Source organism: Pongo abelii, chromosome X (genome assembly GCF_028885655.2).
Source record: "Pongo abelii isolate AG06213 chromosome X, NHGRI_mPonAbe1-v2.0_pri, whole genome shotgun sequence".
Lineage (NCBI taxonomy): Eukaryota > Metazoa > Chordata > Mammalia > Primates > Hominidae > Pongo > Pongo abelii.
The window spans coordinates 99,316,563-99,388,651 of NC_072008.2; the positions used below are offsets into that span (position 1 = coordinate 99,316,563).

At 35.9% G+C, this 72,089-nt stretch overlaps 2 protein-coding genes across 10 annotated transcripts; one reads left to right on the top strand and one right to left on the bottom strand.

Moving 5' to 3' along the window:
- Positions 1–12,976: 12,976 nt before the first annotated feature.
- On the bottom strand, positions 12,977–15,704 carry NAP1L3 (nucleosome assembly protein 1 like 3). Its single transcript, NM_001133127.1, is given in 1 exon segment — positions 12,977–15,704. A coding segment is annotated over 1 exon segment (1,533 nt). The 5' UTR covers positions 15,364–15,704; the 3' UTR covers positions 12,977–13,830.
- FAM133A (family with sequence similarity 133 member A) lies at positions 15,263–54,250 on the top strand. 9 transcript variants are annotated; one of them, XM_063721200.1, is made up of 4 exons: positions 15,263–15,855; positions 16,763–16,835; positions 40,405–40,447; positions 51,299–54,250. In XM_063721200.1, exon 4 carries the CDS (start codon positions 51,402–51,404, stop codon positions 52,146–52,148), a length of 747 nt encoding a protein of 248 aa, XP_063577270.1. In that variant the 5' UTR covers positions 15,263–15,855; positions 16,763–16,835; positions 40,405–40,447; positions 51,299–51,401; the 3' UTR covers positions 52,149–54,250. The 9 variants fall into 9 exon arrangements, with proteins under 9 accessions (XP_063577270.1, XP_063577272.1, XP_002831914.1 ...); XM_002831868.2 differs by lacking the exon at positions 15,263–15,855 and adding an exon at positions 16,199–16,356 and having other exon boundaries at positions 40,405–40,493; XM_054544825.1 differs by lacking the exon at positions 15,263–15,855 and adding an exon at positions 16,199–16,356.
- The last annotated feature ends 17,839 nt before the right edge of the window (positions 54,251–72,089 follow it).

Genomic DNA, 72,089 nt, shown 5'->3' on the forward strand with positions numbered 1-72,089 from the left:
GGACAATTTCAAAAGGTTACTTATTGTATAATTCCATTTATATAACCATCTATATTATTTTATCATTTAAATAATGAGAACAAATCAGTGGTAGCCAGGAATTAGAGAAAGAAAGTATGGGGTTAGTATAAGGGCATATCTTTGTGGTAATGAAAAAGTTCTGAACGTTGGTTGTAGTGGTAGTTACACAAATCCATATATCTGATAAAATTGCTTAGAAATACACTCACACACACACGCACACACGAGTGCATGTAAAATCTAGTGCAATCTGAATAAGGTCTGTAGATTGTACCAGTGTTAAAATATTTCCTGGTTTGGGTATTGCACTACAGTTGTGTAAAATGTTACTATTAGGGGCAGCTGGGTGAAGGGTACACAGGACCATTCTGTTCTATATTTGCAACTGTTTATAAGTATTTAATTGTCTCCAAATAAAAAGTTAAGAAAAACTAGTGATTAAGAATGCTTCTACTTGTGGGTAGACCTGGGCTAATTTACCTATTTGGCCAAAGTCAATATTCACCAAGCTAGTATTTCTGGAACAATATTTAGTTAGGAGAGTGGTTGATAGTTGTGCTGCAGAGAAAGTTTTCTGAGATCAATACAATTAGAGGATACTACATACTTCCAACTTGAGATTCCCCTCAATGTTGCTCTATGATTGTTGATCTTGGCTGTGCATCAGAGTCATCTGAATAAAAAATAAAAGAATAAAGGATCTTCAATGAATCAAAGAAATAGCCACAACCCTACACTACACATTGAAAATAATATCTTCCCATTAGAGTGAAATTTGGACCAAAGCAATGCAGGAATCTGAGTTAATGTCTGCTTCCATAAATTTCGGGCAGGATGTAGATTCTCTTAAGTGTTCAAGCCCTGATGATTTGATTCGGGGCTGTGTCACACAGTGAAAACAACAGGAATGACCCCTTAGGAAAACAGTACTATGACACAGAAGGGGAGCTAGAGGAAAGGGGAAATTATACCGAAATATCATCTTCATTTTCTGAGATCCTCCAGAGGAAATAGGCAACACACAGTTACACAGATGTTGGCCAGTGAGTCAAAAACAAATTAACTAAACAAGATCACATTGAACACCTCTAACTCAAGGCATTTCACTGAGTCACGCTGACCTGAAGCTCATTCCACAGATTGCAATGAGCTGTGGAATGAGCTTCCTCTCCTAAATTAAGAGGAAAAATAACCTCAGCGGAAGTCGTGACAATTTAGAGTGAGACGATAGTGAAACAAACCTGAATTAAAGCTTCTGAGATGCCCAAGTTCATTTCCTCCCACCTCTTCACATATTGCACTTCAGCAAACAGTTACTTCCATTTAAAGCTGAAAAAAAGGACACAATGCCTAATCATAGACGATTTAAAAGTAGCCAGCAAAACAGCATAGACTAAAGACAATCAAGTGGCGGAAAAAGTAAAAACAAGTTTTTGAAAATGATTCAGATGTTATTTAACAAATAAACTTCAAAATTCTATTGAATGATATAAAAAAGACAATTAAATGGAAAAGCACACCTTGACCTTGGATAAAAAGACTGAATAATATGAAGTTCCTGATTCTCTGTAAGTTGGTCTATAAATTCAAAACATGCCAATCTAAATATCAGCATGTTTTGATGGGAGAAGGAGTTGAAAAAAGTGATACTGCAAATCATGTGGGGAAAAAATAGGTGAAAATATCCAAGAAAATCTTAAAAACTAGTTTTATAAGAAATTATTCTTACTAGATATTAAAATGTATATGAACAAATTTATGTTATAAGATTAACATATATAGTATAAGATTTATACTGCCACAAGAATAACACCTCTGAATAGGAGTACAAAAATAGGCCCAAACACATACAATAATAAATTAGATAATAAAGGCAGCAATTAATTATATTGGATATTCAATATTTAATAAATGATGTTGAAAAAACTGGTTAGTTGTGTTGAGAGAAAAAAAAAGTGGTGTAGCTATCTTGATCTTTACGTCAAAATTATTCCAAAAAGTTTAAGGCTTTAAATAGAACTATAAGAGTATTAGAAGAAACATAAGTAATTTTAAACAATGATCTTGGTGCAGAAAGATTTTTCTAACCAAAATACCCCAATTCCATAATGGGAAAAAAGATAAATACGACTATTAAAACTTCTGTAGGGAAAAATATAAAAACAAGTGAAAAAAGTAATGTTTGTAACACATGCAACATTTTTTCTTAATTTGGTGCTTAAAATTACTAATCACATATAAAAAGATGCCTATAGCCAAAATGACATTATAAGGAACTGATGAAATAAATTATAGGATATCCATTTGATGTACATTATATAACGTGTACGTGCTTTGAAACATCACACTGCATCCCATAAATATGTATAATTACTGCCCAGATCGAAGATGGCCGAATAGGAACAGCTCCCTTCTGCAGCTCCTAGCGAGATCAACGCAGAAGGCGGGTGATTCCTGCATTTCCAATTGAGGTACTCAGCTCATCTCATTGGGACTGGTTAGACAGTGGGTGCAGCCCACGGAGGGTGAGCAGAAGCAGGGTGAGGCATTGCCTCACCTAGAAAGCACAAGGGGTCAGGGAACTCCCTCCCCTAGACAAGGGAAGCCGTGCGGAACTGTGCCATGAGGAATGGTGCATTCCAGCCCAGACACTACGCTTTTCCCACAGTCTTCACAGTCCACAGACCAGGAGATTTCCTCCGGTGCCCATGCCACCAGGGCCCTTGGTTTCAAGCACAAAAGTAGGCGGCTGGTTGGGCAGACACCAAGCTAGCTGCAGGAGTGTTTTTTCATGCCCCACTGGTGCCTGGAATGCCAGCGAGACAGAACTGTTCACTCCCCTGGAAAGGGGCCTGAAGCCAGGGAGCCAAGTGGTCTAGCTCAGTGGATCCCACCCACATGGAGCCCAGCAAACTAAGATCCACTGGCTTGAAATTCTTGCTGCCAGCACAGCAGTCTAAAGCCTACCTGGGAAGCTCGAGCTTGGTTAAGGGAGGGGGGTCCACCATTACTAAGGCTTGAGTAGGCAGTTTTCCCCCCGCGGGGTAAACAAAGCCACTGGGAAATTCGAACTTGGTGGAACCCACCAGAGCTCAGCAAAGCCGCTGTAGCCAGACTGCCTCTTTAGATTCCTCCTCTCTGGCCAGGGCATCTCTGAAAGAAAGGCAGTAGCCCCACTCAGGGGCTTATAGATAAAATTCCCATCTCCCTGGGACAGAGCACCTGGGAGAAGGGGCGGCTGTGGGTGCAGCTTCAGCAGACTTAAACTTTCCTGCCTACCAGCTCTGAAGGCAGCAGTGGACCTCCCAGCTGAGCGATCGAGCTCTGCTAAGGGACAGACTGCCTTCTCAAGTGGGTCCTTGACCCCAGTGCTTCCTATGGGGAGACACTTCCCAGCAGGGGTCGAGAGACACCTCATACAGGAGAGCTCTGGCTGGCATCTGGCAGGTGCCCCTTTGGGACAAAGATTCCAGAGGAAGGAACAGGCAGGAATCTTTGCTGTTCTACAGCCTCTGCTGGTGATACCCAGGCAAACAGAGTCTGGAGTGGACCTCCAGCAAAATCCAGCAGACCTGCAGCAGAGGGGCCTAACTATTAGGAGGAAAACTAGCAAACAGAAAGAAACAGCATCACCATCAACAAATAGGACATTCAAACAGAAACCCCATCCAAAGGTCACCAACATCAAAGACCAAAAATAGATAAATCCACGAAGATAAAGAAAGACCAGTGCAAAAAGGCTGAAAACTCCAAAAACCAGAATCCCTCTTATCCTCCAAAGAATCACAACTCCTTGCTGGCAAGGGAACAAAACTGGGTGTAGAATGAGTATGACGAATTGACAGAAGTAGGCTTCAGAAGGTGGATAATAACAAACTCCTCCGAGCTAAAGAAGCACGTTATAACCCAATGCAAGGAAGCTAAGAACCTTGAAAAAATGTTACAGGAATTGCTAACTAGAATAGTCAGTTTAGAGAAGAATATAAATGATCTGATGGAGCTGAAAAACACAGCACGAGAACTTCGTGAAGCATACACAAGTATCAATAGCCTAATCGATCAAGCAGAAGAAAGGATATCAGAGATTGAAGATCAACTTAATGAAATAAAGCATGAAAACAAGATCAAAGAAAAAGGAATGAAAAGGAACAAACAAAGCCTCCAAGAAATATGGGACTATGTGAAAGACCAAACCTACATTTGACTGATGTACCTGAAAGTGACAGGGAGAATGGAACCAAGTTGGAAAATACTCTTCAAGATATTATCCAGCAGAACTTCCCCAACCTAGCAAGACAGGCCAACATTCAAATTCAGGAAATACAGAGAACACCACAAAGATACTCCTCGAGAAGAACAACCCCAAGACACATAATCATCAGATTCACCAAGGTTGAAATGAAGGAAAAAATATTAAGGGCAGCTGGAGAATAAGGTCTGGTTACCCACAAAGGGAAACCCATCAGACTAACAGTGGATCTCTCTGCAGAAACCCTACAAGCCAGAAGAGAATGGGGGCCGATATTCAACATTCTTAAAGAAAATAATTTTCAGCCCAGAATTTCATATCCAGCCAAAATAAGCTTCATAAGCAAGGGAGAAATAACATCCTTTACAGACAAGCAAATGCTGAGAGATTTTGTCAAATTGGATAAAGAGTCAAGACCCATCAGTGTTTTATATTCTGGAGACCCATCTCACGTGCAAAGACAAACATAGGCCAAAAATAAAGAGATGGAGGAATATTTACCAAGCAAATGAAAAGCAAAAAAAAAAAAAAAAAAAAAAAAAAAAGCAGGGATTGCAATCCTAGTCTCTGATAAGACAGCCTTTAAACCAACCAAGATCAAATAAGACAAAGTAGGGCATTACATAATGGTAAAGGGATCAATGCAACAAGAAAAGCTAACTATCCTAAAGATATATGCACCCAATACAGGAGCATCCAGATTCATAAAGCAAGTTCTTAGAGACCTACAAAGACGCTTAGACTACCACACAATAATAGTGGGAGACTTTAACAACCCACTGTCAATATTAGACAGATCAATGAGACAGAAAATTAACAAGGATATTCAGGACTTGAAATCACCTCTGGACCAAACGGACTTAATAGACATCTACAGAACTCTCCACCCCAAATCAATAGAATATACATTATTCTCAGCACCACATCACACTTATTCTAAAATTGACCACATAATTGGAAGTAAAACACTCCTCAGCAAATGCAAAAGAACGGAAATCATCCTCAGAACACAGTGCAATCAAATTAGAACTCAGGATTAAGAAACTCACTCAAAACTGCACAACTACACGGAAACTGAACAGCCTGCTCCTGAATGACTACTGGGTAAATAACAAAATTAAGGCAGAAATAAAGATGTTCTTTGAAACCAACGAGAACAAAGACACAACGTACCAGAATCTCAGGGGCACAGCTACAGCAGTGTTTAGAGGGAAATTTCTAGCACTAAATGCCCACAGGAGAAAGCAGGAAAGATCTAAAATCGACATACTAACATCACTATTAAAAGAACTAGAGAGGCAAGAGAAAACAAATTCAAAAGCTAGCAGAAGACAAGAAATAACTAAGATCAGAGCAGAACTGAAGGAGATTGAGACATGAAAAACCCTTCAAAATATCGATGAATCCAGGACCTTGTTTTTTGAAAAGATTAATAAAATAGATAGACCGCTAGCCAGACTAATAAAGAAGAAAAAAGAGAAGAATCACGTAGACGCATAAAAAATGAAAAAGGGGGCTATCACCACTGATACCGTAGAAATAGAAACTACCATCAGAGAATACTATAAACAGCTCTATGCAAACAAACTAGAAAATCTAGAAGAAATGGATAAATTCTTGCACACATACACCCTCCCAGACTAAACCAGGAAGAAGTTGAATTCCTGAATAGATCAAAAACAAGTTCTGAAATTGAGGCAGTAATTAATAGCCTACCAACCAAAAAAAGCCCAGGACCAGACAGATTCATAGTCAAATTCTGCCAGATATACAAAAAAGGAGCTGGTATCATTCCTTCTGAAACTATCCCAAACAATAGAAAAACAAGGACTCCTCCCTAACTCAATTTATGAGGCCAACATCATCCTGATACCAAAACCCGGCAGAGACACAACAAAAAAAGAAAATTTCAGGCCAATATCCCTGATGAACACCAATGCGAAAATCCTCAATAAAATACTGGCAAACCTAATCCAGCAGTACATCAAAAAGCTTATCCACCACCATCAAGTCAGCTTCGTCCCTGGGATGCAAGGCTAGTTCAACATACACAAATCAATAAACGTAATCCATCACATAAACAGAACCAATGACAAAAACCACATGATCATCTTAATAGATGCAGAAAAAGGCTTCGATAAAATTCAACACCACTTCATGCTAAAAACTCAGTAAACTAGGTATTGATGGAACGTGTCTCAAAATAATAAGAGCTATTTATGAGAAACCCACAGCCAACATCATACTGAATGGGCAAAAGCTGGAAGCATTCCCTTTGAAAACCGGCACAAGACAAGGATACCCTCTCTCACCACTCCTATTCAACATAGTATTGGAAGTTCTGGCCAGGGCAATAAGGCAAGAGAAAGAAATAAAGGTATTCAAATAGAAAGAGAGGAAGTCATGTTGTCTCTGTTTGCAGATGACATGATCATATATTTAGAAAACCACATTGTCTGAGCCTAAGTCTCCTTAAGCTGATAAGCCACTTCAGCAAAGTCTCAGGATACAAAATCAATGTGCAAACATCACAAGCATTCCCAGACACCAATAATAGACAAACAGAGGGCTAAATCATGAGTGAACTCCCATTTACAATTGCTACAAAAAGAATAAAATATCTAGGAATCCAACTTACAAGGGATGTGAAGGACCTCTTCAAGGAGAACTATAAACCACTGCTCAAGGAAATGAGAGGACACAAACAAATGGAAAAACATTAGATGCTAATGCATAGGAAGAATCAATATCATGAAAATGGCCATGCTGCCCAAACTAATTTATAGATTCAATGCTATTTCCATCAAGATACCATTGACTTTCTTCATAGAATTAGGAAAATCTACTTTAAATTTCATATGGAACCAAAAAAGAGCCTGTATAGCCAAGACAATCCTAAGCAAAAAGAACAAAGCTGGAAGCATCACGCTACCTGACTTCAAACTATTCTACAAGGCTACAGTAACCAAAAGAGCATGGTACTGGTACCTACACAGATATATAGACCAATGGAACAGAACAGAGGCTTCAAAAATAACGCCACACATCTACAACCACATGATCTTTGACAAGCTTGACAAAAAACAAGCAATGGGGAAAGGATTCCCTATTTAATAAATGGTGTTGGGAAAACTGGCCAGCCATATGCAGAAAACTGTAACTGGACCCCTTCCTTACACTTTATACAAAAATTAATTCAAAATAGATTAAAGACTTAAATGTAAGACCTAAAACCTTAAAAACCCTATAAGAACACCTAGGCAATATCATTCAGGACCTAGGCATGGACAAAGACTTTATGACTAAAACACCAAAAGCAATGGCAACAAAAGCCAAAATAGACAAACGGGATCTAATCAAGCTAAAGAGTTTCTGTATAGCAAAAGAAACTGTCATCAGCGGGAACAAGCAACCTACAGAATGGGAGAAAATTTTTGCAATCTATCCATCTGACAAAGGGCTAATAAGAATCTACAAAGAACTTAAACAAATTTACAAGAAAAAAAAAACCTTCAAAAAGTGGGCAAAGTATATGAACAGACACTTGTCAAAATAAGACATTTATGCAGCCAAAAAACATATGAAAAAAAAGGGCATCATCACTGGTCATTAGAGAAATGCAAATCAAAACCACAATGAGATACCATCTGATGCCAGTTAGAACGGTGATCATTAAAATGTCAGGAAAAAACAGATGCTGGAGAGGATGTGGAGAAATAAGAACAACTTTATGCTGTTGGTGGGAGTGTAAATTAGTTCAACCCTTGTGGAAGACAGTGTGGTGATTCCTCAAGGATCTGGAACCAGAAATACCATTTTACCCAGCAATCCCATTACTGGGTATATACCTAAAGGATTATAAATCATTCTACTATAAAGACACATGCACATGTATGTTTATTGCAGCACTGTTCACAATAGCAAAGACTTGGAACCAACCCAAATGCCCACCAATGATAGAGTGGATAAAGAAAATGTGGCACATAAACACCACTGAATACTATGCAGCCATAAAAAAGGTTGAGTTCATGTCCTTTGCAGGGACATGGATGAAGCTGGAAACCACCATTCTCAGCAAACTAACACAGGAACAGAAAACCAAACACCACATGTTCTCACTCATAAGTGGGAGTTGAACAATGAGAACACATGGACACAGGGAGGGGAACATCACATACCAGGACATGTCGAGAGGTGGGGGGCTAGGGGAGAGATAGTATTGAGAGAAATACCTAATGTAGATGATGGGTTGATGGGTGCAACAAACCACCATGGCACGTATATACCTATGTAACAAACCTGTACATTCTGCACATGTATCCCAGAACTTAAAGTATAATTAAAAAAAGAATACAAATAGAAAAAATGTACAATTATTATATGTCAGTTATAAATCCAATACAACTAAAAAGAGTGAAGATTTACATGCACTGATATAGATAGTACTTCAAAATATAATAAATGAAATATGAAAGGTATAAAATAGTAATTATCATGTTTAAAGACATATACATAGATACGTTTTCATATAAATTGTCAAATTTCAAATAAAGTTTTAAATTATTTTTTACTTTTCAATATATCTTCCAAATTTTCTATAGTGAACACATTTTATAATCAGAAGATTTAATAAAACAATATAACTTTTAGTAAAGCACAATGCAAAGAAAATATGCTTAATCATCTTCAAACTAAGGTGATTAAGCATCATAATTTAAAAATTACAAATATAATTGAAGAGTAAAAGATGAATGAGAAAACCACTTGCAAACAGTAACTTTTAATAACACTGCTATGGGAAGTAACAGCCTAATTATTATTATATTTTTCTTTATAAATTTGTGTCATGCAAAATTGAAAACTATAAATAATCTAGGAGAATTTATATTAATGGATTTCTGAAAATTCTTAGCTCTATGTTGCTTTATTCAAGAGGTAAAATTTTGGAATGTACCATTGCATAATAAATAAGTCTATTTTTACAGCAAAATAATGCAGGTATACCTGGTACAAGATGACTTAAACCCTTCCTACTTCTGAGCTGGAGGCAAACATACACTTGGATTCATTCATCAAGTGTATTTTTCCTCAAGTGAATATTAGCTTCACTGAAAATTTCTGATAATTTTTACTGTTGCTCTCTAATAGCTGTATGATAAAAATACATCATAAGAACTAAACTACATAGCAATAAATAAAGATTTTTTAGAGAATTTGTTGTGTTCTTCATCTCAAAGAAAGGTATACTTCTAAGTACTATGTCTTTTAATACTAAAACATCTCACTTTTGACATTTTGAAAATATAATCTACAAAAAACACAAAATGTAAAATTTTAAGTAGTGCTTAACTGTGTTGAAATATTATACTGTAGGTTATACACTCTGCTTCTTCAAATCATGTTGTTTTCTAGATGTTCAAAGTATTTTCCAGATATTGAAAACTCAGCTTTTCCATCTTATAAATAGTTGGGTCAAGATCTGTCAGCCTTTCAGTTTGCTGTCATCCTAGGCTCCAACAGACTCTTCTGTTTAGTGTAAATCTCATTTCTGAATTAGAAAAGCATATAACTTAAATCCAGCAATCACACAGTTATAAATGAACCTGACTGTTTTTCTTCATGGGTTCCACTTTCAAGCACTGTATTTCAAGAGGACTAAAGGAAATAAAGCACTGAAGGAAATAAATAGTCTTTGGGAACTTCTTCAGTTTGGGTTGGAGTGTCAGATTTAAAATGTGATTACCTTACTTTTAGAGGGATGATTTTTATTTTCCTCTGGTCTACGTGACATTCTTTACAGATCTTATTTTCTGAATGTTCAAAAAGGAAGGGATCAGGAAATCTCATTTTAACATCGGCTCCTATCTTCTTCAACACCTTAATTTTGAAATATTTTGTTCAAATAAAATATAAATTATAACTTCAAAAAGTCAGCACATGCTCAGTACTTTAAGGAGATTTTTCCTAAATCATTTTTCTCCTTTCCCATCTTTGCCCCTCCTTTTGTTTCCCAGCTTTACTAGTTACCTCAGAATCCAGATTCTCCTTATTCAAAACCTCATCACTTTCAGGACATTCACTTTGCAATCTGTAGGCATAATCCCACATCTTCATACATGTGCTGGTGGGCTCAAACACCTCATAAAGTGAAGATATATACCTTTTCCCAGAGCCTGCAATTCCTGATTAAAAAATCAGCTTCTATCTTATCACATCACCCTGAAGCTTTTTAAGGGCAAATGAACTGGCATTGCCAGATAGTGTGGCACCTCCAGGCTTGGAGCACTCCAGGCTGCAGAATGGGACACTTGCATCCTTTGACTGTGTTGTCACTTTCTTCGCTCAGCTCGGGTACCTTCCATTACCATTTCAGTAGTCTCTGCTGCTGCTGCTTAGAGATGTCTCTTGTTATCTGAGTCTGCAACATTAAACAAAAAAGACCTAACATTTAGAATGACTAGGTGGATGCTCAGAGCCCAACTCAGGAGGGATATGAGCTCATTAATAAGGAGGTGGTCTGGACTGCAAAGGAAGATAAAGAGGGGGTGGAGGAGCAGTCTGGAGGAGGAGGTGACCTTTTCCTTGGGCTGAGGGCAGCTGGCCTCGGCTTTGAGTCACAGCAACAAGAAACAGCAAACCATAAGGAAGGTGCAGAAGATGACCCATTGAACACTTCTCACTATCTCACCTTCCCCTTAGCTTAGTTCCCAGCGGGCTTCTCCTTCCAACATCATTCATTGTCTGAGCACGTGTGATGGGCAAACATGCAGCCCAAGACATGTGCCAGTCCAATGAGTTTTCTGGCTCTGCCCATCTTTCTTAACATGCAGAGGTGGTTGAAGCATCCACTACCGGCTGATTGCATTTCCAGTATCCCAACTTTACTGATGCATAAATCTTCGGCTCTCTGCAACCCTGCCCCATCCCTAGATCTAACTTTGAAGTTAAAAAGAACAGTAATAAAACCTTACCGAGAGATAAACTGGGAAAAAATACACCAATCCACAAAAGAGCATATCTTAGTATAGTGTGCTTCTGAGTGATTTTTATCTTCTGCATTTCTGCTTCTATTTTGCAAACATTCTATAATAACATGTATTCCTTTAATATGGAGAACACAGAAAGGGAAGGTGCTAAATACTTTTGCTAAGAGTTCTAAGATGCAAAAAGGATATTGCATCCTATGTAGAAGTTTTAAGGGCTCTGCTCTTTGTGATGTCTGGCAAGTACAGTATATATCCTATTTGGACACCTATGCATCAGGAGCCAGGTACACTATATTTGTTACATTCTTCATTTTGGTTTTGGCATATAAGTAAATCTGCCATATCCATTCTTCATGGATGCAAAAATCTCAGAAATAAAATAGGCACTGTAAAAAAAATGTTGTGGGCCGGACGCAGTGGCTCATGCCTGTAATCCCAGCACTTTGGGAGGCCGAGGTGGGTGGATCACCTGAAGTTGGGAGTTCGAGACCAGCCTGACCAATGTGGAGGAACTCTGTCTCTACTAAAAATACAAAATTAGCTGGGTATGGTGGCACATGCCTTTAATCCCAGCTGCTTGGGAGGCTGAGGCAGGAGAATCACTTGAAGCCAGGAGGCAGAGGTTGCACTCCAGCCTGGGCAATAAAAATGAAACTCTGTCTAAAAAAAAAAAACAAAACAAAAAATGCTGTGATATTGCTAAAAACAATAATTTGCTTCCTGATTTTGTGGAAAATCATAAAGCAAACCTAACTATCTGAACATATGTGGTTGGTTAAATATGACATTGGTTTTAATATTTTTACATTATAGAAATTGGGGAGCGACTATTGTTAAGCAGAATGAAAGCGAGATGCTAAACTATATATGGTAGGGTATGGAAGACTATTATAGATCATTTTAGGCCTAGAGAGTCAGAAATTCTAAAATCCTCTCTTACTTCGGCTACAGTTTCCTATGAGATTTTCAAGGAAAACATTTGTGGACTGGGAAATGGCAAATGTGAAATAAGGTACCACTTTATTATATGCTGTGCTTCTCCCTTTATGTCCAGTGCAAAGCTCCCTGGTAAACTGAGTTTAAGTGTGAGGGAAACTCCTCACACTTATCTCAAACGAAAATCTTAGGATCTCTTTGTGACCAGCTGCATGGTGAAGAGATGAGAACCTGGTGTCACTGTAAGAAAAAATGAGTCAAGATAGTGTGACCTCCTCCCAAGTCAAGGTGAAGGGTGGGTCCATAGCTTGTCTTATATATGTGGCGTTGTGAGTGAGGCACTCGTGCTCTCCCTCCCCTCTTCTCTCCAGTTCCCTTTGCCCCCCCCACATTCCTTCTGCTACCCACCTTCCTCCCTTTCCCTTTTTCACCTCTCTCTTCTTTCTTCTCCACCCCTTTTTCCCTCCTCCCTTACCCACCTTCCTCCCTTTCCCTTTTTCACCTCTCTTCTTTCTTCTCCACCCCTCCTTTTTCCCTCCTCCCTTACCCATCCCCATCCCCTTCTACCTTTCCCTTCCTTTCCCTCCATGCCCTGTTCCTTCTCCTTGTTCCACTGCTCTCCAAAATCTTGAATGAGTGTCCTCCAACAGAAAAGCTAAGATGTGGGAAATACATCAGAATGTTAATAATAGTTATCTTTTTATTAAATTGTCCTTTTCCTTGTGATCCTCTACTTTTTTCTATGATAAGTATCCCTCTTTTATAGTCAGGAGAAAAGGCTAGATTTTTATAGTATAACACACTTTAATATTTATTTATTTTAGGTTGCAATACAAGAACATGAAAAACAGTATCAAATGAAGTGATCATTTTTAGTGAAAGGGAAAGTAGAACACAATACAAAGAAAACACGGTATCTTTAGTTTACAATTACACAATATAAGATGAAGAAACTTTTTCAAAAATACTATGTTATATTAACACCTCAGTGGTAAACAATAACATCATTATGATTAAATTTATAGGCCACTATATGTCACATACACAAGGTCTCAGTTGAATCAAATGTGGTCTTTTCACATTAGATGTATGCTAATCTTTTTCAAGCAGTCAAACTTCAAAATACACTGTTTTAGTTACTATAAGTACTGGATTTCTATAGCAAACTAATGAAGGCACAGCTAGTGCAAGCAGATTTAAACCCTTAGTCTTCTGGGCTGGAAAAAAGAAAAAAATAAAACACTTGCATTGGTACTTCATGAACTTTTTTTTTCAAGCAAATATTTGTTTCAGTTAACAATTCTGACAGTTTCACAGCTACAGTCTAACAGAAACATGACCAAAGGACATCACAAAAATCAACACTGTGTAGCACCAAACTAACATGCTTTAGATAATTGACAACAGCTTACATATTTTGAAGAATATTATACTACAACAGCCTAGATAGAATAAACTGGCACTTAGACACTTTTTAGGACAATTTTTAAAATATAGACTACCAAGAAACCACAAAAACATGACTATAAGGAATAATAGTGTTCAGGTTACAGGTCAGGGTTTTACTTTTTTCAAGGCTGTATGAATCTGCTTCACTTCTTGAGATTTTAAGATTCTTGAAAAATCTTTCAGATTGACTTATTTTCTGTATTTCTTGTTTCCATAATGTTTGCCAAATTGATAGTAGGTACCATTGACTTCTCCAGTATAGTAATAGACTGATTTCAGGATGACATTATCATGTAAAATCTGCCCAATTTCAAAGTCCTCATCCAGGATAGCATCTTCTCGTGGTTCCAGCTTCCCAATCATAGGAATCTCAGGAGGACTAAAGAAGTTGAAGAATGATGCATTAGGAACCACTCTTGGCTGGATTTCAATTTCTCCAGTAGCAGTTGTGCGACTCTGGGTAGTTGTCACAGTAACATCTTTTCCTCTTCTCCAGTCTATCTTGCAGCCTTTGCAATCTTCAATTTCCCATCCCCAAGAAAAAAAGGGATCATTGTGATCTGGTTTTGACTTTATTATATATGTCTTCACCAGCACCTCATTTCTGAAGTATGGATTGGGTAGAAAATGAAATTCAAAGGTGTAACTTACAGGCTGGCCAGGTTTTGAGAACTTCAGGCTAACATCCGACAAGAACTTCAGAATGGGCTCATCATACTTCTGAATCATAGGCCCGAGCTTGTCAACATTCTTTAGAACAATCAGCCAATAGTCAGGAATGCCTTTAGGGTCTTCTCTTTTAGGCTTTCCCTTCCTAGCTCTTTTAAGATCTACACTGTCCTGAAGCCTTTCCTCAGGAACTCTTTTATGAGCCTCTCTTACCGCAGCCCTTGCCTTAGCCTCTGTTGCTTTAGGCTGTTCTTTATCATCTGCCTTTACCTGGGGCGCTTCTTTAGGATCTTCTTTTACTTCAGGGGTTGCCTCCATACAGTCTTTAGAATCTGCTTTTTCTTCAGCCTTTACCTGAGGAATTTCTTTAGGAACTTCCTTTTCTTCATCCTTCACCTCAGGAATTTCTTTAGGAACTTCCTTCTCTTCAGCTTTCACCTCTGGGTTTTCTTTAGGGTTTTCTTCTTCCTCACCCTCTAAGGGAGGCATTTCACTAGGGGTGTTATCCTGCACCTCCTCATCACTGCTGAACTCCTCATCCTCTGAATTCCATTCACATTCTTCTTCTGTAGGCTCGTATTCTGCATTGATGATTTGAAACCGCCTATCATACAGAGGCTTGTTGAGTTCAGCATATTTTCTTTCAAGATCATGAATTGCTTTTAAGAACAGGGTATCTACCTTGTCACATTCATCTTGAATGTTTCTAAGCGCTTGCACACGATTTCTAACTGCCTGAGGCAGCCTATCCACGAAATTTGTTCCCAACGGGGCCCGCCGCGCCCTTCTGGAAGGCTCAGGTACCCTCTTCTTTCTATACAAGCGGCTGCGACTGCTAGTGCTGCCGCTGCCGCTGCTGCTGCTGCTGCTGCCGCTGCCGCTGCTGCTGCTGCTGCCACTAGTGCTGCTGCTGCTGCTGCTGCCACTAGTGCTGCTGCTAGAGCTACTGCTGTCAGATTCTTCCCCAGAATCACTAGTCGAGCTAGCCATCTCCTCTTCGGCAACCCCATGGGCGACAGGTTCCGAGACCATTTTAAAATCTGCTTCTGCCATCTTGCAAGCCTACAAACTCTACCGGAGAGACCGCGCGACCAGAGATGGGCAGAAAATGACTCACGGATGCTTGAGTGGCGGCGGCGGAGGCCCGGGCTGCGGAGGTGGCAGCGGCGATGGCAGCAGCGGCGCAGAGCGGAGCTGGAGCTGGAGCTGGGGCTGGGGATGCAGAGGCCGGCGCTGAGGTGGCAGCTGCAATGGAGGCCTGGGCGACAGCGGTGGCGGCAAGGCCTCTCCCGGCTGCAGCTGCAGAGTGCCGAGATGTACCGCAGCCGAATGGCGCAGTATGAGACCCCAAGATCTCTTCTCGTTTCAGATCGCGAGCCCCCTCCCCTTGCAGTCAGACCTCCCGTTAATTTCGTTCCCAGTGTGCCTTTAGTTCGCTCCTCATTTGCTGGTCCACCTTAATTGACAAACCGTACGCCCAACGAACGGCCAAACGCCACTATTCCTGGCTCCGCCCACCTTCCCAGACGCTGCTCGCTGGCTGAGGTGCGACCCCCTGGAAGGTGTCCCCCTGCCCCCCAAAAAGTCTATATTTATGGTTTTATAATTAAAAAAGAAAAAAACGCGTAGACATGAGGTAAAAATACCAGCCATAGTTCCTAACAAGGGCAGAAGAGGCGTGTCTTCCTTCTCCCATCCGCCCACCCTGAATTCCCGTTTAGTTTGTCACGGGTCTCTTGACAAAAAGCTGTAAAAAAAAAAAAAAAAAAAAAAAAAAAAAAAAAAAAATTGAATGAAAATGGTCCAAATGGCGTCATTGGGTAGTGTGACTATGGACGATTTAAAAACAAAACGATTTCTCTAAATATTCTATGAGCATGCATTTTTACACTGGATAAAAAAGGGGAGAGTCGGTTATTGGCAGAGGAGGGAGGGACTAGACAGCAGGCGTATTGCATTCCACGAAGCTGATTTAATAAGTGCTGTCTGTGATGTTTGGCAAGCCTGGTTTATATCCATCTACAAGGTTTGCGAACCCATGTTGCCGTGAGTCAGTTACACCATTTTTATTATATTTCTCTTTTTAGGCTGGCATATTATGTACCCCAACCTTGCTGCTAACTTGCCACGTAGCCCTTCTCAATGCTTGTAACAACCTTGTAGATAAAACAAAGAGGTATTAAATGTTAGGTAGTATTGTTAAAAAGCAAATGATTTGCGTTATACTTTTGTGCAGCAGGTTTCAATTCCAAGAACAGTGGGATGGGAGGAGGAATTTGTGCTAATGAATGTGCATCTTCTGTCAGTGTATGCGATGTCATCTGCCACCAATTTCCTTCTAATGTTGTAAAATTCTAGCCATACTATAGTATGATTTACAAGTCCAGTAATATGTGAATAAACTTTTGCAAAATGAAGTTTAAAAACGGGTATTTGTTATTTTTATTTACAGGATTTTTTTTTTCTGCTACAGAACAACTCCCTTGGTACAATAAAAAAGACGAGTATTTACTTTTCATTGAAAGGTAAGGATCATATTTAGCACATTTTAAAGAATGAAAAAAATTACTCATCTCCATCTGAATAAAAGTTTACAGGATACAGTCGTTTAAAGATTTATTTTAGAGAATTATCTTGATAATTCTATGGGAACAGGAAAATCCACAGAGGTAATTTGGCATACTAATGTAGACAATTACATACTTAACCGCATTAACTATCTAAACCTGGTCATAGAATACAAGTGGTAAATTAAAATATGAAATATGATAAATTATTCATTTCAAATGAGGAAATGTATTAAAGTTAGATTAATCTTTATAGAATTTGTGCTTTGTCATGTAATCACGTTTTTTAAAAGTTAGGAAACGCTTTTCTGTTTCATAAATGCATTTACTTTTATTGTTTATCTCTAATTGTCAAAGTCTGTGAACATTGCAAAGATAAAACCTCAATATTGAAAATTCCAACAGTAGTAAAAACACACAAACTTAACCACCAAATGATAAGAATTACTAGCATTTTGATGCACTTCCTTCCAGAAATTTCCTTGTGCATATACATACCTGCCTATTTATGTATACTGCTTTATCTATGTGACACCATATTATGTTTTGTAATCTTTTCATTTAATTTATCAATTACTAGTGGCTAAATTTTCATGGCAAATGATCGACATCTTATTTTTAAATAAGTGCATATTCCATGGAAATAATTGCCTTAACTTATTTGACCAGATTCCTGTTATAGGGTGGCCATTTCTATGCCATCTCTCCCCTTAAATACATACTATTTTCCTGCTATAACAAAAGTGTCCCTGGATACCTAAAGCATATATTATGCACTTGTGAAAATTGGTCATAAGATAAATTCCTAGAAATGGATGGCTTGGGGATGATCATTTCATATTATGAAATTATTATTGTATACATGTTGCCGAACTCTCTGCAGAATGATTATCACAATTTACAGTTCCAACAGTGCATAAAGGTTCATTTTTTGGTCATCCAACTAATATATTTTTGTGCCTGTCATATGCCGGGCAAATGTGGTAGAGGATTGTAGTATAATGGTGAATGAAATTTACTAAGTGCATATCCTTTCATTGAATAATTTTAATCAAAACATATGTTACAGAAACAATGATTTACATCATTGGTGTTATACCATAAATATTTTTCTGAAACTTACTATTTTTATTTTAAATTATGGAGATTTAAAAAAATGTATGCTCTTATGTTTTAAACTTTGTAGCATCAGGAATTAGTATTTTAGAGTCAGTCATGAGTTAGGGATCCAGATTTTTAAAATATTTATTTTTATTAGCTAGCTAATTCTTCTAGTACCATTTATTTGGTAATCTTTCTATCTCCTGCTTACTTGAAATGCTATTTTGATCACATTAAATAAATTGCTTGGGTCTGTTTCTAAATTCTTTTCTGATCCATTGGTCAGACGTTTTCTGCAAACAACTAATGAGTCGGTTTTAAGATAACTTTACATTTTGTGAAAATGATATGTGTTCATTGATAAAGTCAGACAATACATTGAAATACAAAGAAGAAATTAAAAGTAACTCAAAATACCACTGAGAAGTAATCACTACTTACATTTGTAATCAACATCTCCAAATTAATTTATCAATATTATGTATTTTTATTTCTTAGATTAGTGGTAAGATTGTCTTTTCATATGTTTATGTTTTTTTGAGAATTGTCTGTTCATATTTTTTGTTTTCCACCGAATTAAGCAAGAAATTAATCAATGGTGAAATCCTAAAGGTAAAATGATTTTGGCCTTGACTTACTTAAGACAACTATGATTTCTTCAGGAAATAACGCATGATATTGGGCAAATGTGACTAAATTACTTTCAGTTACTTTCATATTAAAATTGGTTGGTTTTTTTTTTTTTGGATACTTGGGGGGGTTTTTGGATGCTTTTCAAGGATTACAGATTACTACTTAACCACTCACACTGATCCTGGAAAAGTTTGGAATGGAACATGAAGATGAAAAATAGAAAAAAGCTTATAAAAACATCATATAAAAATAATGTACTAATCAAAAATTGTTATTTTCAATTTGGAATTATTTTTTCCTAGATATAGGCAATGAAAATGGTTGAAAGTAGATGACTTTTTCTAATCACAATTCTCTACTTTAATTGTGTATACATAAGTATCTTGTAACACACTTATTTTTGTAGCCTTTTTTTTGGTCAATTAGTTTATTTAATTTTATGTAGTAGGTATCTAAAAGAAAATAAGCTTTTTCTTCATAATCAATTTAATTGATGCATTATATCCTATTTGTTCTACTGTGAAATATAAGTATTAGTTTTATCATATCATATGTTTGTTTTTCTTAATAAGGTTAGATATAAATTATTTGCATAGTGATATGTTTTTTGTTCAATTAATAGATGATTTTTTGGGGGGGCTAAATGTTCATGCTTCTACATGAGATGATACATAACACAGAATCTGATAGTATACTCAGACTGAACATAGCACATTAACATCTGTTGATACCTCCCTTAATATGAACATACACACAATCCCTTCCACCACCCACTCCTACCACACAAACACACAAAGTATATAATGACAAGTGTAGCAGCGTTATCTTTTTTTATAGGTATCTAAGAAGCAAAGCATTGCAAGTTCATTTATTTTTGAATGACTTCCTCCTGTTCTTCTTGGACAAGTTGTATCTGAATACACAAGTTAATTCTTTTTTAAAAACCATTTTATTGATGTATAATAGGCACACAATAAATGTGTGTATCTGCAAAAGTATCACCACAGACAAAATAATGAAAATTGTATCATCCCTGAAAGTTTCTTCATATGCCTTTGAATCCCTCCTCTTGTCCCTAGACAATCACTGATCTGTTTTCTGTCCCTATAGATGAATTTGCATTTTCTAAAATTTTATATAAGTGGAATAGTGTAGTACGTTCCTCTTTTTGCCTGTCTTTGCAGACTTATTTTGAAATTTACCCATGTTGTTGTGTGTATCAGGAGTTTTTTTTCCTGTTTACTGCTGAGTAATTATTCATTACTTGGCAATACTACAATTTGTTGATGGGCATTTTTGTTGTTTTGAGTTCTGGGCTACTACAAATAAGGCTGCTATGATCATTTGTATATAAGTTTTGTATGGACATATGTTTTAATTTCTTTTAGAAAAATACATAGGAGTGGAATGACTGGATCACATAGTAGGTGTATGTTTCACTTTTTAAGAAATTACCTATTTTCCAAAGTGGTTGTTTTGCATTTCCACCAACAGTGCTAACATTTGATATGGGCAGTGTTTTAAAAGTTAGCCATTCTAATAAATATTCAGTAGTATTTCATTGTGATCTTAATTTATATTTCTTTGATGACTAATGATATTGAATACCTTTTCATGTGCTGATTTGCCATCCACATATCTTTTTTGGTGAAGTGACCATTTGTATTTTGTCCATTTAAAAAATAGGATTGTTGTTTTATCATTAAGTTTTGATAGTTCTTTATATACTCTGGATGCAAGTTCTTTATCAGTTATAGCTTCTGCAAATATTTTCTCTCAGACCGCATATTTTCTTTGCATTCTCTTAAGGGTGCCTTTTACTGTTTTTAAAGAGGAAACGTTAGTAATTTTTATATTGATACATCATATATTGGGGGCACATGTGATTTTGATACATGAATACAATGTGTAGTGGTCAAATCAGGGTAATTGGGATAAGAAGTTTGCAATTTTGATGAAGTCCAGTTTATCTTGTTTTTCTTCTATGGAGCATACTTTGTGTGTCATCTCTTAGAAATCTTTGCTTAACCCAAAGTCACAATTATTTTCTTCCATTTTTTTTAAGTTTTATACTTTTAGGTTTTGCATTTAGGTCTGATACATTTTTGCAAAAAGTACAAGGTATGGATTGAAGGTTTATTTCTTTTGATATAGATATGCAGTTGTTCCAGCACTATTTGTTGAATAGACTGTCTTTTCACCACTGATTTGCCTTTGCACATTTGTCAAAAATTAGCTGTCCTTGTATGTGTGGGTCTATGTTGGACGCTCTAATCTGTTCCTTTGTGTACTGATTTTAATGACACAATCGGTAGTTATCCATTTGTTAGATGCATTTGGGAAAGAATGAGAACAAAATTGTGTGATAACAGAATTTCATTACAATGGAGACAGTCACAGGAGCTGGATCTTCATCCTTGACCTTTCACTTCTACTCCCAACTATGTGAGATAAAGGGTCAGATAACAGCAGTAAAAACCTAGAAAAGAAATAACAAAAAGAAACATAAATGTTCTTCTATTTTGTGGAGTTGCCAGTGTGTAGATGTCCATAGCCCAGCCACAAGAATGGTAGTTAGTATTATTCAGAAGCACAAATAATGCCCTTGTTTTTCTCACATCTGATAAAGAGAGACCTGCTTGCAAAAATGGAAATATTGAATAGAAAGTATCTTCAAGCTGTTAATAAATTATAGTTAAAAAAAGAATAGTAATAAAATATTGGTTGTTATGATGTTACTATTATTAATAGTAATAAATAAAACATTGGTTGTTTTATAACATTTCAAACCATAGCAGTGGTTTTCAAACAAAAATATTTCATTTCATTTTATACTTATTCCTATAATACGGATATACTCAAATTAACAGAATATGGTATGTTGTTATAGATTTTTATTTTTTAAGGAAACATTTCTGAATTGCGTTTCTAGCAATATACCCTTAACTGCATGGAGTTTAAAAGGGAAGTTTAATGCAACATAAGATAAGGAAAATTGTTTCCCAATTTGGGTATTTAACATAGTGCTATTTTTTTAAAGAAATTTTAATTGTCATGTAAAAATTACATATATTTTTGCCATATAACATGATGTTTTGGTATATGTATACATTGTTGAATGACTAAATCAAGCATTTTAACATATATATTACCTTAAATACTTATTTTTTTCTGGTAAGAACACTCAAAATCTCTCTTACCTCACTCCTGTCTAACTGAAATGTTATGTCTTTTTTTTTTTTTTGAGACGGAGTCTCACTTTGTCGCCCAGGCTGGAGTGCAGTTCGTGATCTCGGCTCACTGCAACCTCCATCTCCCAGGTTCAAGTGATTCTCCTGCCTCAGCCTCCCATGTAGCTGGGACTACAGGTGTGTACCACCACTCCCAGCAAAATATATATATATATATATATATTTTTTTTTTTTTTTTTTTTTTTTTTAGTAGAGATAGGGTTTCACCATATTAGCCAGGATGGTCTCCATCTCCTGATCTCATGATCCTCCCACCTTGGTCTCCCAAATTGCTGGGATTACAGGCATGAGCCACTGCACCAGGCCATGTTGTTTCCTTTGAACAGTATCTCCTCAAACCCCCAACTCCCAATCGTCTAGTAACCACCCATTTTACTCTTTGTTTCTATTAATGTGACATTTTTGTGCTCCACATGTAAGTGAGATCACATGGTATTTGTCTGTGCCTGGCTTATTTCACTTAGCATATTGTTCTCCAGATTTGTCTATGTTGCCACAAATGACAAGATTTCCCTTTTTAAAGTCTGATCAATACTTTACTGTGTATACATACCGTATTTTCTTTATCCATTCATCAATTGATGGGCACTTAGGTTTATTCCATATCTTGGCTATTGTACCTAATGCTGCAATGAAAATGGGAGTACAGATATCTCTTCAATGTATTGATTTCATATCCTTTGGATATATACTCAATACTGGGATTACTAGATCATATGGTAGTTCCATTCTTACGGTAGTTTTGAGGAATGTCCATACTGTTTTCCATAATGGCTATACTAATCCACATTACCAGCAACAGTTTACAAGGGTTAACTTTTCTCCACATCCTCACCAACACTTACCTTCCGTCTTTTTGATAATAGCTGTCCTAACAGGCATGAGATGATATCTCATTATGGTTTTCATTTGCATTTACCTGATGATTAGTGATGTCAAGTATTTTTTCATATACCTATTGGCCATTTGTATGCCTTTTGAAAAACATCTCTTCAGATCTTTTACTCATTTTAAAAAATTATGTTTTTTTTAATTACTGAGTTGTTTGAGTTCCTTATATATTTTGAATATTTAACTCCTTATCATATGTTTGGTTTGCAAATATATTCTGCCATTCCATATGTTGCCTCTTTACTCATTTACTTCCTTTATTGTGCAAAAACTTTTTAGTTTGATGTGATGCCTTTTGTCTATTTTTGCTTTTGTTGCTAATGCTAGTTTTGAATGTACAAACAGCATACATTTTTCAAAAATGTAAAACCACATCACGGAAGAATACTTTTACAAGGGTAATCAAGAATTTTTTGCCCGTAGTACTCATCTGAAGAATTTTCATCCTAAAATTCAAATAAAGCAAGCCTTTTTATTGCAAGTTTGAAAGTATTTTATTTAATTTTACTAAAAAGGAAGGAAAAATCCAAAGACTTTGAAAAATGAACAGTTTACAATATATATAGATAGATATATCTTATGTGCATATGATATATATGTATATATCTTATATGATATCTTAGATATATTCTATCTATCTATCTATCTATCTATATCTATCTATCTATCTATCTTTGCAGTGGCTATTTCCCCATTTTGCAATTTATTTGGACAAAGTGAAGGAAGCCCAAAGTGACATTTTCTGCTGATTTTTTTCCAGACTATCCAAATATATTTAATTAATTTCATTAGGTACCTCCTCTCAGAAAAAAAATTAGTTGTTCTCCATTCTGGCAGATGTTTCTATTAAAGTATATGTTTAGTAAGTAGTATAGACTAATGCTTCAGCAAATCTAGTATTGATACTTTCAAGGTGATGATAGCTAACACTTCACAATTCTCTAAGAAGTGAGTAAACAAACAAGATGTCAATGAACTAATTGTTGCTTTTGGTTAAAAAATCTGCTTCTCGGAGAAAGAAGAAATAGAGGCATACATTCTCTAGATTCATTACTTTGATTTAGCAACTCTCTTAAAACAGGTGTAACCAAATTTTAAAATTATAATACTGACCACTTTTGTCTGTCTTCTCTTATAACCAGCGTTTGTCTATCTAAAAGAATAAGCATTTTTTTGTTTGTTTAGAGGTAACTGGATACCTTAATTAAAACTGTTACATTATCTACATCATGGGAATGTGTTTAGCCTTCTTTGTAAGAAAGATTAAACATGACATGACAAGAGCATTACATAAATGGTTAGGCTAGCTGACCAATCTGCTTGTAGCAGCCCCCAAACTGCTCCTTAGCCTCTCAGATATGCTGTACATAGTTCTTTGAAAGGTCTTTGTGAAAACACTTATATCCTTGCTCTAATCCCAAACTTTTAGTGATACTTCACTGTCTTGAATCAAACCAGTGTATAAGTACAAGCTGTGTCCTTTACCCTCCAGTGACCTTGGGCACATTTTTTAACTCTCTATGCCTCAATTTCCTCATCTGTAGAATGGGGATAATAATAGTACCCATCTCACAGAGCAATGCTGAGCTCGAAATGACATAATACATGTAAAATTCTGATAACATAGTGCATGTCCAAACAGTTTTTACTAAACTTATCTTCTCCAGGAATAGTTACCCAGTGGAACATAGTTCTTTAACTCTTTCTTTCCTTCAGAGCTTATTTGCTTGGAGTGTATTACATTTTTGTATGCTTTATGATAAACATTATAACAGAACCACATAGGTCATTTATTGTGTGTACACACACATGTTCTTTTCTTATGTATATTTTAAATTTACCTAGTAGAGGGACCACGATATTTTCTTATTTATAATCCTCTGTCCTTGCTCAGAGTATTGCTCTGCACAAGAATACATTTAGTACTGTACTAATTAATTTCTTAAACAAATGAACTGGCTTCCTTACAGGAGTACCATTTTTTCTTTTTTTGAGACAAAGTTTGCTCTTGTTGCCCATGCTGGAGTGCAACGGTGTGATCTCGGCTCACTGCAACCTCCATCTCCCGGGTTCAAGCCGTTCTCCTGCCTCAGCCTCCCAAATAGCTGGGATTACAGGCGTTCACCACCATGCCCAGCTAATTTTTGTATTTTTGATAGAGACGGGGTTTAACCGTGTTGGTCAGTTGGTCTCGAACTCCTGACTTCAAGTGATCCACCTGCCTCGGCCTCCCAAAGTGCTGAGATTACAGGAGTGAGCCACCGCGTTCAGCCAGCAGTACCATTTTTACTTGCTGTTCAAATAAAACTCATTTTTAGCCTTTAATTGCACTCTAATTTTATTTAACAGTTGTCTCTTAATTGTGCCTGATTTACTAATGCATAATTGTCATGCAACAAATTACATTAGTTTACTAAATTTTCAGGTTTTAAAGAATTCGCTTTTTACCAACCAACTTCTAAATAGTAACACCTCACAAACTATTAATAGTTAGGAGGACACACAGAGTCTTCAGAAGAAAAATTTTGGAATCTAATGATGATCCACATTTAATATTAAATTAAAATGTCTGTTTATTTAACCCTTTTATTTCATTAGTATTTTCTTTCTAAAGGACAACATTTTAAATAATTATTGCAAAATTCCTTTACATATAATGAGCATTTAAAGGAAAATATAGATCAAATTACCAGAGCTTCTTATTTTAATAAACAGTACTCTACCTCATAAAATGGCTACCCTAATAACCCAGTTACTTTTATTCTTATCAGAATCTGTTGCTTGAATTAAGCATAATCAAACTTGCCACATTGCATTTTCCTGTCTCATAAATTACTGAAAACAACTTTCCTCCAATTTCTTTATTGTTTGAAAGATACTTTTCTTTGGAAAGTCAAATCATATTTCTATTATAATTATAAAAATTATACATGCGGGTTTTTTGAGGAACCTCCATACTGTTCTCCATAGTGGCTGTACTAGTTCACTACTTAAAGTGTATAAGAGTTCCCTTTTCTATGCATCATCATCTGCATTTGTTAATTTTTATCTTTTTTACAATAGCCATCCTAACTGGGGTGAGATGATATCTCTTTGTGGTTTTGATTTGCATATCCCTGATGATTAGTGATGTTGAACATGTTTTCATGTATTTGTTGGCCATTTGTATGTCTTCTTTTGAAATGTCTATTCAGATAATTTGCCAATTTTTGAAATGGGTTTTTTTTTTTGGCTGTTTTGAGTTCTTTGTATATTCTGGATATTAATTCCCTGTTGGATGAATACTTTGCAAATATTTTCTCCCATTCTCTAGGTAGACTTTTCACATTGTTGATTGTTTCCTTTGCTGTGCATAAGCTGTTTAGTTTGATATAGTCCCATTTGTTTATTTTTGCTTTTGTTGCCTGTGTTTTTGAGGTCTTATTCATAAACTCTTTTCCCAAACCAGTGTCCTGAAGCATTTACTCTATGTTTTCTTCTAATAGATTTATAGTCTTGTGTCTTACATGTAAGTCTGATCCATTTTGAGTTTATTGTTGTATAGGGAGAGAGGTGGGAGAGTCTAGTTTCAGTTTTCTGCCTATGGTTATCCAATTTTCCCAGCACTATTTATTGAAGAGTCTGCCCTTTCCCAATGAGTGTTCTTGGAGCCTTTGTCAAAAATCATTTGGCTGTAGATATGTGGATTAATGTTTTGATATTCTGTTCTGTTCTATTGAACTACGTGCCTCTTTTTATGCCAGAAGTCAAATTTTTTTAATACAAAAATCAGTTATTGAAACATTTAGATGGTTGGGAAAGTGCCAGAAACCAGAGCTTAAGGACATATCTGCCTTGGTAACTTAGAACAAAAGAGCTGGTTCTCAATATGTAAAAAACATGTCCATAATAAAGTTTCAAATGAAAAAAGCAAGTTGTGAGACAATATCTATTATTTGCTCCCATCTATATAAAAAGTATAGATGTATATATGTTATGTGCATGTGTGTTTGTTTTCATTTACATAGAAAAATGTCTGACGATAGATGCACCGAACCAGTGAAATTAGATTGAAGGAAAAGCTTTAACTTTGTATTTTCTATTCTGAATCACTTTTTGAATTTTTAAAACAAACATATATTATTTTTATAATTAAAAAAACAAACATTTAAGGCAATAATGAATAACATTGTTTGTTTAAATTGGGTCATTATTTGGTCAAAGTTTATATAGAAAGCTGAAATAGTGTTTCAATTACTACTTTTGCAAAGGAGGAACTATCACTTGAACAGCACTCATACAGGCTGCTCTGAGGTATTATTATCATACATGGGTGCCATGTAAATTGTACCATTTTTAAAGAGCTTATGCTTTACTCTGATTGGTATTTGAAGCTTCTATGCATCATTGTTCTTTCCAAAAAGCATGGTATTTTCTTGGGATGACTATAAAGTTGTCAGAGGAGGTACTATCCTCCTCTCCATTATGTTCACAGTCTAAGTTCTGTGAAATTACTTTTAATTGTTTCTTCTTATTTCAAAACTTCTATTCTTTTTCTTATTGACTCGTACAGCTGTTTTTAATGGAGAAAAATGACTTGCTTCTAGAGACTTTTCTCACCTGAAAAATGAAGATCGTGAGTCGGCTAACCATTCTTCTGAAAAGTTTATTTTTACTCTTGTAGGAAAAACTTGAGCCAATTTCTACAAATGTCTATCTTAATTTTATGGTATCCTTTTTTCCTGTAGTTTTGTGATGATTTGAAGAAATTTCAACCTATAAAATATTGCTCGATCATAAAATCACTAGGCAGATTGCACTTTTTCTGCAAATGATGTGTACCTAATTTAGCTGCAAATGATCTATGCATGCTTATAAGTTTATAATATGCTTACCAAGAGATTCTGTTTAATTCAGTAAGACTTATGCTTACTGGACTGAAATTTGACGTCATTGGACCAAAGTTATTATAAAATAGTAAAAAGAAAAATTAATAGGATGCAAATTTCAGAGAGATAGCCATGAAAACTGATAGAATATTCTAATAATTGTTCCCTTCTACACTGTCTTATGTTCTAACCATCATTTCACTGTTTAGACTTCTGTCATTTCCCACATGGGTTATTCACCTCACCTTCTTCATTTATCTTCCAACCTCAAGCTCTCTTGCTTCCCTTCCAGCCTACATACTCTGAAATTAACCCTTTTGCCGGGCATGCTGGCTCATGCCTGTAATCCCAGCACTTTGGGAGGCCAAGGCGGGCAGATCACTTGAGGTCAGGGGTTCAAGGCCAGCCTGGCCAACATGGTGAAACCTGGTCTCTACTGAAAATACAAAAATTAGCTGGGCGTGGTGGCAGGCACCTGTAATCCCAGTTACTCGGGAGACAGAGGCAGAGAATCACTTGAACCTGGGAGGCGGAGGCTGCAGTGAGCCTAGATGGCGCCACTGCACTCCAGCCAGGGTGACAGAGTGAGACTCCATCTCAAAAAAAAAAAAAAAAAAAAAAAAAAAAAAACCCTTTTAAAATGTAATTTTCTTTATATCATACCCTTCTCTAAAATCTGCAGTCACTTCTCATTTAAAGCCAGAATGACATAGGGATAAGAACATCAGTTTTGAAGATTTAAATTAGAGTTTAAACTTTGGCCTGACACATAGCATCTAGTAGGTAATTTTATACAACTTAGATTCCAGAGTCAAACATACCCACATTTACCACTTGCTAGCTGTGTGGCCTTGGGAATTTACTAGATTTCACAAATACAAAGTCTTCTTTTCAGTGAAATGTGGAAAATAATACATAGCTATGTCAATTAGGACTTTTTAGTTACAAGCAACAGAAATAGACTCTGGCTAACTTATGTAATATTTAATTCATTGGAAAAATATCAGGGTCTCACAGAATCAATGGGAGACTAGTGAGTCAGGTATGGAAACAGGCAGAAACTGAAGTAGCCCTGCAGACCAAGGAAACAGGGAATACAACATGGCTCCATAGCCAGAATAGTCTAATCATGATGTTGAGGCTGAGATAAACTGGAATGTCAGTCATTTTTAATTCAATTACTTGCTACTTGGCTATAATAGGAGGATGAGGCTGCTGGTCCTAGTCTCACTTGACTACTCTCAAAAGAAAACAAGAGTGCCATGAAACAGAGGAAATGGATTTCCAATATCTAATGTACAAAAGATGCCCACTAGGCATGTGACCCACCAGTCACATAATAGTGCCTAGTAAAGGGCTATTTTAACAAGTCTAGACTCATTTATCAGACATTCATGGCCATTCACTGTCTGGCCTCAGCCTACTTTTCCAAACTTAATTTTCCTCTGCATAAGCCCTGAATTTTCCTGTCTGCTTTTCTCACTCAGCCCATTCCCACTCCCTGCAATGCTTTTGACCTGTTACTTTGTAAAAAGATGTATGACTGCACATGCATGTTTAATAGCAGTGTAATTCACAATTGCAAAAATATGGAACCAACCTAAATGCCCATCAACCAATGAGTGGATAAAGAAAATGTGGTATATATACAACAGCCATAAAATGGAATAAAATGGCCTTTGCTGCAACTTGGATAGGGCTGGAGGCTATTTTTCTAAGTGAAGTAACTCAAGAATGGAAAAAGATATATCGTATGTTCTCACTTATAAGTGGGAGCTAAGTATGAAGATGCAAAGGCATAAGAATGATACAATGGACTTTGAGGACTCGGATGGAGGGGTGGGAAGAGGTGAGGGATAAACAACTACATATTGTGTACAGTGTGCACTGCTCAGGTGATTAGTGCACCAAAATCTCAGAAATCACCACTAAAGAATTTATCCATGTAACCAAAGACCACCTGTGCCCCAAAAACTATTGAAATAAAATTTAAAATGTTTTAAAAATTTAAAAAGATGTGTGATTGACACATAATGGTTATACATATTTACGGGTTACAACATAGTGGTTTTGGTACATGTATATATATTGTATAATGATCAACTAGGGCAATTGACATATGCATCATCTTAAACATCATTTCTTTGTGATGAACATTCAGTAACCTTTCTTCTAGCGATTTTGAAATATACAATGCATTGTCGATAACTCTAGTCATCTTACTATGCAATAGAACACCAGAATTTATTCTTCCTAACTGTAACTTTGTAGCAATGACCAATCTCTTCCCATCCCCCGACTAACTCACTACCTTCCTCATCCTCTGGTAACCACTAATCTACTTTCTACTTCCATAAGAACAACTTTTTAAATTCTACATATTAGGGAGACCATGTGGAATCTTTCTGTCTCTGGATTATTTCACTTAACATAATCTTCTTCAGATTCATCCATGTTGCTGCAAATGACAGGATTTCACTCTTTTTATGGCTGAATAGCATTCCATTATGCTTGTATATCACGTTTTCTTTGTCCATTCATCTGCTGATGGACATTTAGGTTGATTCTATATCGTAGCTATTATGAAAATTGCTTCAATAAACATGGGAATATAGATACATCTTTGATATACTGATTTGTCTTTTTTTTTTTTTTTTGGCAGAAGGATATATACCCAGAAGTGGGATTGCTGGATCATATGGTAGTTCAATTTTTAGTTTTTTAAGGCACCACCAACCTGTTTTTTCAAAATGACTATACTAATTTACATTCCCATCAGTAGTGTGTAAGGGTTGCCTTTTCTCCAAATCTCTCATGTTTTAATATTCAACTTATCTTTTCTAAGATTTAGCTCTCCTTTTACTGGTCTCCGAATCACTGATTTTCTGATTCCTCATTTTCTTTTAATCATGTATTGCTTGTTATTATCTTTTTTGAATGGTAGTCTTGTATATTTGTCTAACTATTTATGTGCCTTACTTTCCCCATATAGATTGTAAACCCCTTGAGAGGAGAGATCATGTATCATTTATTTATTTGTTTTCTTGATAACCCAGTGTTATGTATGAGGTAGATGTTCATTAACTTATAATAAATGTTTTTCATTTCATTTCACTTTCTCAAAATCATTTTTGCCAAATGAACTTATGATGAATGAATGCAAGAATGTGAGTCATTAATTTAAATCAATACTAATTTAATTACCTACTGTATATGTAGCACTATATTGATGGCTTTGTGGGGATAGAAAAAATAAACTTGAAAATTGCTTTAGGAGTAGTTCACAATCTAATTTAGGAGAGAAAATAATACAAGTATGAGACACGCCCAGAACAATTATATAAATAAGTAAAATAAATAATCTAAAAATTTTAAATATCAGTGCTAAGGATATAAGAAAATGTAAATGCATGACTTAACTATATATATATATGTGTGTGGTACAAGCAGATTGCTTTGTCTGGCATAAAGGGATTATGTTGGAACATATAGAGATGGTATTGGAGAATACAAGGGTTATAAATTTAGATTTAATATCATAGGAAAGAGCAATCTTTTTTTTTTTTTTTATATGAGACAAAGTCTCACTCTTGTCCCCGAGGCTGGAGTGCGATGGCACGATCTCGGCTCACTGCAACCTCCGCCTCCCAGGTTCAAGCGATTCTCCTGCCTCAGCCTCCCGAGTAGCTGGGATTACAGGCACCTGCCACCATGCCCGGCTAATTTTTGTATTTTTAGTAGAGACGAGGTTTCACCGTGTTGGCCAGTCTTGTCTCGAACTCCTGACCTCAGGTGATCCTCCCACCTCAGCCTCCCAAAGTGCTGGGATTACAGGTGTGAGCCACTGCACCTGGCCACAACAATCATTTTCTAATTAATTTTTTAAAATTTTGGTAAAAGTAATAGTTGATTAAATAAAATAAAGTCTATCTATCCAAAGGAATACTAATCTGCTATCAATAGTGATAAGTATTTATTGACTTAGAAAGATGATCATGATATAGTATTTAGTCATGCAAACAGGTTACAAAATATTATGTATATAAACTTGTTTTTTTAAATAAAGGGTATAAATAGGCATTAAAATATCTGGAAGTATAATCAACAAGGTATGTTTACATATAAGTAGTGTACTCCATGGTTATTTTTTGTTTTTCTGTATTTTTTTCAGCAGATATTTTTGGTTGAAAAAATGCATATGTAAATTTAAAGACACTACAAGTTTTCAAGGACTGTAATGATATGAAGATAGAACATGAGGTAGATTGCTTTAGCACCTATGCATAAGGATATCAAACCAGTAAGACTTAGTTGATGAGACAATGGAAAGGGCACATTTAAGAGACGCTTTGGAGAAAATCACTTTTACTAGGTTTCTAATTTAATGTGGGATTAAGATAAGGAGACTGAAGACAACACTGAAGTTGTGAGAAACATAGGAAAATATAGGTGCCACTAATAGGTGTGGGAAAATTGAGAAGGAAAGCAAGAGGTGGAGGAGTTAACTTTTGCCAGGAGTAGTGTAAGAGGTAACCAACTATATGAGATGAAAACTGGAAAAAAAAAAAGGCTTAGAAGTCAGGGCTGGAGATATAGACTTGGGTGTAAAGAGTGTTAGTATAGAAGTAGAAATTATGAAAATGGGTGCATACGGTGAGCCTATAAATGCTAAGTAAGGACTTAAGAAAATCCACTAAATTGTTTTTATTTACTATATCCCTGTGTGTTTTTTAAAAACCTTTATTGAAATATAATTACATACCATAAATTTCACTCATTATATGTGTATAATTCAATAATTTTAGTAAATTTATAGAGAGTTGTGTGACCATCACCATAATTGTTAGAATTTTCCTGTCTCCCCAGAAAGTTATCTAGGGCCTGTTAGCAGTCAATCCTTGTTTTTACATCCAGGCTTAAGCAAACACTCTTCTGTTTTCTGTCTATATAAATTTGCCTTTTCTGTACATTTTATCGAAATAGAATCATGCAGTATATTCCTCATTGTGCCTGGCTTCTTTCACTTATGTTTTTGAGATCCATCCATGTTATAGCATGGATCAATAGTTTTTATTTTTAATTGATGAATACTATTCCATTGTATGACTGTATCACATTTTATTCATCCATTTACTAGGTGGTGGATATTTGGACTGTTTCCAGTTATTTTTGTTATTGTGTGTAATGCTATTATACATGTTTACGTACATGTATTTGTGTAGACAAATGTTTTTGTTTCTCATGGATATATTTCTAGGAGTAGAATTGCTGTGTTGTATGGTATATTTGTGATTAATTTGTTAAGAAACTACCAAAATATTTTCCAAGGTGGCTGTACTATATGACATTACCACCAACAAATGCACCGTGGGCCACTTTCTGTGCATCCTCATCAACACTTGGTATAATTTGCCTTTTTTATTATGGCCATTCTAGTGTATGTGTAGTAGTTTCTTGTTGGACTTCTGATTTGCATTTCCCTAATGTATTTTCTTTGAAGAAATATTTATTCAAGTTATTTGCCAATTTTTAATTTTTTGGTCTTAAAAATTATTGACTTGTAAGAGTTTTTCAAATATTCTGGATATGATCAGATGTATGATTTGCAATATTTTCTCTTATGTTCTTTTAATGATGACTTTTGAGTCACACAAGTTGAAGTCCAATTTATAGTATTTTTCTTCTTTGAAACATGCTTTCAATATTTTACCTAAGAACTCTTTGACGAACCCCAACTCATGAAAATGTTCTCCTATATTCTCTTCTAGAATTTTATAATTTTAGCTCTTACCTTTAGATCTTACATTTAGGTCTGTGATCTATTTTGAGTTAACTTTTTATATATGGTGTGAAGTGTCTAATTTCTTTCTTTTCAAAAAAGATGGATACACAAATGTCCATTTGTTGAAAAGACTATCCTTTTCACCACTGAAATGTCTTTGTCCTTTTGTAGAAAATCAATTGACCATAAATGTATGGATTTGTTTTTAAGCTATGAATTCTGCTTCACTTATTTATATTATATGTCAACACCACATTGTCTTAACTGTGGCTTTATAGTAGGTTTTGAAATCAGAAAGTATGAGTCATCCAATTTTACTCTACTTTTTCAAGATTGTTTCAGCTATTCTGGATCCCTTGTACTCTTAAACGAATTTTCCAATCAATGTGTCAGTTTTAGGATCAACTTGTCAATTTCTGTGAAGAAGCCAGCTGGTATTTTTATAGGGGTTGGATTTAATCTATCAGTCAAACTAGGGAGAATTGCCATGTTGACAGTGTTGATCCTTCCAACCCAAGAGTATGAAATGTCTCTTCATTTAGTTAGATATTCTTTAATTTCTTTCAGTAATGTTTTGTGTTTTTCGGTGTATGCGTCCTGATAGAACCTCTGAGCTAAATGAGCTAAGGGTGGGGAGTTATGGGAGCAGCTGTAGGCCACAGTTACCTACTATTCTTATCCAAAAGTCAGAGATTTTTCAAGCATAAATGCTTCTCAGATGGAGGTATGTTTTTGGTTAATTTCCAGAGTACCAAAATGGTTGCTTTTGTTAATTTTGTCCAGGCTTATACAGGTTGAATATTCCTTATCCAAAAGACTTGGGACCAGAAATGTTTCAGATTTTTGATTTTTTGGATTTTGAAGTATTTGCATTATACTTACCGATTCTATAGCCCTAATCGAAAATTCAAAATCCAAAATGCTCCAATGAATATTTCCTGTCATGTTGCCACTCAGAACCTTTTGGGTTTTGAAGCACTTTGGATTTCTGATGTTCACATTAGGTGTACTCAACCTGTAATACTTCTGTGGGAAAGGATTTCCTGATCTTCTCATCTAGTCATAACTGGAAGTTCTGTCATCTGTGTATTTTTATGAGAATTTATGTTCCAAGCGCTTCTAGCTGCAAATGCTTAGTAACATAATATGTATTGAGATGCCAATTCAGTCAAAAAACATGTTAAACTACCACTTGTCTTATAAAGACAAAACATTTAGGTTACTGAATAGTTTCCTTTTTTTGCATTGAATAGACTATGTTTAGCATGATGATGAAACAGTTACTGAGACTGGCTATGTAATTTAAATAAACAAACAGATATATTCCAGCACTTCTTATATGCTCAATACCACAGGAAATAATGGGTGAATAAATCATCATTGCTGCCCTAAGGATCCTGTAGACTAGGCTGTAGTTATGTGCTGCCATTGAACCATTATGGCACTGTCATATTTTTAATTATGTAGTTACTTGTGATTTATTTAATATGAACATCCATAAAATCTATGAGGTTAGGAACCATGATTGTATGGTTTACTTCCATGTTGTCAGCATTTCCTAGCACAGTGTTTGGAACATAATAGACACTCCATAAATATTGTTTGAATGAATGAGTGAACAACATGTCATGGAAATATAGGGTAGAAGGAAATTATTTCCTACTAAGAGGATCAGAAAAGTCAGGGGTTAAAGGAAAGGTTTCCAGCCAAAGGAAACAATATGATTGTTTAAAGTCAAAGAGTTAGAAAAGACCCAGAAATATTTGAGTAACTGTAAGGTATTTTCTAGGGCTGTAGCATAGGAATTATAGTGATGAGTCAAAGAAGAAAAGAGAATAAGAGGAAGAAAGTTAAGGGGAGATGAGTTTGGAGAAGCAAGTGGAAGCCAGGGTCTTTCTGACAAACTAATGACATTTTAAAAAGTCAGGGTTTTATTTTAAAGTAGGCAACTAGAGTTGGCAGCATGGAAGATGGACTGCACAGAGAAAAGAATAAATAATATGTATGCAAGCTGGGCAAACCCAGTGTACAATATTTGTATAGCCATCTGTATTATGTATAGGAGCCTCCTAAAAGCTTACGAGAGAGAGAGAGAGAGAGAGAGAGAGTGTAATGTCACTGAGATATATATTCTTTAATTTTAAAATTTGCTTTGGAATTTTTGTTAAATAGAGCCACATGGTCCTCCCTTTATATCCTTGTGACAGCATGGTAATTCTTAATATTAAAATTCTAACAATATGAAATTACATCAGTATGACACATTTGCCTTTTTGAAGTGTGCCCCTATTAGTACTATATTTGATTTTCACAAAAACCCACAAGGTAGAGACAGCATTTTTCATTTTACCAATGTGAAGACTATCCTAATAAAGACTAAAAGATCAGCCTATGGTTTCATAACCAGTACAAGTTAAGATGCAACATTAGAACCCTTTTTGAAATCCAAACCCCTTCTAAAGGTAGCATTCATCCATGAATTTTAGTACTAATTTTACTGCTTTTGCTTTCTGTAACTAATGGTTCTTATAAAAGTTTTATAAGAAAGTTTTAACTTTGAAGTAACAACAAGGTTAGCATTTGCTTCTTTCAGATTGCTCTTTTGAAGTATTTCCACAGTGTAAAAGGTTGAATAAAGAATTACCTAGATAATAGATTATGAATATAATATTTGTTAAAATTAAAATGTTGATTATTATCCAGTACAATAAAGCAATTGTATTTTAGACCTTTTACAAAACCCAAGGTATATTTTTTTAAAGGGAAAGAACAAGTGAGCCCAGAGAAAAAATAACATTGGGTTGGCAGCACAGGGATCATCTTGTATGTTTAGAAGGTGAGAGTGAGATCAAGAGAAGCAGAGGTAGAAATGCAAAATGCAGATGAAAAATGTCAATATTACTGAGCATCTTTTGAGAAAGATAATATTACATGCTTGTTTATAATATTTTCATATGGAATATCTTTTGATGCAGTAAACCACTTTGAAAATATTCTCCAGTTAATATAACACAATGAAAAACTTCTGCCATGGGATTTTTATAATTAATAGACGTTATACTAAACATTCTTGAGATCTCTTTAAAAGTTGATTGCTTGTACTTTTAAAATTCGATGTATTGTGTGAAATAAATACAAAGGGGTCAGAAATTCAAGGTGAAATTAGGAAAAATTTAAATCTCCAATAAGATTAAAACACCCGCAAAATTAACCAAAGAGATGACTGGTGAGTAGACAATTCAATTTGGAAACATCCAGAGTTTTGGTTGAGTCTGAAGGAGACACAAATAGACCATGATTATAAATTGAAAAAGTAAAATCTAATCATTTAACAGGAGAATGAATTATCAGAAAGAAAACTGCTCCATTAGGGAAAATCAGAGAGCTAGTTGCAGGTTTCCAGCACTGTCTGGGAAAGAGGGTGTCCTGATTAGTAGACTGGAATATTTCAGTCCCTATCTCAATGATGGAGATGGGTAAGTACATCAAATTAAACCTTGAGGCAGTGATCATTAAAAAAATCTACTGACTCTCTTTTTAATGATTTCAGGCTCACCAAGGAAAACTCTGATTATGATTTTAATGTATGATATACATACAAAAGTATGTATATCCTTTAATAGAGACATAATATGCTGGTTATCAAACTAAACATTCCTGTGTTTATAATATTTCCCAGTATAAGCTATTGCATGGGCATTCTAATTTATACTTAAATATCTTATGACTTTAGACAGGGAGAATTAGCCTCGCTACTCCTGGTGCTACTGGGACACTGCAGAATAATAGTGTCTAATTGGAAGGAAATAAATATGGCTATATAGAAGGGCATGTTGGTGACAACATCCTTCTGTTTGCAATTGGTAAAAGAACTAGGTGATGATAGAGAATATGCATATTTTTCCTATTCTCTGTATTGTTTTTATGTGAAATTTTTCCTGTGGCAATGGTTTTCAGACTTTAGTTTCTATCATAATAACCTGAAGCCTTTTTTTTTTTTTTTTTTTTTTTTTTTTTGAGATGGAGTCTCACTCTTGTCGCCCAGGCAGGAGTTCAATGGCACAATCTCGGCTCACTGCAACCTCTGCCTCCTAGATTCAAGCGATTCTCCTGCCTCAGCTTCTCGAGTAGCTGGGATTACAGGCGCGTACCACCACGCCTGGCTAATTTTTGTAGTTTTAGTAGAGATGGGGTTTCACCACGTTGGCCAGGCTGGTCTCGAACTCCTGGCCTCAGGTGATCTACCCGCTTAGGCCTCCCAAAGTGCTGGGATTACAGGCGTGAGCCACCATGCCAGGCCCCTGAAGACATTTTTTAAATTCCTAGGTCTTATTCCTAGAGATTCTGATACACTTGGTCTGGGATGAAACACAGGAATCGGCATTTTTTTTTTTTTTTTTTTTTTGAGGCAGAGTCTCGCTCTTTCGCCCAGGCTGGAGTGCAGTGGCGCAATCTCCGCTCACTGCAAGCTCCGCCTCCCGAGTTCATGCCATTCTCCTGCCTCAGCCTCCTGAGTAGCTTGGACTACAGGCGCCTGCCACCACGCCTGGCTAATTTTTTTTTTTTTTTTTTTTGTATTTTCAGTAGAGACAGGGTTTCACCATGTTAGCCAGGATGGTCTCGATCTCCTGACCTTGTGATCCACCCGCCTCAGTCTCCCAAAGTGCTGGAATTACAGGCGTGAGCCACTGCGCCCAGCCAGGAATCTGCATTTTTAAACATCACTCTGTATAATTCTCATCCTGAGGGTTAATGAACTATAAGCAGCACTTTTATACAGATGAAAACTTTCTTAAAAGGATGGTTCACTGCTGGGCAAAATTTCATGGGTTTCTGTTAGGTTTCTGTTAACTGACTAAATTGGTAACATTCTAACCATTTCTAAGCCTGTGATTAATAAAATCCTTTGAGGGGACCCTCCCTGTTCAATAGCAGAAGCAAATAGGTAAGTGTTGATGCCAAGGAGTAGCCTGGGAGACAGAATCCCATTAAAATCGCCATCATCTTCTCATAGCCACCTAAAAACAATTTAAGTTAAAACAACGTGCCTCTTATGGAAGTGCAACTTTCCTTTCCAGTGTTCTTTCTCTCAGACCCAGATTACTGCCTCTAAAACTTCTCTGATACAAAATCTTGGAGCGTCTTCAAGAAATGAGCAATTATTTGATTGAGTATATGCAGTTAGAATAGGATTCGGGACATAGGGGGAGGGGAAACTAAGAGCTGGAAATTGCTTAAGAGTAGTATAGGCGGCCGGGCACAGTGGCTCACACCTGTAATCCCAGCAATTTGGGAGGCTGAGGCAGGGGGATCACGAGGTCAGGAGATCCAGACCATCCTGGCTAACACAGTGAAACCCCGTCTCTACTAAAAATACAAAAAATTAGCCGGGTATGGTGGCGGGCGCCTGTAGTCCCAGCTACTCGGGAGGCTGAGGCAGGAGAATGGCGTGAACCCGAGAAGCGGAGCTGGCAGTGAGCCGAGATCGCGCCACTGCACTCCAGCCTGGGCGACAGAGTGAGACTCCGTCTCAAAAAGAAAAAAAAAAAAAGTAGTATAGGCTAGGGTTACAACCAGGAAGTGTCCGAACTAGAGTTTGAATTAATCAGACTTCAAAGTCTATATACCCCTTCCCTTGATTTTTCTAATTTTAATGTGTATAAGAATCAACTGGAGACCATGTTGAAAATGTAAATTCATGACAAGTTCCCCCCAAATTATGATTTAATAGGCATTCTGCAAAATCAAAAATCTGTATTTTTAATAAATATAGGCAAGTTATATATATATCTCTCTCTCTCATAGGCAGGTTAATGTATTAAAAATAAAAATATGTTTTCAATAAAAATAAGACAGGTGGTCAGTAGGTATTATTTGAGAAAATTTTTTCAGAGCGAAGCTTCTCAAACTTTTTAATCTGAGGATTCCTTTGCACTGTTACAAGTTACCAAGAACCTTAAAAAGCATTTATTTATGTGGTAAATAATATCTGATATATAGTAGCTATTGATATTTGTGGTATTAAAAGTAAAACTGAGAAATGTTTACAATATTTAACGCGTTTGAAAATACCAAGAATAAACCCATTACCTGTTAACCAGGTAACACTTTATAAAATATAACTGTATTTTCCAAATTAAAAACATTTAGTGAAAACAGGATATACTATTGCATATTTTTTAAAATCTCCTTAATGCCTAGCTTAATAATTTTCTTATCTGTTTCTACATTCAGTCTGTTGTGATATGATATTTTAGTTGAAGTATATGAAGAAAATCAGACCTTACACAAATACATAGTTAGAAAAAGGAGAACCTTGGAGACTCCCTGAAAGGATCTTGAAGATCCCCATGGTCATGGGACCATACTTTGAGTTCCTGTTTTGTAGGAATAGCTGTTTTTACTGTCAGAGAGTTCTATATTCATCAGTTTTTGTTGGCAATCAAAGTTTAGGGACACTGAGGAACATTAAAAATGAATTTATTTCTTAGATTACTTAGGGTGGGGAAAATTATTTTATAAATATTACCCCAGTTGCTCTTTCATTAATTTGCTTTATTAGGTTTAAAGCACTATTGAAATATAAAATAGAAGTGTAGGTGATGGGGAAGAATTTTGTTTACAGAAATTGGGTTTTAGAACAATGATTAGATTGAGAGTAGAGTGGTTTCAATAGGCAGTGAGGAAGGAATACGTTAGGTAAACAATTATAGGTAGAAAAAGTGGGAGAGCAGGGAGCAATCTATAGTTATTTATAGTAGATAGTTGTTCACAATTGAATAAATAACAATAATGGTAAGAAAGTGCTAATCGTAACTTTCTAAAAAGGGTGATTAATTTGCCTGATAAAACAATATTTTCTTGTGGTCACATACCTCCCCAAATTTTCTTACATTTTTTGTTACTCTTAAGTTTTAGTTCTATAACCTAAAACTTACTGCCAAGTTAGTGCAATAACTTTGACAAACATTATCTTATTTCTCATTTATCTGTGGTAAAAGTGGAGAACCTGAAAAGGAACCTGGAAAGAAGCAGCTGGAAAAGGTGAGAGGAAAACCTAGAGTGTGTGTTATCTTGCAAGCCAATTGAGGTAAGTGTTTCAAGGAAGAGGGAGTGATCCACTCTGTCAAATTATGCTGATCCATGAGGTTAAAATGAAGAATAATCATTCATCATGAGATTTAGTGACATGGAGGTCATTCTTAACCTAGAGAGGAAAAATTCCCATGGAGTGTTTGAGGTGAAAGTTCCATTGCTATGAGTTCAAGAGAGACTGAGAGGAAAGGAGTTGTAAACTTTGTATAAGTAGCTATTTCCAGTTTTGCTAAAACAGTAAGCAGAGAAATGGAGCAATAGATTTTAGAGGAAATGAGGTTAATACAGGTGGTTTCTTTTGGTTTGTAAATGAGATAAATAATAGCATGCATATTTGCTTATTTTTTTGAGAGCTTCAGTGGTGAACTCTCAAGACATGAATGCTTTCCTTATAGAATCCATGATCTAGTGGGGGGAAATGGTATTAAACAAATGATTACACAAATAATTAGAGTATAATTACCACACCTAACTTTTTCAAGGACATCAAGAAAGGCTTCCCTATGTAAATGATACTAAGGTTGCCCTTAGGGAGGGAATAGTACTTGAAAAGGTCTTGGGCAGAGGGAATATGGCATATCAGGGATACTGAAAGAAAGAAGCTACTGAGCTTGAAGTACAGACAGAGGGTAGAATGAATTTGGCAGAAGAAAAAGAGGAAGAGTTAATCAGTGGCTAAATTATTTAGGTTGGAGTTCATAGATTTAGTTAAGGTCTTTGGTTATTATGCCATGTACCTTAGGGATTCTTGACTTCGTGTGTTTGGTGTAACAAAAGTAAACTAGCCAAAACTGAAAGGTAAAAGATGGGACAGATAGAAAGCAGAAAGGAAAGGTGAATTGCATTACCACTATTCATACTGCCACACACATGACATTAGGCCAAGTCTATCTGTAGCTTCATCATCAATTATTTTTTCTCATAAATACTAAATTTATTCAGTATTCACATCATTGAGATATTTCTGTCTAACTGATCAAATCATATAGTAAGCAGGTCCAATTTGTTTGTTAATATGATCAGTAACAACAGATTGTCATTCCCTACCTAATACCCTCCAGCGGCTTTCTTTAAATCTCTTAAAAATAATATATTTTCCAACTTTTTCTTATGAAATTTTTAAGCACTTGGAAAACCTGAAGACTAACACCTATATACCCGCAATCTAGAGTCAAGAACTTTTATTAGTTTGTTCTACTTGCTTTCTCTGTTTTGCTGCATAATTTGAAAGTAAGTTACAGACCTCATGATGCTTCATATGCACATATTGCAGCATATATTGCCTAAAAATAAGGGCATTCTCTGTAATCTCAGTATTACCATATTTAAGCTACTTGTTTTCCTATCATCTATTGCCTAATCAGTATTAGATATCTTAGATGCCTCCCCCCAGTTTTTAGCAGTTTTATTGGAGTTTTTATACCATAAGAATTATTTATTTTAGGTGTACAGTTTGATAATTTACTGCAAATTTACAAAAGTTGTACAGCCATCATCTTAATCTAATTTGAGAACATTTCGTCATTCTAGAAAGAAGCCTCTGATACATGTTTTTTTTTTAATTGAACTAGGATTAAATCAAGGTTATGTCTCTTTAAAGTTTTTTCCTAAAATAATTTTTCTTTTAGTCCATGAAATTGATTTTTAGAAGAAATCAGCTGTTTTATGGAATCTTCCACATTCTAGATTTATCTGCCTGTTTTCTCATTATGTCATTTAACTTTTTCCTCTATCCATCCCCCAACCGCCACTCCCAATATTTTCTATTAAAGTCCTGGTTAGACTCATTCTGATATATTTGGAATAAAACCCAAATTTGCTAATTATTTTCCTCCTCTAAAATGTAAGCCCCATAAAGCCTTCTCCAATACCAGTGTGTGGTTCACAGTAGGATCTCAATAAAAATTTGTTGAGTGAATGAATGAATCACTTACATTCAGGTTATATATTTTTGCCATCCAGTTTCAATCTCAGCTTAAGACATTTTTCCATTTTAAATTTTCTCCCTCTGACGATGAATACTGAGTGATCCCTCCACATGTTTTTTCAAATCATGCCAGTTATGAAAATATAGTCCTTTTTGATTCCAGTATGATAATTATAATATAAATTTGCACAGTTTTTGATGCTTCTGACCATTCCATGCTATTATTTTCAGTAGCCATCTATAATTTAGTTATGTTAACAAATATACTCTGGCCTTTGGATTTTAAGGACATGTACATATACATAGACATTTCTAATGTGAGAAAATCTAAAACTCATATAAGTGTATCCAGCTTCAATAAATAACTGTAATACTTTTGGCTGTTTCTCAGCCAGTATATTTACATCAAATTCTCTGTTCTGTTTTCAGAAATACATTAAAAAATTTATGTGGGGGTGGCAGTTTGCAGAAGGCACTGATACATGTAAAACCAAGTAATGCTATTTAAAGCCATGCACAAATAGATATGTTTTGAATTATGCTCACTGGGAAAAATAGTAAAGAACTCCCCTGGTATTTTGCGTCCTATGCTTAAGTCCTTATCTTTGATAAGTTGTTAGACGAGATGACATGTGTATATTGGCACAACTAGATGCTAGGGAAATGTTGACATATTTTAGATTGCAAATCGCTTTGTATGCACAGTGCATTGCCTCAAAGTGCATATTATGGTCCTCTACTATAAAATATATTGCTTTAGTTTAAAACTAAAATGCAGATGAAATTATAAGAAATAAATGGAAAGTCCAGTTTGATCTCAACCTGAAAGTTTGAAATATTTTTTCATTTGCATACTGGTCAAATCCAAATAAAATTGATTTTAGGTGTTCAGTGCTGAACAACACTGGCTTAATAAGATTTGTAATTTGAGGAAACTTGTCAAGGATTTCTACAAAGCTTACAAGACATTTGTTAAATAGGAACTAGGACAATGGGCAGATAACATAGGGCAAACCTTATTTGTTTGGGGTGTATTTTTATATAAGTAGTCCTATCACACAGATGGAAATAAACTAGTATTTAATTAGATTTGTTTCATGTAAGGTGACCCGTGAAATAGAGGGGCTGGAATTTTCAGGGCTCTAGGACATTTTGGTTACTTCATATGTAGTCATGTCCCACTACATCTGAACATAGGGCTCTAGAGCAAAATCTGTTGTCAAGGAAGAATCAAGAAAGTTGCTAGTGAGTATCCAAAACATATCAAATGCACTTTCAAAACAAGTACCTTCTTGGAAAATGCATATTTGAAGTTGGTATTTATGTATATAATGGTTTTCTACAGAGGATTTCCTAAAGCATTGACACTGGAACTATAGAAACTATTGTTATTTAGTTCATGGCTTCTTGGCTAGGGTAAAGTGCTAAAGGGACAAAGCTTGCGAATTTAGTTTCTCTGAGGGCCTTTATGCTTTTTATTAGACTATACTCTTAGACTTTCAAAGAATTTCAGAAGTATATGCAGGACAGATCCATTCCTACTACTTGAGAAATAAATGGACTTTGTCGATGATGACTCAGTCATATCACCTAGATGTCCATTATAGTCAACACAGTATTCTATATATCATCTTTAAATAATTCCTGTCTCGTGCAAAGTGCTTAATTTAAACTTAATATGTGATTGGATGAATTAAAAACATTTTATGTATTTTGTAGCTCTGTCCATTGAGAAGGCCTGGACGAAACAATATCCCAATAGCAATAAGCACACCCAGTGCCAAGGTCTTGTTTCCTATTATCGTTCTGCAGTAAAAGGAACCCAAGCTCTGTAGAAATAGCTGATTCTAGGGCTAATGCAGGGGTCATACAAAATGATACTGGAGCATCTTGTAAGAGCCAGCAAGTAAGAGAGTACTTAAGAAACAAAATGAGGGAGTTAATGTCAGAGAGACACAGGAGCTAACTAAAAGAGCTTTCAGTGGCCAAAGCTGGAATAGTTTAATCAACAAAATAAAATTGTATTGGAATATTACCCAAAGTATAAAATTAATACTCATGAATCCATACTGGTATAAATAAATGACTTAATACATGGGGATAAATGGAAAAATCTCCTGTACAGATGAGTTCCAGAAAATTTATGTAGGCATACCACCATCAAGAAGTTGGAATGTAACTTCCCATTCTTTAAGTGTGGGCTGCACATAGTGACTTTTTTTCCAAAGAGTACGGTATGGAAATGGGAGGAGAATAATCTTAGAGTGGAGAAAACTGATAAATACTACTTTGGTCAGGTGATCAAGGTTAGTAACCTTAGCGATAAGTTAGTAGTACATACCCTTGATATGATGTGATGAGAATGGTACTTTGCCTTTGTGTTATTTCTCCCAAAAACTTACAATCTAATTATAGCTATGATTAAAAAAAAAAAAAAAGAAACACTAGACAAACCCAAATTGAAAAGCATTCTAGGCTAGGCACTGTGGTTCACGCCTGTAATCCCAGCATTTTGGAAGGCCAAGGCAGGTGGATCACTTGAGTCCAGGAGTTCGTGATCAGCCGTGGTGACATGGTGAAACCCTGTCTCTATGAAAAAATACAAAAATTAGCCAGATGTGGTTGCACATGCCTGTAGTCTCAGCTACTCAGGAGGCTGAGGCAACAGAAACGCTTGAGCCCAGGAGGCAGAGGTTGCAGTGAGCCGAAATGATGCCACTGCACTCCAGCCTGGGCAACAGAGTGAGATCCTGTCTCAAAAATAAAATAAAATAAATATAAAATAAACCTTCTATAAAATAAATAACTGATGATTACTCCTCAAGACAGTCACGGTCATCAAAAACAAATTCCTCTGCCACAGTTCAGAGGAGCCTAGGAGACATGATGCCTACTTGTAATGTGGTATCTTAGATGGATTCCTGGGACAATAAAAGGACTTAGCTGAAAACTAAGGAACTTTGAATAAAGAATGGACATTAGTTAACAATAGTGTGTCAGTACTGGTTCATTAGTTGTGGTAGATGTTCCATACCAATGTAAGATATTAACGGTAAGAGAAACTAGATGCAGGGGATATAGGAATTCTCTGTACAGTATTTGCAGATTTTCTGTAAATCTAAAACTATTTTAAATAAAAAGCGTGTTTAAAAATACATATCACTTGATTGGCATAAAAGCTAAACAATAGTGATGGTTTGTTTTTCTGAATACAAAATTCAAAATGTCTTACTATATTAAGGTAAATGAGAGAGTGAAGTGCTCATTTCTTTAAAACAAACATTTGACAAACATTTATACTTGGAGCTTCTACCCTCTCACGTCATTCTTTTCTATCTTATCACTTGCATCTACAATATTTTGTTGCTTCTATAAGCTTTCAGATATCATCCTTAAGATGGCAGAGATTGATTGTTTGTCACTTGACAATTCTGTAGAGGGAAGAAAGAGGAAGAGATATTTTAAATTCTCACATTTTCCTTAGAATGACAAATGCTCCATGACAGAACTATGCGGGAGGGAATATACATGAGAAGAACTGTTTCCACACTGCACAGTTTTCTACCATGTTGATTCCAGTCAGGATAAGAGTGATAATTTCTGCTTCAGAACAGTCATGTTGACAACTAGAATAGGATGCGTTCATGCTTGGCTTTTATTTAGGGAAAAAAGGATATTATATTACACACTCTTGCTAGAGCTATGTATTTCCTGGAAATTAATATATATGATTAAATTTTCCAAAAAACCCTCTTTAGTTTTCATTTGTCCTGTGACTTAGATTGCACTATTGTTATTTTCTATATTATCATCCAATGTGAAATGGCCAAACATATTGTGGTAATTAAAGATATTGTTGTATGTGAAGATTATTGTCATTTCATAATTTGACAGACCCATTCCTATCTTAAATCCTTTAAGAATTTTTCTAAGATACATTTGTTTCAGCAGCATGGTAATTTACATGAGCTAGTGTGAACAAAGAACATTAAGGTTTTTTTTTAAATAGGAGCCTCATCCAAATGTCCAGATATTTGCAGAAGAGTTGAATGCTTCAGATTAAGGCTTAGAGGAATTGCCAGCTACTTTGAAAAAGATGCTTCAACTCAAATTTATGTATCTGTGAGAATTTATCTACAATTATACATCTCAGTGAAAATTCACTGGAATCATTTGTAATCTTTAAATGATTTAGAGGTAGCCTTTAAAATAACTAGTTTTAGTGATATTTGTGGTAGAAACTACATTGTGAAACATTTAAATATCTTTTCAGTGATCTTACATTTATACTGACATTTACTTAAGTATGTTTCATAACAGATGTTATAATCACTTTCAAAAAGGATAAATTGAGATGATTACTAGTTTATAAAAGTAATATGAATATTCTGCACTGTATTCAGCTTTTCCTTTGTATCTCAAGGCCTTAGCATCTGATATTCCTTCTGCTTGGGGCATTCAAACAATTTTGGCTCTTTTATTACTCCCATCCTGTTTAACTACTTTTTCTGGCTAGCTCTGGTTTATACCACAGGTCTCAGATGATATGTCAGTAACTCAGACTTGACCTTCCCTTCTGAATTAGGTCTCTGTTTCTTTCATAGCATCCTGTACTTTCCCTTCATCTCCCCAGTCATGATTATGATTATATACTCATTTGTTTCATATTTGTGTAATAACTATTACCTTTACTAAACTGTAATATCCATTGCATGGTATCTTGGCACATAATAGATTATCAAAAGGGAAGTGTAAGAATCAATGAACAAATATTATTATAATATCCAGATTACTAGCATGATTGTCACAATTTATATCTAACCTTTACAGGATTTTAGCATATTTCATGAAACTAAGTAGATGTACAGAAAATCAAGTTACTCTTTGTTCTATAATAGAAACAGAGAAGGTAAGCCACAATGCTTTTAAAACAGAGTGTTTGAGCAAGAGACTTTGTTGGTGTTACTTTTTCTCTTTTCTCAATTTGATTTATCTTCTAGGAAAGGATCATACAGATTCTTCAGTTCAGAAGAACTCCAGCAACACTTATGTGGTTGCTGGCAACTCCTATTCTCTGTTGTTACTCCAAATTTTAATTACTGGTCTTAAAACTCCTATCCTGTCTTAATCTTAGCAGACGACCTTGGCACTTACCACTAAATGAAAATGAAGGCTATTATGTGAGAAATACTTCATCTTTCTGCCTTTTACCTCCTACCACCCTCCAAAAAATCCTGCATCCATTCCCTTTCTTTATTCCTTGCCTCTGCTCTTGGGAGAGGAAATTCTTTCTATCTCTGAGTTTAATTTCATTCCTTTCTGTTTTCTCTGTGATATTGCCACATTAGTTATTTCTTCTCTTACCTATGTTTTTAAAACATGTTTTCTTTGTACTTTATCCTTCTAGATGCCCTATGAATATGCTCAAGTTTCTTTCATGTAGAAAAAAAAACATAAAAGAGTTTTAACTCTGCATCTTTCATGGTTGCCTTCTTATCTCTTGACTTTCTGTATCGACTGTAACTATGTACTCTAGGTCTCTACATTCTCACTTCCAATTCAGTCTTTTAACCCACTGTCACCTGGCTTGTGCCTTCAGCACTTAGCTGAGATTGCATTAGCAAAGGTTACTATGACTTCTTAATAGCTAAGTATAATGGACATTTTCAGATCTGAACTTGACTGATGTTCTGCATTTAATACTGTTGTCTGTAACAAATCTTTTCTATTTTTATGAATTTTTCAAAGGTAAGGATAATACTTGTTTTTTGTAGAAAATTTAAACATTACAGAGTCATAAGGATTCTTATGCTCACCTTGAAACTTTATTCACCCTGTGTTTCTTGACTCTTTCTTTTCTGATACTGGTCCAGCTCTTACTACTCTGGCTAATTTCTTAATGCATACTTTGTAGGTTTTTCATTCACTGCCAACCCCTTGCATGTTGGTGTTCAGTTGGATCCAGTGCTCAAACTTTTTTTCACTTGAAATTTCCCTGCAAAGTAATTTAGTTTTCTCTCATGACCCTAGCTATCACTCAGCGACTGCCAGTTCAGTATCTCTAACTCAGATCACTTTCCAAAGTGCCAATTCCCATACATCCTCTTTCTTACATGCGTAATGGTTCATAAATCTCATAGGCACTTCAAACTTCAGGAGTCCAAAATGGAAACTAGAACCTTTTCTCAAAGTCTGTGCCATTTTCTCTATTACCTAGTCATTGTCATTGCCTTTGGTCTAATGTGTCGAGCCAGAGCCTTACCCCAGATTTCTTTCTCTTTTTCATCCTTTGTATCCAATTTGTCACTAATTTCAATAGAATCTTCTCAGCATATCTCATGTATTTCTCATTCTTTTCATTCACAGTGTCGCTGTTTGAGTTCAGACTCTTTCATTTCTTGTCTACATGAATTTTTAAGTGGTTCCATTGCCTTCTGTCTTAACCTGACTTCAATCTGTCTTTCACTGTGCAAATAATTGTCCTTAAACACTCAAATATGACCATATCATTTTTCTGCTTAAAATAGTGTCTCCCCATTAGCTTCACTGTAAATGCCACAGGAGAGATTCCAACCTCCTTAGCATACCACCCAAAGCCTTCGTTAACTGGCCTTTGCCTATCTTTCTAGCTGACGTCAGGACTAGGTCTCAGGGGACTGAAGTTAGAATGGAATATTCTATTGTAAGTGTCAAGTAACAGAAAGAAGCTGCAAGTTGAATATGAACTGAAGTATTTAAGAGTTTCGAATGGTCAAATCAGAGACACGATGATATTTGAGACGTGGTTAGGGTAAGAGTAAGAATGAAAATTACAGAAAGACCTAAAAGGGCTGCCTATAACTAAGGAGGAAGGAGAATAAGATCAAGAACACAGAAAATAAGATTTTGGAAACTATCACCAAGAGTCACTGAAATGTCTATAGCATTGAGCATAATTATGATGGGTAGGTATGTTAGGTTGACTTCAAGGATCAGATTTAAGATGGAGATTGATAGAAAAATCTATTATATGTCTGATCATCTTTCTCTTATATATAAAAGACTTTATTGGCTCTCTATCAACTATAGGACAAAATTCAAGATTTTCAAATGACCTAAGAGGGCCTCCATATTTAGGCTTCTTTTTATCTCTGCAAACTTACCTCCTTCCCCCTGCCCTCTTGATCTTTAGGTTCCATCAACTCTAAATACCTGCTGCTCTTTTCTCATGTTTCCTCTGCCAAGATTGTCCTTAATTTCCTCATTTTCTGGGTAAATGCCTGTTCATTCCTTAAGACCCTATACAGACATCACCATCTCCAGGACACTCCCTCTGAATCCTCCTTGCTCTCAGAGTTGCCCATCCATCCATCCATGCATTTATTTATTTGTTTATTATTGAGAAAATATTTATTGAGTGCTTAATATGGATCAGTTTCTATGTCATGTAATGGGAACACCGTGGTGAATAAGATAGGCCACACATGACCTTTACCCTTCTTGGTCTTAAATTTATCAGTGGATACACATGTATAACGCAATAATCACAAAATAATTACCAATTTCATAAATGCTACGAATAAAATAAACAATGAACTATCATACAGAAAAATGCAGATGAGGGGTAGACAGAGAGGCAAACCACTTTAGTATAAGGTTGAGCCATAAAAAGTTGTTGATCTTTAAACTGTTTGTGTCCCATAAAATAGTTTTACATAGTTTAACCTAATGGTTGACTTTCTGAGGAATTGACATTTAAGCTGAAACCTGAAGGATGAGGTGGAATTGGCCATGCTGGCTAAGCCTATAATTTGGCATGTTCCAGGAACCAAATTAAAAGCATTGAGAAAAAAGGTGAGTGAAACAAAACAAAAGTAAGAGACAGAAGTAGGGCAGATCATATAGGACCTTATAGGAGATTGGATTTGTTTTTCATTAAAATGTAAAGCCACTGGAGTTTTTTAAGATCCCTCTGTTTACAGTGTGGGACTAGAATAAAAGGGAGTAAGGTTGGAAAAATGCTACCTATTAAGAGATTGATGTAAGGAGACAATTTGGTGTTGCCTTATTTGTGCAGTTTGGAATCAGGCTGCCTTTGTTTAAATCCTGGATATGCCATTTATTAGCCATGTTACTTCATGTTCAAATTTTGAGTTTTACTCGAATTCTCTAAGCCTCAGTTTATCTATCTGTGAAATAGAGACAATGATAGGATCAACTTCATAGGTTTGGCTTTGAGATTGAATGAAATAATCCATTGCAAACACTAAGCAGTCCTTGACAGAGAATAAACACTTACTAGGTACTAGAGATTAATAGCCCAAGCGAGAGATGATAGTGGCCTGGGCTAAGTTGATGACAGCATATTTGGAGACAAGTGAATGGATATGAGGCCTATCGTGGAGGTTTAAATATCAGGATTTAGTAATGTATTGGATTTGACAGTTGAGGGAGAAGGATTTTTCAGTTATGACTCCTGGGCTTCTGTCAAAAGGAGTGGAGAGGGTTGTGTTGTACTTTCTTGAGTTGGCGAAGGTCTGTCTGGTACAGATTTTAGTTATATAAATTTCTCTCTATATACTATATAAAGCAGGAATGAAAGAAAGGAAAAAGGTAAGTATCATACAATGTAAGAGAAAATGGCTATTAAATATTTTAGGTATCTGTCAGAATCTTACATGAGGTATATAAAACACTTTTAGTTTATATTATGTTTATACCACAGTGTCTGTAATATGTAAAATTTTTAAATGTGTATATTGTTTGTTCCCATGGTATAAGATTTTGGAAATTTCTACTGTACTCTGTGATAGGCAGTGAACAATTAAGCTTATATGTTTGTTTGTCTTTATATTAAAGGTGATTTGTAATCATTCCATCTGCTTCTCTTACAGAATGGAGCTTGCTTGATATTTCACTAGATAAAGAATTTAAGGCGAGTGTCTATCTTTGTTCTCCTTGGCAACTGAGAGTCTGCCCTTGGAAACGTCAGGCACCATGGGGAAGCGGGATAATCGGGTAGCCTATATGAATCCAATAGCAATGGCCAGATGGAGAGGCCCAACTCAATCTGTGGGCCCAACAATCCAAGATTATCTAAATCGACCAAGACCCACCTGGGAAGAAGTAAAGAAACAATTAGAAAATAAAAAAACAGGCTCAAAAGCATTAGCTGAATTTGAAGAAAAAATGAATGAAAATTGGAAGAAAGAACTTGAAAAAAGCAGAGAGAAATTATTAAGTGGAAATGAGAGCTCATCTAAAAAAAGAGAAAGAAAGAGAAAGAAAAAGAAGAAATCTTGTCGGTCTTCATCTTCTTCATCAAGCTCTGATTCTTCAAGCAGTTCTTCAGATTCTGAGGATGAGGAAAAGAAACAAGGAAAAAGGAGAAAGAAAAAGAAGAACCGTTCATACAAATCATCCCAAAGCTCTACGTATGAATCAGAATCAGAGAGCAAGGAGTCTGTAAAAAAGAAAAAGAAGTCAAAGGATGAAACAGAGAAAGAAAAGGATATAAGAAGCCTCAGCAAAAAAAGAAAGAAAAGTTACCCTGATGATAAACCTTTATCATCTGAGTCCTCATCTGAATCAGATTATGAAGAGGATGTGCAAGCAAAAAAGAAGAGAAGGTGTGAAGAGCGAGAACAAGCAAAGGAAAAAGTAAAGAAGAAGAAGAAGAAACAGCACAAGAAACATAGTAAGAAGAAGAAAAAGAAGTCTGGATCAAGTCACAAGTCAAGGTAACATCAAGAAAAAAAGCAAGAATGAGTTTGCCAAGTTTCCCTGTGTTAGTAGAATTATTTCTGGACTTTGAGTTGCCTATCAAATCCCACTGTGCCAGAAAGGGGCATAGTGGCTGCTGGCAACTTCAATATACATTTTTGTTTGTTTGCTTGTCCTTCCTTCCAATGGTTAATTCCTCTGAGAGCTAAAATTCTGTTGTCATACCAGTGAATAAAATGTTTGAAATTAAAGTAAAATGTGTTAGATAATGAATAACTTTGACAAAAAAAGTGTATCTAAGGTTAAATGTATCTAATTCGAGTACATCTTTGAAATATCACCATAAATGAAACATAAATGTAATTTCCAGACAATTGTAGTTGGTATTTTTGATGCGAGGACTTAATATTGATGTCTCAAATTCCTTGCTTTTGTAAATAAGCTTAGTTCATTTTCCTTTTTTCTTTAATGAATCTTTGTTTACATGGGGAAAGAGCATGTGGGGTGGGAAGGGCAAGTGTTTGCTAATCACTGTGGCTAGCTGAATAGTGTGCCTTTGACTCTTACACATCCTATTTTTGCCAGAGCAGCAGCCGTCCTTTTCTTACTTTATGAAATTCTGGGGTGTTGTATGCTGCTTCAAGTGAACAAGAAGGACAGAAGTTTACAGCATAAGTAAGCCCCCATATCTATGAAATTTACCTCTTCTTCAGCACTGTTTACTATACAGTACTGAATAATATTTAGTATTACAATGTTACATGATTTGAAATAACTTTATACCCATTTTGTATGGGAACCATTCTAAACAGACCCTGATGTTGTTTGATTAAGAAATATTCTGAAATTTTTTTTGCATGTTTTATACTGTTAAGTTTTAATTATCTGACCATATTCTATATAACCGATGATCCTTTTTTAAGATATGATTTATGCTTAGGATATAAGTTTCAAGTTTTTAGTTTCTTAACCTTGCTATATTAATTTCATTACTGTGTTTAATTGCACCCTTGCCAAAATATTTAGCATGTGAAAAGGTTTTTTTTAAAAAATATGTAATGCCTTCATATTGAAGCTGGTTACTGTACGCAAGTTGAGTGCCAGACCTCTAGTACGCCGTGTGTTACATGAAACTACTGCCAAAATCTTAGTAAGATTGTTGTTGAAAAGATTGTTGTCTTAAGCATTAATATTGAATTTATATAGAAGTTAAATGTAGGTGATAATGACATCATTGATCTTCCTGTGTCCATATTTTCCTACAATTTGGTGCCTTGTATCTGTTGCTGATTCACTTTTACCACTAGTGTAAAAATAAGTGAAAAAATATTTTTACTTTACATTTTTATATATCAGAGTAACATAAATTATAAATTTGTGTCTCAAAAACCACCTGTGATGGAGGATGTGCTAATTGTAATATCATAGGTACAAAGTATTTTGGCATGATGAAAGGCTCAATAGCTATTGTTTTTAAATAGCAGATTTTATCTCAGCTACCTTCAATCACAAGTAAAATTATAAAGATAAAAAACATCTACATAAATAACATGTTGGCTGCCAAATTTTTTGCATTGGAAATACTGGAATCTCTCATTAAAGTTCTTGGAACATTATAGTGATGCCATGTTAGATTACCTTGGAGCTTCATAACTTTAGCTTTTTCCTGAAAATATATGTTTATGCTGATAAAAACAATTACATTTATGGGATATTTTGTATCCATATAGAGTTTTTCAGAATCGTTCATTAAAATGCCTTTTATAAGCTTATATTATTTGTAGAATATGGCAAAAGCATTTACAGCTCATCATATATCTATCTGCTCCCGTTCACTTCCAAACCTCTTGTGGTTAGGCAATGCCATTTGACTACTTCAAGCAGAGGGATTGTAAACAGAAGTGATTTTCTATTTCCATGTTGGACTGTAAAAAGTTCTGCATGACCCTCCAGTTTTCTTTTGCCTGTCATGGTGACCTGAAAGCAAGATGTTCCAAATGGCGTACTTACAAGACGAATGCAACCTCGGTCCTTAGGTCGCTGTTTAGAAGGGACCTGACTGGAGTGCTAATGGACTTGCAGTAAACTTTTTAAGTGTAAGAAATAAACTGTTATGTGTTAAACCACTGTGATTTGAGGTCTTTTTATTACTGCGGAATCACCTAACCTAAATCTGACCAATAACACAGAACTCTAGAACATCTATTTCATTATTTACATAAAATAACTCACCTTCTTCTATCACATTCTTCTGTAGTCTACAGATTGACTCAGAAGTGATCATTATGCCATAGTAGAAGGAAATACTCATTGTATTTGCACTGGTTTTTATGTAATGATTGAGGGAGAGAGTGGTCTACCATATTTCATGCTTATCAGAAATGCTGCCTAGGAAATAAAACTACATTATTCTGTTGATTGTAGTAAAAAAGTTCCAGTAAAGTTTTTGAGAAGGAAATTTTAAAAGTACTAATGAGGACTTGATGAAGAAGAGGAATGCTATTTTTTATATTAATTATAGAACTTACAGCAGAGAAAAGTGCTATAGAAATATGGAGGATAATACACTAAATAGATTTAGTTGAACATTAATATGTAGCTTCTAAATTAAAAGCAACATAATTTTGTCCCTATTTGAAAAGCACTAAAGTTGTTATTAGTGATCTGTCTGTGTGCTTAGTAAGGAGTACAGCTTTAGCTATAACATTCAACTTGCTTTGGCTATGGAAAGGGCAGCAGTGAGAAAGTAAATAAGAAAGAAGATGGGAGATGGGAAAAATTGATACACTCTAGATTCACAATTTAATTTTGATCACAAAAGGAATTTGAAACATCTCAGGCTTCAGGTGAAGATTTAGATTGGAGATAAGGAAACAAGAAAATTTAGAGTTCTTTTTTATCTTGTGACAACTCTCTTGATAATTATAAATTTATTTTGAAGAAAAGTTTCATTTGACATTGTGACATTTCTGTAGTCATTTCTGTTTGGCCCTATTTATTTTACAAAAAAGACATATTTAATCTAAGATGTAGGTTTGTAACTACGTCATGTCTCATGAAAATATAGACAATCATTCAAAATCACCTATGTAATTTAAAGTTGAACTGACTTTCTCATTCCTGCCTGAGCTGCAAACAAGGTATGTTCTTTGATATAGGCTCTAGCACTTTTTCTTGACTCTTCATGCCACTTAAGTTTAATTTGCTTTGTATTATGTATTTTGTAGACTCATGGACTCTTCGTGTTATGAGCCTCAGCTCTCAGCTCAGCACTAGGTTGAAATTTTCATTCTGCCATTTCTTGACATGTGACCCAAAATAAGTTATTTCACTACCTCTATGACACAATTTCTTCATATACAAAATCAGAGAAAATGGTATCTGCATTAAACCATTTTTGCGTTGCTATAAAGAAATACCCAAGGCTGGGTAATTTGTAAAGAAAATAGGTTTAATTGGCTCACGGTTCTACAGGCAGTACAGCACGGCACCAGCATCTGCTCAGCTTCTGGTGAAGGCTTCAGGAAGCTCATACTCATGGTTGACGGTGAAGCAGGAGTAGGCACCTTACATGGTGAGACAGGCAACAAGGGCAGGGGGAGAGGTCCCAGACTTTTAAACAACCAGATCTCTTGTGAACTAACTGAGTGAGAACTCACTTGTCACCTAGGAGACTTTACTAAACCATTCATGAAGGATCCACCCCCATGATCCAGTCACCTCCCACTAGGCCCTACCTCCAATATTGGGAATCACTTTTCAGTATGAGATTTGGAGGGGACAGACATCTAAACCACATCAGTACCTATATCTAGGATTGTTATGAAAATAAGATAAAATAACATTTAAAGTATTTAAACATTCCTGGCACATAGTAAATGCTCAATAAATGTGTTTTTTTCATCCTCCACCTCCAATTATTATCATTATCACATATGACATAATAATGATGATTACATTATTATGATATTGCCACCTCCTATGCTGCATTTTAACTTTTTTGAAAGTAGCGCCTGCTTCATCTTTTATCTCTAACAATGATAATACATGGTGTTTTGCATATGATGGGTGTCTCCTAATTTTCATTAAATTGAATTAGTTGAACAAGACTTGGGAGAAAGGAAACTGAATGAATGTAGTATACTAGATGTTGTGTGTAAGTGCCTTGCCTTACGTTTTACAACAGCTGAATTGAGATATAATTCATATGCCATAAAATTCACTTCTTTAAAGTATGCAATTCAATGGTTTTTAGTGTATTTACAAATACATGGAAACATAATCAGACTTTATAAAAGACATACTATGGAGATTAAACAGTCACTGCTCCTGCTTTATGGACATATATTTCTGGACCTAACCAAGAATTCCATATAACCACAATGTTAGAACATGTAAATCATCTCAAAAAGAAACTTTGTACCTTTTATCTTCCCTACTCACCCCACCCATCCTCTCAAGCCTTAAGCAACAACTGACATACTTTCTGACTCTGTATATTTCCCTGTTGTGGACACTTCATATAAATTGAATTATATAATTATGGTTTTTGTGACACTTCTTTCACTTTGTATAATATTTTCAATGTTCATCCATTCTTTAGCATGTATTAAGAGCATTTACATCAAGATAAAAAGAAAGAAAATCTAGCGCAGTCCATAGAATTTCTGCTAGAACCAGGAGAAAAAAATCTTCCCTATTTAAATATGCGAGACATCATTAATCCGATTTGCACTGATTTAAAAATACTGATTATACAGAAGGCTATTGAGCGTTTATACTTCTTGGATGTAAAAATGTTCGAATATGAATTAGTAGAGACATTGCATCAATTTTTATGATAGATGCAGATAACATTAACCCAGCACGAGCATGATTTGTGTTCAGAAACTTGGCAAGTTGAAATTGTTTTAAGGAGAGCATGGATAGGCTTATTTTCCTTCCAATAAGCTACTACTCTGAATGATTTAATCAAGAACTCTAGTGTTTTGAAATGTCTTTTCTCAGAAGCTGTTTACAAAGATCAAGGATACAGATTATCTCCCTTCAAAAAAGACGTTGTAATCCGCTTTTCTTTAGTCCCCCCAAATAGCTTTATTACTTATTTATCTATATGGTATCTCATTTGCAATCCATCCACCCACCTTCCCATCTTCATTCAATTACTTCACCTAAATTTGTTTTTAAGATGTGTCCCATTTACCTGCTACCCAAACCTTCACAGGATTAATTTATCTAGACACTATTCAGATATAATACACAATAATATATTTTCTCTGTTGTAGTCTCTTTACTGACGTAAATATTTCACCAGTACAACAAACATAATACGAAGTAAAGAACCACAGCTAAGGCCCTATTACATCTGTTACAAATGAACAGGGAGAAACCAGTGGATGAAATCCATGAGCTAGTATAACTCAAAATGATCTTAATAATGTTCCAGTACATAAAAATAAAATAAAATAGAGATAAATATCAACGAAAAAAAAATGGAGACTTTACAAAAGATATACTATGGTCGTTAAGCAGTTACTACTCCTGCTTGATGGACATGTGTTTCTGGAGCTAACCAAGAATCCTATATACATAATTTCTATAAGTCCAATGATCTCTTGCAATACCACATAGATCTTTATCTATCATATTCTAGAAGTCATTGCAATCAATTAGCAGGGCAAGATGTGATTATCCCCAATATATAACCATATATGCACATGTATAGATTAACCCTTTAAAAAATTGCTTGGAAATATCTGTCATATACCTGCCCAGCCACTGATAGTAGGCTGTACCAAGAGCATTCTCTGGGAGATTGCATCAATCAGAGATCCAATCATTTAACAGATGGCACACTCCAGATAATTTGAAAAGGGTTTATTTACAAAAGGGCTATTTACAAAGGTGTTGGCAGAGTATAGGAGAACCACAGGGCTAGTGAGTGCAGTAACCTTGGGACTAGTAACAATGAGCTATCACTACTTTTAGGCCCAAAGAGACTAAAACTAAGAAAGAGAGTTGTGTATAGAAGGTCACTTTGAGCTGAGCATAGTCAAATCAACCTGAGCTGTCATTAAACAAATAAATACTCTGAGTTCACTTCCTTTCTTCTGATCTTTTGTCCTGCTTCCCCATTAGCTGAACCAAACTGGAAATCAGAAGTCATGGGATCTCATTGATGTTATCTATACAGGTCAGCCTCCTCAAGCACAGGGAAGGTGAAAGAAGGATAGACAGTGGAGCTGGAGGGGCAAATGAAATATATACCCAGCACTGCACACCCTTTTTGCACGTCAGCATTCATTCTTGTCCTTCGACTGAGTGAACATTTTATGTCTCCATCCAAGAAGTTTCGTGAAGTCACAGAAGTTTCATATCATCTCAAGGTGATGTCAGTTTGATCACACTGCAAGTAAAATATTAGCCACCACTGACATTATTCATTAAAATAGTGATGGGATATGGGAAGGTGAGAGGAAAAGGAACATAAAACATAGTGCTACATCTTTCTCTTCTATAAGTGTTCATGAGGCTAAATCGGTTTCCATAGCTACCTTTCGTCTCCATTCCATGCTCCCCTTACCCGCTGCCAGCACCTGGATGGATGGGGTTCTTTACCTACTCAGGTGTAACAAACCTTTATTCCTGATGGATCTGAGTCCTTGTGGTCCTGCCTTTATTGGGTTGTTGCAGTTTTCAGTTGACGAGGACAACTGGACAAGGGAGTGAATAACAAGAGGCACCCCAGTGAAGTACTTGGATTCTAAACATAATCCTCTTGGTGCCATTGTGTAGCGACAACCCAATTTTCCCCTAAAATTACAACCAATTACCTAGTCCGATACAGTGACTCCCTTCTGTGCCTGTTGATTTAGTGGCATCAGGAGCTCAAGAAAAGGCCACTGGGGTAGTCTCAGCTTCCTACTCATCAAACCCATGATCTTTTTTTTCTTTTCTTCTGGTGGAAGTATTCTTGCCTTGTACACTAGGATTTCCAAATATACCAAGACTGTGAAAATGGGAAAAAAATATTCAAGGAAATTATGAACTGTACTCGTAAGAAGAGCCACTCCCATCTACCCTTTAATTCTTTGTTATGAAAGAAATTGCACCACTTATTGGCCATGTGGTTTAAGCCACATATTGTATCGTTTACCACAGCATCCTAACCTTGCAGATTTTTTTTTTCTATTTCAAATAACAAATTAATCTTTAGTAGGCCATATAAGACCGGTTAATTCTGTGGGTGTGAACTTATTACTATAAATGTGTCCTATGGTTAGAGATAATATTTTGTGGGATGCCACGGCAATGGATAAAGGCATTCTATAGGTCCAAGAACAATTGTGCTGACCTATCGCATCAAGGACAAAGTTTTCTCCTTAATAAGGGAAGGGGTCCAATATAATAAATCTGCCACATGCTAATGCATGGCAAATTATACCATATTAGGAGTTCAACGTTGGCCTTTGCTATTAGCAGGTTGGGCAGTCAGAAGAGGTGGTAGCCAAGTTAGCTCTGGCAATGGAAAGACCATATTGCTGAGTCCACACATAGTCTCTATCTCTGCCACCATGTACACATTGTACGTTAACCCATTGAATAAGCATCAAGGTAACTGGGGAAAGGTTGACTCAGTGGAAGAACAGGTCATCTTGCCCAGCTGATTATTGAGAGCCTCCTCTGATATGGATACCCCCTGGTTGGCATTTGCATGGGCTATGAATGTGTTTACACTATTGTAAGAGGAACCATTCTAAGAGTTCCATCCAAGTACCTTCCCCCATTCCCATGACTTCTTTTTACTGATTTCCCAATTATGATCTTTCCAAATTCCTAACCAGCCTGTTAGCCTTTGCTCATTAATTGAGCTAGATCTATATGTCTAGCTATCTTTCCTTCCACTGATGTGTAAAACCCCATATACTGCCAGATATTCTGCTAACTGGAAGGGTTTCCTTTCACCACTGATTTTCACAACCATTTCTTCTTGGTCATATTGGCATAGCATGCATATCCATAGGTGAATCGAGCCCACATTTTCTCCTCCTCGTTAACTACTCATGAGGAACTCCTCATGGGATAATAGGTGTGGTTGAGGGCAAGTGATAAAACAATATAATCAAGTAGCATAAAAGCCTGAGATAATTGTCCATAATTTTAATAGACTATTTTTAGAGTAATTTTAGGTTCACAGAAAAGTTAACCAGAAAGTATAGAGAGTTCTCATATACCTTTTTTCCCATACATACACAATCTCCCTCACCACCAATATTCCGTAGCAGAGTGGTACATTTGTTACAATTGATGATTCTTCATTGACAAACCATCATCACCCAAAATCCATAGTTTACATTAGGGTTCACTCTTGGTGTTGTACATTCTACTGATTTTGACAAATGTATAATGGCACGTATCCATCATTATAATATCATACAGAGTGGTTTCGTTGCCCTAAAAATTCTCTGTGTTCCGTCTAATCATCCCTTGCCTCTCTGTAACCACTGACAACAACTGAATTTTTTATTGTCTTCACAATCTTGCCTTTTCCAGATATCATATTGTTGTAATCGTACGGTAATGTAGCCTTTTTAGGTTGGCTTCTTTCACCTAGTAATATGGATATTTAAGGTTCCTTCATGTCTTTTTACAACTTGATAGCTCATTTCTTTAGATCACAGAATAATATTCCATTGTCTGGATGTACCACAGTTTATTTGTCTATTAACCTAATGAAGGGCATTTTGGTTGCTTCCAAGTTTTGGTAATTATGAGTAAAGCTACTATAAACATCTGTAGGCAAAGTTTTGTGTGGCTATCAGTTTTCAACTAATTTGGTTAAATACCAAGAAGTGTGATTGCTGGATCATCTGCTCATAATTTTTATGTTGCCTTTCAAATATATTTAGGCCAGGTATATACCATTTCTATTTTATAATGAAAAGTTTCTGTGCACATCCAAATTCATGGTTATCTGAATCAGATATCACCAATTAATGATGAGCAATACAATCTCTTCTAGGTGAGAAAAGCAGGAGCTGCTTTTCTAATGGAAGTAGGGTAAGACTGTTCTCTTAAACCAAGGAATTCTGTGCTATTTTTCTCCAATTGGAGTTTCCAGAGGCTGCGTGCAACATCTTTTTCTCCCACAAAACTTTGCATGCCTTCAGGACCTTTGGCTCACAAAGCCTTAATAGTCAAGCATGTTGCACTGCAGCCTGGAACTCAGGGAGACCCCATTCTTTTCGAGCACTCACTTAAAATTAGAAGCTCTACAGATCACCAAATAGGCTGTCATAGCAGCATGCCAAGTGTATTATATGTTGCCTTCCAAATCCAAAGAGGTCCGCCAAGCATTATGTCTACTGTGTGTGTGTGTATGTGTGTGTGGTGGGTGGTAAAAGGTAAAACAACTTGTCTCTCATTTTGAATAAATTTTCCCAATATACCCTAGACCACTGGACTCTCCCTAATGTGGCAGGTTGTGAACTTCTGTGTAATGTATCTTCCACTCTCTGGCATTCACATGTTTTACTAAGGCATCTATGGCAGTATTATTGAAAGTAATGGATTCATGTCGGTTCAGGAACTGTTTGTCATTAGTCTACAATAAGATAAATAAGAAAATTGGCATTTTTAAATAATCATACAGAAATAATGACATACTTGCAATATCCAAGTACATAAATATTTTTCTAGTACTTTATGTTTATTATATTTTACAAACCAAATACCACATGTTCTTACTTATAAGTGGGAGCTAAACACTGAATACACATGGACACAAAGTTGAGAAGAATAGACACTGGGGACTGCTTGAAGGGTGAGGGTGGGAGTGGGTCGTAGATGAGAAGGCTACTTATCAGGTACTATGCCCACTACCTTGGTGATGGGATCATTTGTAGACCAGGCCTTAGTGTTATTTCATTTACCCATGTAACAAAACTACACATGTCATGTAATCCTTGAACCCAAAATAAAAGTAGAAAAAAGTGTCAATCTTTGATGAAGTTAAAAATAATTACACAGCAAAAGAGACTACCATCAGAGTGAACAGGCAACCTACAAAATGGGAGAAAATTTTTGCAACCTACTCATCTGACAAAGGGCTAATATCCAGAATCTACAATGAACTCAAACAAATTTACAAGAAAAAAACAAACAACCCCATCAAAAATTGGGCGAAGGACATGAACAGACACTTCTCAAAAGAAGACGTTTATGCAGCCAAAAAACACATGAAAAAATGCTCACCATCACTGGCCATCAGAGAAATGCAAATCAAAACCACAATGAGATACCATCTCACACCAGTTAGAATGGTGATCATTAAAAAGTCAGGAAACAACAGGTGCTGGAGAGGATGTGGAGAAATAGGAACACTTTTACACTGTTGGTGGGACTGTAAACTAGTTCAACCGTTGTGGAAGTCAGTGTGGCGATTCCTCAGGGATCTAGAACTAGAAATACCATTTGACCCAGCCATCCCATTACTGGGTATATACCCAAAGGGCTATAAATCATGCTGCTATAAAGACACATGCACACGTATGTCTATTGCGGCATTATTCACAATAGCAAAGACTTGGAACCAACCCAAATGTCCAACAATGATAGACTGGATGAAGAAAATGTGGCACATATACACCATGGAATACTATGCAGCCATAAAAAATGATGAGTTCATGTCCTTTGTAGGGACATGGATGAAATTGGAAATCATCATTCTCAGTAAACTATCGCAAGAACAAAAAACCAAACACCGCATGTTCTCACTCATAGATGGGAATTGAACAATGAGAACACATGGACACAGGAAGGGGAACATCACACTCTGGGGACTGTTGTGGGGTGGGGGGAGGAGGGAGGGATAGCATTGGGAGATATACCTAATGCTAGATGACGAGTTAGTGGGTGCAGCACACCAGCATGGCACGTGTATACATATGTAACTAACCTGCACATTGTGCACATGTACCCTAAAACCTAAAGTATAATAATAAATAAATAAATAAATAAATAAATAAAAATCACATTAAAGGTGAATTTAAAAAAAATTTTTTTAATTGAAAATTTTAAAAGATATCCTTTGCTAATGAAATTTGGTAAGAACTGATCTATAGTGCTTGCTATTTCTGACTCAGTAGGTCCAATTAACATAATTTAATCCAATTAACATCACTCTAATGGGCCAAAGTGATAGTCTGTGGGATATCAAGATGATCAAAGTCTCTTTGGACTATATTTGGACCTAGAGCAAGAGAGCTTTCAGTCCTGAGGTGATACAGTAAATAATGTATTATTGTCCATGCTATGGAAATATACACTGTTTCTGATAGTCATTACGGATTGGAAGGTTAAGGGAAAATGTTCTACAGGTCAGTAGTTGCGTACTTGAATCCAGGAGCTGTGTTGCTTTGCTTCAGTAAAGATTCCACATCTGAAATCATGCCTGTAATTGGCATCACATCCTGATTATTTGCAATAATTTACTGTCATTTTCCATCATCCATCTGGCTTTTGCACCAGCCAAACAAGCATAATAAATGGAAATGTTATAGCAATCATTTCCTCTGCATCTCTAAATTCTGATGGCAGCACTAATCTGCAAATTTCTTCAGGGTTTTTGGTTTGTTATCTTTGAAGGATCTCCCCCTTCACATTTTCTACCATAAGAGTCCTTACCCTATGAGAAAAGGAACCATTGTGGAGATCTCGTAAGTTACTTTATATGCCTATTCCCACTATATACTTTGCAGCCAGTGAAATAACCACGGAATGATCCTACATTTCAAATGAATATATTGTAAAATAAAGCCAAGACTCCATCTATCATCTGATTTTACTAAGCCCATACTTCTACCAGTGGAATACAGTGGCATTTTCAAGTATCTAGGCATTGACCCAAATTCCAGGTAAGTAACTATTAATCCCCAGAAGCTAAGGCTATCTTTCAACCCCCAGTGCAGTTACTCAGACTGATGGCTGCAGGGTTCACTGGAGAAGAGCTGAGGAATGGTTTACGGTATAAGTCTGTGACCATATTGCAGGATCCCTCCTCAAAAGTTCACAGTTTGCCCTCAGTTGAAGGTCTTTGACCTGACTGACCCTGAGGAATTGGAGAAGAGACCATGGATTCACACTGTGGTGAATAAATTCACACTGTGGTGTAAAAATTAGGATTCTAAGTGTTTTAGAATTTTTCCACCTTTATTATCAACTAGCAACTTAGTAGGATACCAATCTACTGAATTTCTAAGGACCCTGTGATCAGGTGGCCATTGCCATAGTTTATTTTAGGTCAAAACACTCTGATTATCATTACAATCCCTGGGTTTTTGAGAAATTTCACAGAACTTGATAGTTAAATGCTGCTACTTCATCTCTACCACACCAGGATCCCATTATTTCCATTGACATTAGGGAACCCAAATCCATCACATTTCATATTCTTCGCTGGTTTACAGAGTTCGGCCACTACAGAGTTAAGATTTTACATAATTGATGCACCAGTGTTTCCATTTCCCTGGGTCTTTGGCCTTTTTCCTCTAGTGCAGTGGTTCTCAAACATCATTGTGAATCAGAATCACCTGGAGGGTTTGTTAAAACACATATTACTGGGTGCTGCCGCCAGTGTTTCTGATTAAACATTTCCGGCTACCCCGAAACTAATAATTTAGAATGATAACAAGTTCCCAGGTTAGGCTGATGATGATGGTCTAGGGACTAATTTTTTATAATAATTGCTCCAGTGTATGCCAGGAAAATACTAGCATTTTAACCTCATTAACTGTAGTCCACTACTGAACCCAGAATTTAATTATCCAATCTAGCAGATTGTTATTAGCTAATCCAAGGTTCTTGAGCTGCCACATCAACTATTGTATCCTAGGTGAATATACTTATGTCAATGCATTTAGTTCATTGAGTCTTAAATTTCACCTGCCTTGCTGAAACATTCTTATAATTCACTCCCATACATGCCCTCCACACTCTCTTATGGGCCCAAAGACAATGAAAGATGGTAAGTTACAAAGAGGAATAATTCCAATTTGTGAGGCAACCAGTCCTGGTCCTACTACTGAAAGTGTTTTATGCAGAGGCTGCCTTTACAGGCAAGAGAGTTGAATGGACACAAGAAACCTGAACTGACCTCACTGGGAGAATGCCAAGAGAATAAACATGCTGGGCTTACAGTGCTCCCTCTCTCTCCTGTCTCTTTCGAGGATTCTCATTTCACTAAACCCAAGGGGAAGCTAGAGAGCACAGGAGCCTGTTGATGTAACCCATAACTGTTAATATCCCAGGGCAGAAATCAAAGGGTAGAGTAGAGCTGGTGGGGCACATAGATATTGAGAATAGGAGGAACCCATCGATTGGTGATCAGTCTATTCCTGTGGAAACTTGAGCCCTAATAGGTCTTCTCTTCAGTCTGCTCTCAAATCTTATTCATCTTGTTGCCTATGTCCTGAATCTGACTTGACACATTATCAGTTCACACCTTGACTGTCAACTGTATAAAGTATTCAACCTACTAGTTGCCTAATATATTTCCCTTGGCATGGTAATCATTAATATTATTCAATAGATATTAATGGTTCCCCTTCTGAGCACATGGTAAGATTACACTTGTGTACCTCCTTCTAGTTTGAGGTCACCATGTCTATATGCCAAAACAGATGCTCTCTCTATCCCATATATATTTAAAAGTATTCATAAACAAAGACTTAGAATAATCTCAACCTTTAAGTATAGAAAAATTATTTGCATGCCTGTTTTGAATGCCCATTTTAATTGTAAAAATGACTTTATATAAATTAGTATTTAGAACGAACTAAGAAAATTTGATGGTAGCGGTAGAGAATGGGACAAACTTGAGCCACTAAAGTTTGTCAAAGGAAGCCACACAAATTAGGAATATTAACATTTTAATATCTTGGAGCTAAGAGGTTAAAACTGAAAAGCATAAAAATTCTACATTGAGCTAAGAATGGCAACATTAACATGAGAAAGGAAAAATAAATTGCAGTATAGGCATGCAAAAAATAATATAAACAATTTCATATTTTGCTCATTGATAAATGCATATCTGATAAAAGTAGAAAGTTATCCATGGGAATGATAACTACCAAATTCAGGATACTGGTTACTTTTGGGTATGAGGAGGGAAAGTTGATTGGGCAGTGGTATACCAGAGTATAACTGTATTCGTAATGTTTTATTTCTTAAACTAAGTGGTAGGTACAAGAGTAGGTATGTGGTATCATTCTCTCTACCTTCTTATATATTTAATATATCACATAATAACAAAATGGAACTGCAATCATGAAAACTCCTTTCTTTATTTTATTTAATCAAATAGTTATAAGTGTTTATGAGCGACTAAAAAAAATTTCTGATATTTTGCTGATTAGAAAACTAACTGCTTCCACTCTTGATTCTTGGATAAAGCTGTGGAAGAAATCAAAATCCTGTCATATTGGACTTTTGTTCTGAATTATGGATATAGCTATATTTTTCTTTTGCACAAGACACTGCTATCAACATCTCCAATTATATTTAGAGATACTTACAAATCATTCTTATAAAACTAACTTTGACATGTCTTAATCACAGTTAATTGTGACAAAAATCCATGGCAGAGATGAAAAATGCTAAAACAGTCATACCAAATATGTCTTTCATTACATTCTTTATAGATCACTAACCTAACTTTATTTCAAGCATTTAACTTAAGGAAATGTTTTTCAAAATATGATGCTCAGACTACATGTATCACAATCACATGGAGTGATTGTTAAAAATAGATTTCCGAGCTCTGAGCTGCATGCTAGACTTTCTGAATCAAACTTTCTAAGTATAGGTCTGTGATTCTTCATTTTTAACAAAGTTTTAGGACAAAACTTGAAGACTGGCTTCTATATAAGAAGTGGTTTGTGAAACAAAATGGAAATTAATGGTATTGTATGTTACATATTGGGGCTTTTACGTGAGAGTAAGGGAAGTAAAATCTTGATAAAATTGAACTTAACTAGAGAGAACACTCATTCAACACATATATATAGGGGGCCTACTATGTGTGTGACACTGCTAGGAATTAGGGTTAGAGTGGTTATTATGATATAATCCTAATAGACGTGCAAATGCATCATTATAATAAATTATTATTAGTGAATTTATAGTGATAGGCACAGGGGAGGGACACATAACCCAAATTGAGGAAGTCAACAGTGTCTTTCTGGAGGTGGTGATACCTTCGTTGACTCTTAAATAATAGACATCAGCTGACTTAGTGAAGAGAGAGATGTGTGGGGTATATGCATTCCAAGCAAAGACGTGGGGGCATATGACTTACGGATAAGAGAAGCTGAAATTTTTTCTACCATCTCTGCTTTCTAATGTCTCATTTGAAGATGACACATTTTCCCAACCTTCTTCCTAGATTCAGGTTTTTAAACTAAATCGTGGGTTCTCCCCATCTCCAGAAAGGGATTTGGAACTTCATTCACAGTTTTCCCATTCATTTATTCTCCTGTAATCCTGAGAAAATTTGTTCTTAGCAAATTCAAGATCATGGTGATGACTCATCTAACAATGTGATTTTTCAGTTCTGATATCTATCTTATACTCCACCAAAAATTACCCTCAACACTTCTGTGATTCCCTCTCACGGGCCCACCCTAGACATTGTAAACATCTGGGAAAATGCAAGCATTGAATTCTTGAATTCAGAAATGATTCTTTCTTGTATCTTTCCACTTCCACTCTCACTTTTCCACTCTTCTACTTTCTATATATTTAACCTGTGATCCCTCCCAATTCTCCCAGGCTGGCAGGCCCCTCCAGGCTTCATTACCTTCTCATTCTCTTCTAGATATCTTGTCAACTACACCTTCAGGCATGAAGCCCTTCAATTTCCATTTTTATTCACCTTCAAATGTATCTTCAAAGAGTCTTGCCTTTGTCCCTTCTCATTCTTTGTTCTCTACCTGAGAAATCATATCCATTTATGAATATGATGCCATTTTTAACCTGAGTGAGCTCAGACTGTCATTGTAATAGAAATTTGTAAAAACAAATTGATAACACAAAGCAAGGTAAATTGTTTCAGCTATTAACTTGTGGGTGATGTTCCCCAGCTTTACAACTCAAGCCATGATCTGTTTCTCCTGAGCTTCAGACTATATATTCAAACCCTTGCTGGATAACTCCATTTTCATGTTCTCTGGGGCTTTTAACTCAAGATGCTCCAACTGAGCCTATTATGATCCTATAAAATTTTTTGTAGGTCTCAACTTGATGGTTCTATCTGGATAGTTACTAGTTGCCTTAACTTGGCTATTTAAAAAAGTCTTTAAAGTTAATTAATTTACCTCTGAATACTTCCTTGACTGTCTATCTTCACTGTAAAATAATAATTATTACAATAGTTATACACACATAAATCCCATAGGCTCACTGAGAGGAAGAAAAGTGTTTATGTAAAGATCTTTTTTAAACAATGCTTTGTGTATAGTAAATGCTATATACCTATTATTATTTTCTAAATATTACTTTTAGGTAATCAGATATTTTCAATTTGTCTTTGAGTTATTACTTAGGGTGCACCATTTTTGTTTCTAAACATTTACTCTTTTTTATATTACTAATTTAATTGGATATTCTCACCTTTTTTGGCAGCTTGATATATTGTCTATTATTTTATAAAAAGACATTTGAAAATGAGTTATAATTTCAATTAGTGAGCTATAGAATTTAAAGCACATCTAATTCTATGTTAATAATTAAATTTTTTTTTCTTTTATTATTATTATTATTATTATTATTATTATACTTTAGGTTTTATGGTACATGTGCCCAATGTGCAGGTAAGTTCCATATGTATACCTGTGCCATGCTGGTGCGCTGCACCCACCAACTCGTCATCTAGCATTAGGTATATCTCTCAATGCTATCCCTCCCCCCTCCCCCCAACCCACAACAGTCCCCGAAGTGTGATGTTCCCCTTCCTGTGTCCATGTGTTCTCATTGTTCAATTCCCACCTATGAGTGAGAATATGCGGTGTTTGGTTTTTTGTTCTTGCGATAGTTTACTGAGAATGATGATTTCCAATTTCATCCATGTCCCTACAAAGGACATGAACTCATCATTTTTTATGGCTGCATAGTATTCCATGGTGTATATGTGCCACATTTTCTTAATCCAGTCTATCATTGTTGGACAATTGGGTTGGTTCCAAGTCTTTGCTATTGTGAATAACGCGGCAATAAACACACGTGTGCATGTGTCTTTATAGCAGCATGATTTATAGTCCTTTGGGTATATACCCAGTAATGGGATGGCTGGGTCAAATGGAATTTCTAGTTCTAGATCCCTGAGGAATCGCCACACTGACTTCCACAAGGGTTGAACTAGTTTACAGTCCCACCAACAGTGTAAAAGTGTTCCTATTTCTCCACATCCTCTCCAGCACCTGTTGTTTCCTGACTTTTTAATGATTGCCATTCTAACTGGTGTGAGATGGTATCTCATTGTGGTTTTGATTTGCATTTCTCTGATGGCCAGTGATGGTGAGCATTTTTTCATGTGTTTTTTGGCTGCATAAATGTCTTCTTTTGAGAAGTGTCTGTTCATGTCCTTCGCCCACTTTTTGATAGGGTTGTTTGTTTTTTTCTTGTAAATTTGTTGGAGTTCATTGTAGATTCTGGATATTAGCCCTTTGTCAGATGAGTAGGTTGCGAAAATTTTCTCCCATTTTGTAGGTTGCCTGTTCACTCTGATGGTAGTTTCCTTTGCTGTGCAGAAGCTCTTTAGTTTAATTAGATCCCATTTGTCAATTTTGGCTTTTGTTGCCATTGCTTTTGGTGTTTTAGACATGAAGTCCTTGCCCATGCCTATGTCCTGAATGGTATTGCCTAGGTTTTCTTCTAGGGTTTTTATGGTTTTAGGTCTAACATTTAAGTCTTTAATCCATCTTGAATTGATTTTTGTATAAGGTGTAAGGAAGGGATCCAGTTTCAGCTTTCTACATACGGCTAGCCAGTTTTCCCAGCACCATTTATTAAATAGGGAATCCTTTCTCCATTTCTTGTTTTTCTCAGTGTCAAAGATCAGATGGTTGTAGATATGTGGCATTATTTCTGACGGCTCTGTTCTGTTCCATTGATCTATATCTCTGTTTTGGTACCAGTACCATGCTGTTTTGGTTACTGTAGCCTTGTAGTATAGTTTGAAGTCAGGTAGCGTGATGCCTCCAACTTTGTTCTTTTGGCTTAGGATTGACTTGGTGATGCGGGCTCCTTTTTGGTTCCATATGAACTTTAAAGTAGTTTTTTCAAATTCTGTGAAGAAAGTCATTGGTAGCTTGATGGGGATGGCATTGAATCTGTAAACTACCTTGGGAAGGATGGCCATTTTCATGATATTGATTCTTCCTACCCATGAGCATGGAATGTTCTTCCATTTGTTTGTATCCTCTTTTATTTCCTTGAGCAGTGGTTTGTAGTTCTCCTTGAAGAGGTCTTTCACATCCCTTGTAAGTTGGATTCCTAGGTATTTTATTCTCTTTGAAGCAATTGTGAATGGGAGTTCACTCATGATTTGGCTCTCTGTTTGTCTGTTATTGATGTATAAGAATGCTTGTGATTTTTGCACATTGATTTTGTATCCTGAGACTTTGCTGAAGTTGCTTATCAGCTTAAGGAGATTTTGGGCTGAGACAATGGGGTTTTCTAGATATACTATCATGTCATCTGCAAACAGGGACAATTTGACTTCCTCTTTTCCTAATTGAATACCCTTGATTTCCTTCTCCTGCCTAATTGCCCTGGCCAGAACTTCCAACACTATGTTGAATAGAAGTGGCGAGAGAGGGCATCCCTGTCTTGTGCCAGTTTTCAAAGGGAATGCTTCCAGTTTTTGCCCATTCAGTATGATATTGGCTGTGGGTTTGTCATAGATAGCTCTTATTATTTTGAGATACATCCCATCAATACCTAATTTATTGAGGGTTTTTAGCATGAAGGGTTGTTGAATTTTGTCAAAGGCCTTTTCCGCATCTATTGAGATAATCATGTGGTTTTTGTCTTTGGTTCTGTTTATATGCTGGATTACATTTATTGATTTGCGTATGTTGAACCAGCCTTGCATCCCAGGGATGAAGCCCACTTGATCATGGTGGATAAGCTTTTTGATGTGCTGCTGGATTCTGTTTGCCAGTATTTTATTGAGGATTTTTGCATCAATGTTCATCAAGGATATTGGTCTAAAATTCTCTTTTTTTGTTGTGTCTCTGCCAGGCTTTGGTATCAGGATGATGCTGGCCTCATAAAATGAGTTAGGGAGGATTCCCTCTTTTTCTATTGATTGGAATAGTTTCAGAAGGAATGGTACCAGCTCCTCCTTGTACCTCTGGTAGAATTTGGCTGTGAACCCATCTGGTCCTGGACTTTTTTTGGTTGGTAAGCTATTGATTATTGCCACAATTTCAGCTCCTGTTATTGGTCTATTCAGAGATTCAACTTCTTCTTGGTTTAGTCTTGGGAGGGTGTATGTGTTGAGGAATTTATCCATTTCTTCTAGATTTTCTAGTTTATTTGCATAGAGGTGTTTGTAATATTCTCTGAAGGTAGTTTGTATTTCTGTGGGATTGGTGGTGATATCCCCTTTATCATTTTTTATTGCATCTATTTGATTCTTCTCTCTTTTTTTCTTTATTAATCTTGCTAGCGGTCTATCAATTTTGTTGATCCTTTCAAAAAACCAGCTCCTGGATTCATTGATTTTTTGAAGGGTTTTTTGTGTCTCTATTTCCTTCAGTTCTGCTCTGATTTTAGTTATTTCTTGCCTTCTGCTAGCTTTTGAATGTGTTTGCTCTTGCTTTTCTAGTTCTTTTAATTGTGATGTTAGGGTGTCAATTTTGGATCTTTCCTGCTTTCTCTTGTGGGCATTTAGTGCTATAA

Coding starts and splice junctions, on each gene's coding strand:
- FAM133A (XM_063721200.1), top strand. CDS start 51,402: ATGGGGAAGCGGGATAATCGGGTAGCCTATATGAATCCAATAGCAATG.